The sequence below is a fragment of the Hyla sarda genome, chromosome 9, assembly GCF_029499605.1.
Source record: "Hyla sarda isolate aHylSar1 chromosome 9, aHylSar1.hap1, whole genome shotgun sequence".
Classification (NCBI taxonomy): Eukaryota; Metazoa; Chordata; class Amphibia; order Anura; family Hylidae; genus Hyla; species Hyla sarda.
This window is the reverse complement of record NC_079197.1, coordinates 92548128-92620216: the sequence shown is the minus strand read 5'-3', so window position 1 is coordinate 92620216 and position 72089 is coordinate 92548128. Positions and strand designations below refer to the sequence as shown.

The 72089-nt window shown below is 44.5% G+C and overlaps 2 protein-coding genes across 3 annotated transcripts; one reads left to right on the top strand and one right to left on the bottom strand.

The window, feature by feature from the left end:
• The first annotated feature begins 29084 nt into the window (after positions 1 to 29084).
• Positions 29085 to 40841, top strand: LOC130291202 (t-SNARE domain-containing protein 1-like). 2 transcript variants are annotated; one of them, XM_056539734.1, is made up of 4 exons: positions 29085 to 29152; positions 30585 to 30644; positions 37953 to 38091; positions 39422 to 40841. In XM_056539734.1, the coding sequence occupies exons 2-4, from the start codon at positions 30600 to 30602 to the stop codon at positions 40000 to 40002; spliced, it is 765 nt and encodes a 254-aa protein (XP_056395709.1). In that variant the 5' UTR covers positions 29085 to 29152; positions 30585 to 30599; the 3' UTR covers positions 40003 to 40841. The 2 variants fall into 2 exon arrangements, with proteins under 2 accessions (XP_056395709.1, XP_056395708.1); XM_056539733.1 differs by having other exon boundaries at positions 37953 to 38280.
• Positions 40842 to 44572: 3731 nt separating this feature from the next.
• On the bottom strand, positions 44573 to 49385 carry LOC130291908 (uncharacterized). The gene is made up of 6 exons (XM_056541341.1): positions 49262 to 49385; positions 47543 to 47660; positions 45910 to 46191; positions 45330 to 45421; positions 45134 to 45196; positions 44573 to 44722 (listed from the first exon to the last, which is right to left on the bottom strand). The coding sequence occupies exons 2-6, from the start codon at positions 47562 to 47564 to the stop codon at positions 44573 to 44575; spliced, it is 609 nt and encodes a 202-aa protein (XP_056397316.1). The 5' UTR covers positions 47565 to 47660; positions 49262 to 49385.
• Between the last annotated feature and the right edge of the window lie 22704 nt (positions 49386 to 72089).

Below are 72089 nucleotides of genomic sequence, written 5' to 3'. Positions count from 1 at the left end.
TAACCCCTTCCCTAATAAAAGTTTAAATCACCCCCCTTTTCCCATAAAAAAAACTGTGTAAATAAAAATAAACATATGTGGTATTGCCACATGCGTAAATGTCTGAACTATAAAAATATATCATTAATTAAACCGCACGGTCGATGGCGTACGTGCCCAAAAATTCCAAAGTCCAAAATAGCATATTTTTGGTAACTTTTCATATTATGAAATAATTATTAAAAAGCGATCAAAAAGTCCAGTCAATACAAAAATAGCACCAATAAAAACGTCAGAACACGATGCAAAAAATGAGCCCTCATACTGGCCCATACGCGTAAAAATAAAAAAGTTATAGGGATCAGAAGATGAGAATTTTTTACATATAAATTTTCCTGCATGTAGTTATGATTTTTTTCAGAAGTACAACAAATTCAAACCTATATAAGTAGGGAATCATTTTAACCGTATGGACCTACAGAATAAAGATAAGGTGTCATTTTTACCAAAAAAATGCACTGCGTAGAAACGGAAGCCCCCAAAAGTTACAAAATGACATCCATATATTGTGTAGAAGGTTAAAGGACCGAATCCCCTTCTTGGAGTGTAGGTGATCATGTAGGGGTGACCGGGTGCGACTAGGTCCATCCATTTTTGTAGTTGAACCTGGAGTTACAAATTTTGGGGGGCTTTTTTTTTTTCCTATTTTCCCTTGTGAAAATGAAACATTTAGGGTAACACCAGCATTTTAGTTAAAAAAATAATTGTTTTTCATTTTCCCATCCAACTTTAACGAACATTTGTCAAACACCTGTGGGGTGTTAAGGCTCGCTATACCCCTTATTACATTCCGTGAAGGGTGTCGTTTCCAAAATGGGGTCACATGTGGGTATTTATTTTTTTGCATTTATGTCAGAACCACTGTGCAAAATCACCAATTTAGGCCTGAGCCTTGTTGTGCATCTTCAGAGCATTTGGAGGGACATGTATCAAAGATTTTACCCCTGTTTTGTGTGTATTTTTTTGCGCAAAATTTTGCGCAAGCCCTTTTTTTGCGCACGTTTTGGTAGAGCATGTCCTCCAGATGTGGCTGAATCAGGGTACCTTGGAGCTGCATATATAGTACACATGGATTTATTACCTGCGTTCTTTTCCTTTGCACCAAAAATTTTGACGCATGTGCGTCTTTTTCCCCATAAATATAAGCCAACTTTAACTGCATGTAGCAATCCTTTCTATTTCTGAAAGAAAGTTCTACTAAGAAACCACCAGAATGTTTTAACTTTCCTATCTCAATTCCTCCTTTGGTTTGCTTTATATTTTTACTCCTTGGTTATTCCAAAGCAATTTGAAAATAATTTGCATATAGAATATTTGTTTACAGTTCAGTTATTCATTAGATCACTTGTATATTGGTATTGTTATTTTATGATCCAACAATTTAATACATTTACATAGGAAATGTTTGATATCTTACTTATCATTGAACAAGCTCCGTCACATTAAAATAGCTTTGTAATCCACTTAACACTGTAGATCATTCTCCTTTTATTTTTACAATTTACTGCTTTCCGTTATACTTTTCGCCAGCGCCCGGTAAGATGGTGACTATCACTGATAGCCAGAGCCATCTTACCATGTGACCACAGGGGGTTTCATCCCACCCGCCACACCCCCACCCCCCCCCCCCCCCCCCCCAGCGATCGCTGCTATCAGCTAGTCAAATCTGACTAGCTGATAGCAGCGTTTCGCTATGAGAATACTTAGCAGCTCGGTGTGTGAGTCCGGATCACGGGGATCGGGACATACACCGCTCTGCTAGGTGTCCCTTACCCGTCCCCCGGCGTCACTTACCCGGCCATGCGGTGTCCCGAGCGGTCCCGGTGCGAGCGGCTTCCTCACGCGGTCCTGGAGGTGGTGCGTCCCCGGTGGTGAGTTTGCAGCAGCAGGTCGGCATCTTCATTGGCAGCAGTGAGATCGCCGTAAAGCGATCTCACCGCTGCCTCTGGGAGTTTCGAAACTGCAACTCCCAGCATGCCCAGACAGCCTTTGGGTTTCTGGGCATGCTGGGAGTTGTAGTTTTGCAACATCTGGAGGGCCACAGTTTGGAGACCACTGTATAATGGTCTCCAATCTGTGCTCTTCCACATGTTACAAAATTACAAATCTCAGCATGCCCACTCTGTCGAGGCATGCTGGGAGTTGTAGTTCTGTAACATCTGGAAGACCACAGATTGGAGACCATTATACAGTGGTCTACAAACTGTGGACCTCCAGCTGTTGCAAAACTACAACTCCCAGCATGCCCAGACTGCCCAAGCATGCTGGGAGTTGTAGTTCGTCAACATCTGACCCTTCAGATATTGCCGAAATACAACTTCCAGCATGTCTGGCCATGCTGGGAATTATAGTTTTGCAACAGCTGGAGGCACACTAGTTGGGAAACATTGTTCGTTTCCTAACTCTTTTTCCCAACCCGTGTGCCTCCAGCTGTGCCTCAAAAGTATAACGCCCAGCATGCACTGACAGACCATGCATGCTGGGAATTGAAGTTGTGCAACAGCTGGAGGCACACTGGTTTGGAAACACTAAGTTAAGTAAAAAACTTTCAAGTGTTTTGCAACCAGTGTGCCTTCAGCTGTTGCATAACTACAACCCTCAGCATGCACGGACTGCTAAAGGGCATGCTGGGAGTTGTAGCAGTATGCCTCCAGCTGTTGCATAACTACAAGTTCCAGCATGTCCTTCTGCTGTCACTGCATGCTGAGATTTGAAGTTTTTGCAACAGCTGAAGGCACACTGGTTGCGAAACACTGAGTCTGTTTTCGTGTTTCGCAACCAGTGTGCCTCCAGCTGTTGCAAAAATACAACTCCCAGCATGCACGGACAGCCAAAGGGCATGCTCGGAGTTGTAGTTTTGCAACAGCTGGATGTTTCCCCCCCCCCCCCTCCCCCCATTGTGAATGGACAGGGTACACTCACATGGGCAGAGGTTTACAGGGAGTGCTGCAAGATTGAGATGCAGCAAACTCGCTGTCAACCCCCGCCCGTGTGACTGTACCCTAAAAACACTACACTACACTACACTTAAATAAAATAAGTAAAAAACACTATATATACACATACCGCTACACAGCCCCCCTCCCCTCCCCAATAAATATGAACAACGTCTGGTACGGCACTGTTTCCAAAATGGAGCCTCCAGCTGTTGCAAAACAATAACTCCCAGTATTGCCGGACAGCCATTGACTGTCCAGGCATGTTGGGAGTTTTGCAACAGCTGGAGGCACCCTGTTTGGGAAACACTGGCATAGAATACCCCTATGTCCACCCCTATGCAAAACCCTAATTTAGGCCTCAAATGCGCATGGCGGTCTCTCACTTTGGAGCCCTGTCGTATTTCAAGGCAACATTTTAGGGTCACATATGGGGTATCGCCGTACTCGGGAGAAATTGCCTTATAGATTTTGGGGGGCTTTTTCTCCTTTTACCCATTATGAAAAGGAACAGTTGGAGTCTACACCTGTATGTTAGTGTATAAAAATAAAATTATTTACACTGACATGCTGGTGTTACCGCATACTTTACATTTTCACAAGAGGTAAATGGGAAAAAAAGATCCCCATTTTTGGGGACACAATTTAGCCAGAGTACGGAGATACCACATATGTGGGCGCAAAGTGCTCTGCGTGCGCACAAGGCCCATAAGGTAGAGTGCACCATGTACATTTGAGGTGATTTGCACAGGGGGGTCACAGATGTTAAATGAAGAATAAGGACATTGGTATAATTGATGTGTTATAATTGGGTGCAAAAAGTGGTATTATTGTGAGATTAAAACTCTACATAATGAAGAAAAAAAATTCTAAAACTAATAACGAGGACAAAACTTACTGTTTAGGTGCAGATACGCTGCAGACAAAGTTCCTACTAAATAGAGCTGCGGTGTAAATTTATGCTCTGAGGAGAATTCTAAATTGAAACGCAATTCAAGAAAGTAGCTGCACAAGACTGATAAGCAGCTGCACCAAATTTACACAACAGGCAGAGGGGTAAAAAACTTCTATTATACACTGGAAATGATACATGTCCCCCTTGATGCCCACATATGGGGTATTTCCATACTCAGGAGAAACTGCGTTACAAATTTTGGGGGTCTTTTACCTCTTGTGAAAATAAAAAGTATGGGGCAACACCAGCATGTTAGTGTAAATTATTTTATTTTTTTCCACTACTAGGCTGGTGTAGACTCCAACATGGGGTACAAGAAGAAAAAGCCCCCCAAAAATTGCAACGTAATTGCTCCAGAGTACGGAAATACCCCATATATGGCCCTAAACTGTTTCCTTGAAATACGACAGGGCTCCGAAGTGAGAGAGCGCCATGCACATTTGAGGACTAAATTAGGGATTGCATAGGGCTGGACATGGGGGTAATCTAAACAGGGTGCTTCCAGCTGTTGCTAAACTCCCAGCATGCCTGGACAGTCAGTGGCTGTCCGGAAATGCTTGGAGTTGTTTTACAACAGCTGGAGGCTCCGTTTTGGAAACACTCCCGTATGATCCATTTTTCATTTTTATTGCGGGGGACAGTGTAAGGGGGTGTATATGTAGTGTATGTAGCCTTTATTATGTGTTAGTGTAATGTAGTGTAGTGTTTTTAGGGTACATTCACACGGGCGGGGGTTTACGGTGAGTTTCCCGCTAGGAGTTTGTTCTGCGGCCGATAATTTGCCGCAGCTCAAACTTGAAGCAGGAAACTCACTGTAAACCCGCCCGTGTGAATGTACCCTGTACATTCCCATTGGGGGGAGGGGGGCAAACCTCACTGACAGACCGTGCATGCTGAGAGTTGTACTTTTGCAACAGCTGAAGGCACACTGATTGGAAAACCTTCAGTTAGGCTCTGTTACCTAACTCAGTATTTTCCAACCAATGTGCCTCTAGCGGTTGCTAAACTACAACTCCCAGCATGTAGGAGATGTAGTTATACAACAGCTGGAGGTACGCAACTACAACTCGAAGCATGGCGAGACAGCTGTTTGTTGATCGTGCATGCTGGGAGTTGTAGTTTTGCAAGATTTTGCACGGTTTCGAAACCTCAGCACAGTGATCTCCAAACTGTGGGCCTTCAGATGTTGCAAAACTAAAAATACCAGCATGCCCAGACAGCAAACTGCTATGTGGGCATGCTGGGAGTTGTAGTTTTGCTAGATCTAGAGGACCACAGTTTAGAGATCACTGTACAGTGATCTCCAAACTGTAGCCTTCCAGCTGTTGCAAAACTACAAATCGCAGCATGCTCAAACAGCAAACAGCTGTCTGGGCATGCTGGGAGTTGTAGTTTTGCAACATCTGGAGAGCTACAGTGTAGAGACCACTACGCACCAGGGAGATGATCACCTCCCGCCACTGCCGGTCACCCTACAGTTCCCCCGTTGTGCCCTGACTACCGTGGGTGGGCAGAGCGGGGGAACCAAACCCCCCCATCTGCTATTGGTCGGTCGCTTCTGATAGACCAATAGCAGGGATAGGAGGGTTGGCACCCCTGCCACTTCCCTCCTATCCCTTCAGGGGGATCTGGGGTGTCTTGGACATCCCCTATCCCACCCTTATGTTCCAGGTCACCAGAAACCCGTATGACCCGGAATCGCCGCAGATCGCCGGTCTGAATTCGGCGACATGGAGGGGGGTCTCAGAACCCCCCTCGACGATGTGCCGGGATGCCTGCAGAATGATTTCAGCAGGCATCCTGGTTCGGACCCCGAATGGCTGACAGCGGAGGAGGTATGTTTACATGCTGAGAGACAACCCATCGGTATGAGTTATTATTGATATCTGGATGAAATATGATGATCGGTGATGATATTATGGTGATGTGAGTTCAGGACACATGAATATGTATGATCACTAGAGATGAGTGAACTTACAGTAAATTCGATTCATCACGAACTTCTCGGCTCGGCAGTTGATGACTTATCCTGCATAAATCAGTTTAGCTTTCAGGTGCTCCTGTGGGCTGGAAAAGATGGATACAGTCCTAGGAGACTCTTTCCTAGGACTGTATCCACCTTTTCCAGCCCACCGAAGCACCTGAAAGCTGAACTAATTTATGCAGGATAAGGCATCAACTGCCGAGCCGAGAAGTTCATGACGAATCCAATTTACTGTAAGTTCGCTCATCTCTAATGATCAAGGCATCACTTGGGCTATATGCACTTTTTTCACTGAATTGAATATATACTATTTGCTTTTTGTTTATACTTACAAATTATGTAAATGTGATTGCGATGTCACTCTGTATTTGGATATAAAAGGAAGTGATGTAATGTATGTATATTGCTTGAGAAAGGCCTCATTGTGAGGCTGAAACGTCGCACCTTGCACTTTGATGGATGAATAAAGTCATTCTTACCATTACTTTGGAGTGCCGCCTCTACTACATTGATTCACTTTGCAGCCCCTGTAACATAGTCAAATTTAAAAAAATCCTGGAATAATCTAAATGACAGGAACACTTTCTGTATGACTTCATCAGTCTCTCACATAATGCTGGAGGAATTTTTGCCCAATTTTCTTTTAATTGTTTTTTCAGTATACTGAGATTTGTGGACATTTGCCTATGCATAGCTCTCTTAAAGAGGTATTGTCATTTGAAAAGACATGTTGTCCAGATGTCCCATCATCCGATTTTTATCCTATTACATTGCATATGAAAATGCACACAATTTGTTCCCTACTAATTTGCTGGATATGAGATTATTAGACTAATAATAATTATAATGAGTAGATACATGAGTACAGACCCTTTTTACAACTTTTTTCCCACATGTATGCTGTTCTACAATGAATGTTGTTTTCTAATGCGGTTTTATAGTGCAATTCATTCAGTTATGGCTTCCATCTTTCATATTTTTCTGTATGTATTATTTTGTTTATATTTGTTCTTAAAGGGGTACTCCAGTGGAAAACAATTTTTTTTAAATCCACTGGCTCCAGAAAGTTAAACAAATTTGAAAATCTATATCAAAATCTTAATCCTTCCAGTACTTACCAGCTGCTGTATGCTCCAGAGGAAGTTGAGTTGTTATTTTCTGTCTGACCACAGTGCTCTTTGCTGACACCTCTGTCCCTGTCAGGAACTGTCCCCAATAGAGAAAATCCCTATAGTAAACCTCTCCTGCTCTGGACAGTTCCTGACATGGACAGAAGTGTTAGCGGAGAGCACTGAGGTCAGACTGAAAAGAACAACTCAACCTCCTCTGGAGTATACAGCAGCTGATAAGTACTGGAAGGATTAAGATTAATAGAAGTAATTAAGAGTAATTTACCAAAAGATTAACTTTCTGGCACCAGTTGATTTGAAAAAAAAAAATCCACCAGAGTACCCCTTTAAATCTTATCTTTTATTTTCTAATATATGTCTAAATAAAATAGGAAGAAGAGCAGCACAACCCGATAGTAGAGAAAAGATAATATTAACAGTGCATGCAGATTCTGGAACTCTGGCCAGAGGCTCAACACTTTAGATCTTTCCACAGCACACAAAGTCAATACAAAAGTGCGTTTTAGTCCATCCAAAAAACAACAAGTGCCAAATCACAGCAAGCGAATAGCTTGCTTTGATTTGGCACTTGTTTTTTGGATGGAATAAAAATGCACTTTTGTACGGACTTTATTTGCTGTGGAAAGATCCTTTTTGCTGTCTAATATACATCTTAATAAATCCTTTTTAGTCTACATCTATCTTTTATTTATGTAAACAATATATTCCCAATCCTTTATCCAGCTCAGAGTTCATGACAAGTTTAATTCAAAATGTCAGTTTGAAAGCTTATATAAAAGTACAAACCCCCCTTCAGGCTACTGAGGAATGGACCTATGGGGTCCTGAAATGTGTTTAGTCCACCTTTAGAGTTTTCAACTTATATATAGGTTATTCTACATATCACTACCCTAGAGATTCAAAAGTAAAACTCCCACTTTTCACCCAATCCCCTGTTCACATTAACAGGATTCCGGAGCACGTGCTCATAGACACGAGAACCTGGAACACTGCCACCTATCAGCAGTTCTGAGTTACAAGATCAGACACGCTGGAGCATCTGCACTTTTTTCTTCAGCCCACATGGTCGGCCTGTAGGATTCCTGTATCCAGCACTAGCTGCGCACGGAAGCTAGCAGGCTACCTTACCACACTGCATGCTGAAGGAGGATGAGCGGCACTTTGTTCCTTTATCTTTACAGGACTGAAAATTGCAAACAAGCTGTGCTAAGCACCATTCACAAAGGAGTACAATTGTGGATCTTCTTCTAACAGGATCAGTATTATTTGGTTACAGGAGTATTCAAACAGTGACATTTGTATTTTTTTCTCGTACAAAAAAGCAGACCTCTAAGTAATTAAAATAAAATATAGTGGTAAATTAAAATATAGATTATTTAATAAAATGCAAATAGTATATAACAATTATACTGTAACACTCACGTTTCAGTAGACAGGAACACTGGAGGTAGTGGATCTGCTGGATCTGTGTTTCAGATGACACGAACCATACCAGGGAGCGGAGTCTAAGGTGCCACTGGTTTTCACCAGAGCCCACCGCAAAGTGGGATGGACTTGCACCAGCAGGCGGCACCCAGGTCGCTACCCCTGGCATGCCTCGACCACAACTCGTGGTCAGGATAGCAGGAGGTCAGCGCAGGCAGCACAGTAGCATAGTCAGGAATGTAGCAGGGGGTCAGTAGGCGGGTGGCAAAGGAGCAAGGTCAGGTCACAAAACAAAGGGTACGATACATGGCAAGGCAATACTCAGGAATGCTTTCTCTCTGGCACTAGGGCAACAAAGATCCGCCAGGGAAGTGAGGGAGGTGGAGGAATTTATAAACTGAGCCACATGTGTTGCTTAATTAATGGGTGCACTGGCCCTTTAAATCTCAGAGCTTCGGCGTGCGCATCCCCTATGGAATGGGGACACGTTCACCGGAGCATAAAGGCAGAGGAGGAGGCAAGAGGAACAGGAGGTGAGTGATGGGCTGGGATTCGCATGTTAACATACAGTATACTTATTTAAATATAGAGTATTGCATTTGGGATATTAAACAGATGACGGCACTGTGGTATGTTGCTGAAAAAGTTCTGTTTGCAATAAAATGTTCTTAGATATAATATGAAATAAAATGATCTCACTGTTAGTCTTTAGGATTAGAGAATTATATTGGGTGAGATATACCCCACTCACCGCTGCTGTGCAATGTAGCGGAGGATTGCAAGTCCAAGGATGCCCGTAATGGTATCGGTCCTGCAGCGGATCGGTGGAGCACTATAATTCAAATGTTCCCATGTAATATTGTAGTTAGCAATCTTGTGGCTGGGGTGCACCCGATGATTAAATGGATCGCGGGTCTTATGACAGCAGATGCCCGGATATACAATGATAAGTGCAGCGACTGTGGCAGCAGACTCCAGGATCTTCAGTGGTGAGCGCAGCGTCTATGGCAGCAGACACCAGGAAATTTAAACGCAGCACCACGTGTCTCCGGAGCTCTCTTGATTGCTTTGAATCAGGTATACTGATGTAGAATGGTATTGGTTTAAAATATGTTTTAAATACAGGCTGGACGCATTTCAGGGCATGGTGGCCCTTTCTTCAGCAGTGGATAAATCTAAATCATAACGGTATAATGGTCTAATTGTTTTATACTACTTGCATTATATAAAATAATCTATATTTTCATTTACCACAATATTTATTTTATTACTTAGAGGTCTGCTTTTTTTGTACTATATAAATTCCTTTATTTTTAAATTTCCTTTATTAGGTGAAGTGAGCTGTATTCTTCTCCACAGGGGAACCAGACTTATAAGACTATTCTAAAATGTACACACTTTTTACAGGTTAACAAGACTTAGTAAGTTTGCATCTAAAAGGACATTTACTATTCAGAACAATTAAAGGGGTACTTTGGGGGAAAAACTATTTTTTTCAAATCATCTGGTGCCAGAAAGTTAAACAGAATAGTAAATTACTTCTATTAAAAAATCTTAACCCTTCCAGTACTTATCAGCTGCTGTATGCTCCAGAGGAAGTTGAGTTATTCTTATAAGTCTGACCACAGTGCTCTCTGCTGACACCTCTGTCCATGTCAGGAACTGTTCGAAATAGGAGAGGTTTGCTATTGAGATTTGCTCCTACTCTGGACAGTTCCTGACATGGACAGACGTGTCAGCAGAGAGCACTGTGATCAGACAGAAAACAACACCTCAACTTCCTCAGTAGTATACAGTAGCTGATAAGTACTGGAAGGGTTAAGATTTTTTTAATAGAAGTAATTTACAAATCTATTAAATTTTCTGGAACCAGCTCATATTGTTTTTCACCGGAGTATCCCTTTAACTTCACTATTCAATTCCTATTTTTATCAGATTTTTATTATAGTCCCTTTTTTACGCACCCTATATTTATGTTACCATACAGGGAATAAATTGATTGTATGAATTATACAATTTTTTTTTTATTATATTTCTATAGTTCTTGGCATGCAAAATGAATATATTTACACATTACCAATTTACAGTGGCAATTCATTTTTAGTCTAATAAATATATTTAAATTACAAACATCTACAGCTTTGTGTTTCCTATTTTTCAAACCTTGAACACCATTATTACTTTTTTTTTCTTTGTTTCATCCAGATATGTCAAAAGTTTATATCATACCAGGACCCAGGAATGCAATCGTGCGTAATAGCCAGGTAAAGGGAGAGGTAGTGTGCACTTTACTCCCGGGTGTCAATCAACTCTGACTGTTTGCCTGCAGTAGTCTATGGAGTATAAGAGTCAGATTGGGCGGATGACTGGGGAGTGAAGAGTGCTGCTGTGCCCTTCAGCCGGCTCTTACTGACGATTTCAGCAGCTCCCAGGACGTGTGTGATCTCTACTTTTGAAATGTCTGTGCAATATGAAAAAAGACTTTACAAATGACGCTAACACTAAAGCTTTTTTTCAGCCACATTATTGGCTTTCTGTCATTTTTAGGGGGTTTAATTTTTGCAGCATTTATTAAATTATGTAAATAATATTCTGCAAGTAGATAACGTGTAATGTAATATTTTAGACATTTTTGGATGCCAATGGTGTTCATTTTTTACAAAACGAACAGAAAAATGTGGGTACCGTATTTATTTTTCTATCTATGCTTCGATCTATACTTTACCTGCACATTTGATCTGAAGCATTTTTGTAAAATTATTTTTAATTTTTTTTTGTTTTGTTTTGTTTTTTCAAAACACAGCATGCTCTACACAATTTTGGGGTATTTTACATATTGGATTTGTATAGGACTAAATTGCATATATGAAATGATGCAATAAAAACTCCACAAAAAAAACTATAAAAAGCATGTAGAAAATTTTTTTTTTTTTCATGCAGTATAAGGCAATAGAAAATACCACTGTGTGAAAGAGCCCAGAGTCTACAGAGCAGCGGTGTATGTTTCCAAATAGGTGTGAAAAAAACAGGAAACAATGTTTTCAGGTGGGTTTTCTGACCGTTTAATGTTAACTATTTGATGTTCAGATGATAGTGCCACCTCAATGCTGTGGTCTCCATTGTTCAGAGGTTTGTTAGTAGAACTGATTGTGGCTCTTGGCTGTGAAATAGTGAGTGCTAAATCGAGTTTCTGCTGCTACAAACTGGAACGTTTATGGTCTTATTTTGCATCCAGGAACTGTTTGGCGCAATGTCCTTTACATCATCCTTTCAATGCTTACATTTTACATTATGGAAATTTTTTTAATCGCTATTACTATTTCAGTTTGTCCTAGTAGTCCCCATAAGGGCAATCTGCATATTTCAGGAAGCAGACAATTACATTCTTGAACAAGCGTAAAAATATTCATTTCCAAATGACTGAGAGCAGGGAACATGTGACAGTCCAATCTGAAGTCTTGAAGTGGACGCAGGCAGGGATACATTTACATTTGCTAGGTCTGCCAAATTGCTTGGCCAACAGTACATAATCAAAGTGACAGCATGGCTTGATTAGAATCAGTGCTGCAATTTTACCAGGAAAGATCTTTTTTACATGGGAACAAATTAGCTACCATACTAACAAATAACTTTTGTGTCCCCAAATGATCTATGTTTGTTGCTGCCATAACTCTGCGCTGTGCAGTATAACATAAGGTAAGTGTAGTCCTGCACAGCAACCTAATAACATTGTGACAAATGGACTGTAGTTGAAATGTAACTACACTAATCAAAGCCACTTGCAAGTCTTCAGGGAAGGCCCATATGCCACAAAAAAAAAAAAAATCACAAATCTACAGCAGTTTTTTAATCATATTTTGCAGCCAGATGTTACTTTAAAGTTTATAGAGATGTAGCAGAGTCAGTGGCTCCTGCTATAGCATCTCCACCCTCCTCACCTGTAAATAAAGGTATGGTGTTTATTTACCTTAGCTTTCCATTACCCACTGGTTAATACCCCTTCCACTAATTTTCTAACAATGCAATTCCCTAGAGAGAGGAGTTCTGCACGGTTTCTTACTAATAAAAAAATGTATTGAACCAATTTTTCCAAGAGCCCATAGTAGCTGCATGGTCTGACGCTATGGTAAGTATGCCCCTGGTCAGTCATTACATGTTAAAGGGGTGCTCTGGGGAAGATAAGAAAAGTAAAAATGCCCCAAAACCACCAAAATACCTGTTCTGTGTCCCCCGTAGTTGTCCTTGTGAGTTTGCCAGCTCCAGTGGCCCCTGTTGTCTCCTGAATATCATTTTTCCTTGCATGCAGCCCAGACTACAACTCCCAGCAGTCAGTGCAGCTCTGTGTAATGGCGGCCAGCCAATTGCTTTTACTATCTGTGTGCATGCTGTGTTGTTGTAAACACAGTCAGCAGCACACAATGTACATGTATTTTCTTTCAACCTACCCTCCCTTACAGCAATAAATCATGCTATGCTATGCTCTGAATAGCAGCAGTCAGTGATGGATCTGATAAGGATGTCTTTCTCTCACTCCCTGAATGTCAGTGACAGCTGAAAGAGGGAAACTGCTCAATACAGCTAATGAATGATATGTAGACAAGTAAATAGGTTGGTGAGATGGAACGGATGGGCTATGGGTTTAATTACTCAAAGTACTCCTTTAACTATATGTCTTAACACTCCAAGTCTGAATTTACTCTGACGCATCTGTAGGCATATATACATTGCACTGCAAACCAATTTTTTTTTATTTTGGTGTTATTGTGTTTTTAGCATACCTGGGCATGGCTGTTTAATCTAGTGTTTTTGATTTAGACTTCTATATTGAACCTACAAAAATTTCACAAAGAACACATTCAGTTATATAAAGTATAAAACACATCAGAACATTTTTAGAAAAAAAAAAAGGCCATTTCAGCTATGTTCTCATAATGTTAAGAGCATATGTTTGATGTATTAATTTACCTGATGGAGGTGGTGTGCACTGGTATAGCTATTTTTCAGCTATACAGAAAAGAACGGCAGACTGCATTTACACCACACATACAGTAAGGCCATCACAAATACACAAACCTTGTGGTATGACTATACAGTAGTATACATCAGAAAATGTTCCTGATATACAACAATGATTAAAGGGAAACTGTCATCAGGTTAGAAGAACCTAACCTGCTGATATGGACTAACAAGACAGGAGACCGAGATTAAAAATATACCTTTATTATCCCTCTCCTCTGTGCTGTTCTTAACATTCATTTTTATTAATATTCCATTAAAAGGCATTTGGTGCACTAGGGGCATTACTTTACCCCTGCATTAATCTGCTTGCCCACTGCTATAACAGCGCCTCCTTGTGAAGATTGATGTGTAGTGATGACAGTGTGTAACTAAGCTGTGATTGGCTGGTCGGTCTCGGACTATCACAGCTCAGACCGGGAAGTATGAGATTACACTATAGTTTCATATTCCGGGGAGCCGGCACTTCTGCATCTACCACCATCCCGCTAAAGGCTACAACTACAACTCCCAGCATGTCCTCACTGAAAGGACATGCTGGGAGTTGTAGTCATGTAACAGCAAGTGGCGGGTTGGGAGATGTACAGGCGGCAAGGTGAAGCTGACCAGCAGCGGAGGAAAGATAAGCGGGAGGTTACAGGAGATGACCGAGCATGGCGTAGACGAGCTGGAGGGGGCGGAGATGAGCTGGAGGGGGATGGATGAGCTGGAGGGGAGAGAGGAGCTGGAGGGGGGAGAGGAGCTGGAGCGGGGGGATGAGCTGGAGGGGGGAGATGAGCTGGAGGCGGCGAGATGAGATGGGGGGGAGATGAGATGGGGAGGGGCGGAGATGAGCTGGAGGGGGGAGATGAGCTGGAGGGAGGGAGATGAGCTCGAGGGGGGAGATGAGCTGGAGGGAGGGGGCTGAGATGAGCTGGAGGGAGGGGACGGAGATGAGCTGGAGGGAGGGGGCGGAGAGAATAGCTGGGGGGAGAAGTAGTTTAGCTACAGGGTGCCTCCAGCTGTTGCTAAACTACAACTCCCATCACGCGAGAAGTAGTTTATCTACAGGGTGGCTCCAGCTGTTGCTAAACTAAAACTCCCATCACGGGAGTAGTAGTTTAGCTACAGGGTGCCTCCAGCTATTGCTAAATTACAACTCCCATCACGGGAGTAGTAGTTTAGCTACAGGGTGCCTCCAGCTGTTGCTAAACTACAACTCCCATCACTGGAGTAGTAGTTTAGCTACAGGGTGCCTCCGGCTGTTACTATCATGGGAGTTGTAGTTTAGAAATAGCAAGACTCCAGCTGTTGCTAAACTGGAGGCTCGCTGTTGCTAAATTACAAATGATGGGGGTTGTAGTTTAGCAAGAGCTAGAGGCCCCTTGTTTGGAAACGCTGATTTATGGATGTTTTGCCAAAGGAAGGGGATAAACGTACAAACCAATTTCCGTGTTTTTTTCTTATCATTTCAGATCCGACTTCTTCAGATTCAGTGGACTACGTTGATGACCAGCATTTTTTGTTAAATATTAATAAAATGGCTAACGAGGGCTTGTGGGGGAGTGTTTTTTTGAATTACATTTACAGGTTTAGTAGAGGAAGTCGTCTTATAGACGGAGTCCATTAGTAAACCAGGGCTTAGCAACAGCAGCAAAAAACGCTAGGGCTAACCCCCAATTATTACTCTGGTAACCAACGCCACAGGGGTGTCAGGAATAGCTGGAACCAACAGGCCCAAAGCGTGAAATATGGCACTCCTGTGCTTAGACGGTAACAGGCTGGCGTTATTTAGGCTGGGTTGGGCCAGGTCCTCGCCCACCCTGGTAACATCAGACTGTTGCTGTTTGGTTTGTATCTGGCTGATACTGAATATACAGGGAACCCTATGTGTTTTTTTTTTTTATTAAATAATAAAAAAACATTTTTTATAGGGTTCCTTGTATTTTCAGCATCACCCAGATACCAACCAAACAGCAACAGCCTGAATTTACCAGGCTGGGCGAGAACCATTGTTACTGGCCCTTCACAGACTAAATAACGCCAGCCTGTTACCGCCTAGGCACAGGAGTGCCATTTTTTGATGCTCCAGGCCTGTTGGTACCGGCTCTTCCTGGCACCCCTGTGGCAGTAGGTATCGGGGTAATATTTGGGGGTTAGCACTGTTTTTGGGGCTAACGCTAAGCCCTGGCTTAGTAATGGATTCCGTCTATAAGACAGCTTCCACTACTAAGCCTGTAAAGTAAATTTAAAAAAAAACACAACACGTTTAAAAAACTTTTATTCCCAAAAAAACACTCCCCCACAGCCCTCGTAAAACATTTTATTAATATTGAAACAAAAAAAACGTGGTTCATCGTAGTCGACCGAATCTGAAGAAGTCCACAGGATATACAGATCTGAAATGAGAAGAGAAAAAAAATGGGTTAGTACATTCAGGGGGGAAAAAGTTGTTAAAAAAATGTAATATGTATATATATATATATATATATATATATATATATATATCGCACATTTTTTTCACAGCTGCGACTTGAGGTGGGGTGACAAAGTGCTGTTCTGAAGTCATTTATTGTTTTTTGTTTATGTGTGCTAAAAAAATGGTATTCAAAAGTGATTTATTGTTTTTTGCTTATGTAAGCCAAATTTATCAACCACCTGTGATAGTATGATAAATATGTCACACATAAGCAAAACCAAAAGCAAGAAAAAATGCTTACAGAACTTACTTACTAAAGCAACGATGATAAACGTCCCTGAAAGTGTGCAAGAGCCCCCATTGTGCCGTCTGTCACCCTTAAAAGACTGTCCAGTATATGACAAGTCTCATAATTTTTATGCAGAGGACGCCTCAGAATGTTTAATGTGCCTTCATTCTTTGTGCTACTTTTATTGTGTTTGCTGCATTTACTGTGACGTCTGGCAATATGGCAATTGGCCAGTCCACCCAATGCACCAATTGGCTGTGCATAGAAAAGCCTTCAATTGCAAATAAAACTATGCCGAGAAGCCTGGGGAGTGCATCTGCTTATTGGATCATGGAAAGATTTGGCTGCACAATTCTCATCGGGAATAGCATGTATAACAGCTGGGTCAAAAGACTCCTGATAAAGGAGGGGACTATTTAACGCATCAATGTAATGCATGCACAGCACTAAACTGCGAGGTATATCACCCGGAGTAGGACCAGTAAACTATATACTAAGTCAACATCACTACAGAAATATAGGTTCAGTACATTGGTGGATGTAAACAATGACATTAGCTAACCCTCAAAAGTGATGTAAAATTTAGACATTAGCCAGTATATCCTTATATGAAGGACATACCTGAGCCCACACACCAATGCCAAAGTGTCTCAAGTGGCACGGGACTTAACACTAAACTACCTGTGCATTATAAGCAAAGCCAGGGGCCAGTGAGCAATTACAACAGCATTAGGTCGACTCACACACTGCTCCCAGGATACCTCCAGTGTGGCTGGGCACACATACAATGGGAGGAGGGAGACAGTATAGCTGCCCCACTCAAGTTGGCTGATATGTTTCAGGTCTCACAGTTGAACCAAAATGCTACCTGATAATAAAGGAGCATTAGTATAAATTTTCAAAAAGGCTACTACTTAGATGTGGTCTAAGATGACAGAAGGGGCAGATCCTCATCATTTAAATGCATACAATGGAGGATGCCTGCAAATGACCACAAGTACCACAATGGTATTCCTCACCAGATGAATAGGTGGATGTGAAACATATAGAATACAACAACACGACAGGAATATAGGTGCACTACTGTGGTGGATGTAAACAATGACATTGGCCCAGATTTATCAAACTGTGTGAGAGAAAAAGTGGAGTGATTTCCCAACAGCAACCAATCACAGCTCAGCTTTCACTTTACCTCAGCTCGTTAGCTGAGCTGTGATTGGTTGTTGTGGAAAAATCCCTCCACTTTTTTCTCTCACACAGTTTGATAAATCTGGGCCATTGACTATACCTATTCATCTGGTGAGGAATGCCATTGTGGTACTTGTGGTTGTTTGCAGGCATCTTCCATTGTATGCATTTGTATGCTGGGGATCGCCATTAGCAATGGACCACAAGTGCAGGATCTGCCCCCCAGCATAAATGCACATCTGCATTTGGGGTTGAGCACCTCCTGCCATCTTAGACCACGTCAAAGTAGTAGTCTTTTTAAAAATGTATACTAATGCACCTTTATTATCATTTTAGGTAGCATTAAGGTACACCTGTGAGGCCAGAAACATATCAGCCAACTTGGGGGGGGCTCATAGCCTGTCTCCCTCCTCCTATTGTATGTGTTCCCGACCACACTAGAGGTAACCTGGGAGCAGTCTGTGAGTCGATCTAATGCTGATGTAAATGCCCACTGGCCCCTGGTTGTGCTTATCATGCACAGGTAGGTTAGTGTTAGGTCCCGTGCCACTTGAGAAACCTTGGTGTTGGTGTGTGGGTTCAGGTATGTCCTTCATATAAGGATATACTGGCTAATGTCTCAGTTTTACATCAGTTTTGAGGGTTAGTCAATGTCATTGTTTACATCCACCACAGTAGTGCACCTATATTCCTGTAGTGTTGTTGTAGTAATCTATATGTTTCACATCCACACCTATTCATCTGGTGAGGAATGCCATTGCGGTACTTGTGGTCGTTTGCAGGCATCATCCATTGTATGCATTTGTATGCTGGGGATCGCCCATAGCAACGGACCACAAGTGCAGGATCTGCCCCCCCCCCCCCCCCGCATAAATGCACATCCGCCTTTTTTGTATAGTAAGTCAGTAACGATATCTCTCATCTCGACTGACTGAAACAATGGAGACTGTAAGCCTGGAGTTAGTGAGTTAGTGTGCACCTCTACATAGTTATGTAACTGCCAAGCTTATAATGCCTCCAAGAAGAACTATTAGGAACCAAACATGCATTTATGTTAATGCAACCACAGATTTTAAAGTTCCTCTATTAAATAAAGCTTGCTTTAGTTATTTGTAGAGATGGGCAAATGTTTTCAAAAATGTGAATCGGCCAATTTGCAGAATTTTCCGAAAAAATTTGGTTCTATCTGAATATATTTGAGGCGCATCGCTATTAAAAACGTTTATTTCCTGCCTACAGCAAGCCTCAGTAGGGGTGTAGAGGTATGAAGAAGAAAATCCTGCGGTGGCGCTGCCTCGATGGATACGTAGAAGTCAGACAGCTCTGACAAAGAGATTAACCAGTTTAATGTGCCACCAGCAACGTGAGTTTATATGCTGGTACAATGACACAGCCTGGAGGCGGCAGCAGCCTATTTAGGCCACAGAGTGGCACAATGACAGAGTAGTGTGTCAGTTTGTCCTCCCTCTCAGTGGTGCAGGCCTGACCCGGGAGGGCTACTGGTTAGATCCTGCCAGTATCATATGCCTATCTAAAATATTAAGCCATGCACGTGTAAGTAAACACGGCTGGTACTGTGAAACTGCACAATGAGCGGCACAATTACAGAGCCTGGCAGTGGCGGCAGCCTATGTAGGCCGCAGAGCAGACCAATAACAGAACCTTGATGTGACAGCAGTATGACGAGACCATAGGGCAGCACAATGACAGAGCCTGGAGGTGGCAGCACCATGAAGAGATCACATGGCGGCACAATGACACAGCCTGGATGTCGCGGCAGTCTATGTAGGCCACAGAGCGGTACAATGACAAAGTTTGGAGGTGGCAGCAACATGATGAGACCATAGAGCGGCACCATGACAGAGCCTGGAGGTGGTAGCAGCATGACGAGACTAAAGGTTGGCACACTTTCAGAGCCTGGAGGTGGCAGCAGCATGAGGAGATCACATGGCAGCACAATGACAGAGACTGGAGGTGGCAGCAGCATGAGGAGACCATATGGCAGCACAATGGCAGAGCCTGGAGGGGACAGCAGCATGAGGAGAATAAAAGGGCGGCACAATGACATAGCCTGGAGGTGGTGGCAGCCTATGTTGGCCACATGCGGCACAATGACAGAGCCCGGAGATGGCAGCAGCATAAGGAGACCATATGGCAGCACAATGGCAGAGCCTGGAGGTGACAGCAGCATGAGGAGACCATAGGGCGGCACAATGACAGAGCCTGGAGGTGGCAGCAGCATGACAAAATCGCATGGCGGCACAATGACACAGCCTGGAGGAGGCGGCAGCTTATGTAGGCCACAGAGTGGCACAATGACAGAGCCTGGAGGTGGCAGCAGCAGCATGAGGTGATCATGTGGCGGCACAATGACAGAGCATGGAGGTGGCAGCAGCAGCATCAGGAGTCCTGAAAGTGACCCGGTGACATAGTGGGGTGGTGGGGGGCAATACCAGTACCCGCTGACGAAGGTGGTGAAAGAAAAAGCATCAGATGTGTGGCATCAGGCGGGTGGCAGGATCAGATTAGTAGCTGAGGCAGGTAGGCAGAAGAAACCAGTCTCTTTTGTATAAATGTCAGTGTGACCCCATGGATAGTCTAGTCTGATGCATCAGGCATTGGTGGGTGGAAATCCTGGCTGATCCAAGTCTCATTCATCTTGATAAAGGTCAGTCTCTCCACATTTTTGGTGGACAAGTGAGTTCTCCTTGGGGTTACTATGGCCCCCGTCGCACTAAACACCCGCTCTGATGCCACACTACTGGTCGGGCAAGAAAGCTTTTCCAGGGCAAACTCTGCTAGTTGCGGCCACATATCTAGTTTGGCTGCCCAGAAGTCAAGCGGATCTTCAATGTGGGTTGGCAGGGTCATGTCCAAGTATGCCACCACCTGCTGGTTCAGGACCTGCTCTAGGTCTACCTGCTGCTCATGAGTTGCTTCAGTATGCGGGTGAAGAAAGCTACTCATCAGTGACTGTAGACTCAGGCTGCTGCTGGTACTGCTACTTAGTGATGAGCCATATTAGAATTCACAATATTTTGCAACTATATGGACAAACATTCGTCCAATACTTGCGAATTTCACATATTCATTCACTTTTTTCCATGTGAAATTCGTAATGAAATTCGCAAAATGCACATGTGCGATTCTATCTTTCAACTAACTACTTTCCTATTGGTTGCTAGGGATGTTGCTAACTTTGCGCTCAACACTACTGCTCCTGCCTGCCCACCCCTCCCCAGCAGCCATGGCAGTGGAAGATGAGCACAGAGGGCCCCCCCAGTCAGACCTGCGAGAGGATGGACGATGGTGCAGATAGGCATTGGCACCCTGACTAAGTAAGATGTCTCTGTGGTAGGTCATTTTGTCCTCCCTCTCAGTGGGTGTAAAAAAGACCCCCATTTTGTGCTGTTAGCGAGAGTCCAACAAGGTGGAGAGCCAGAAGTCATCCCCTGCCGAATGGTGACAATTCGGCAGTCACTAAGCAAGAAAGTGAGCATGCATCGTGCTATTTGTGCAAGTGACTTGGAGGGACTCCCTGCCTCCATCTCCACTGCATACTACCACGGTGTCTCTGGATCTCTGTCTAGTTCATAGCTATGAATATGGAATGCCCGCTCCTCTTACCAATTCACGAGCGAGCCGCCAGCTACATTGTTACAACAGGAACTATTTAAAAAAAATAACACAAGCAATATACAAGTTGAAATGAATACAAACTAAAAACAAAAAATAAACTCTCACCCAAGTTTGCTCTGTGCGCGCTGCAACGAGAAAAACCCTGCGCAGGTCATAACCTCTAATAACCTAGATACTATAAATTCTATGGGGGAGATTTATCAAAACTTGTGCAGAGGAAAAGTTGTCCAGTTTCCCATAGCAACCAATCAGATTGCTTCTTTCATTTTGCAGAGGTCTTGTTAATAATGAAAGAAGTAATCTGATTGTTTGCTATGGGCAACTGGGCAACTTTTCCTCTGCACAAGTTTTGATAAATCTCCCCCTATGTACCCTGCGGCTACACAGTTTACCAACAATCTGCGACCACACAGATTAATTATACTACAGCCTAACCACAGTACAACTGTGAACATAGTGGGTAGAAAAATAATGAACTCCAGCGCTGCAGAATATGCTACTGTACTCCATCCGAATGCACATTTTAAATATCAACTCTGAACATATATTATTTATTGAATAACTGTTACGCCGAGCGCTCTGGGTCCCTGCTCCTCCCCGGAACGCTCACGGCGTCTCTCTCCCTGCAGCGCCCCGGTCAGTCCCTCTGAACGGGAGCGCTGCACTGACATGGCCGTCGGGGATGCGATTCGCACAGCGGGACGCGCCCGCTCGCGAATCGCATCCCAAGTCACTTACCCGTCCCGGTCCCCTGCTGTCATGTGCTGGTGCGCGCGGCTCCGCTCTCTAGGGCGCGCGCGCGCCAGCTCTCTGAGACTTAAAGGGCCAGTGCACCAATGATTGGTGCCTGGCCCAATTAGCTTAATTGGCTTCCACCTGCTCCCTGGCTATATCTGCTCACTGCCCCTGCACTCCCTTGCCGGATCTTGTTGCCTTGTGCCAGTGAAAGCGTTTAGTGTTGTCCAAAGCCTGTGTTTCCTGAACTCCTGCTATCCACCTTGACTACGAACCTTGCCGCCTGCCCCGACCTTCTGCTACGTCTGACCTTGCCTCTGCCTTGTCCTTCTATCCCACGCCTTCTCAGCAGTCAGCGAGGTTGAGCCGTTGCTAGTGGATACGACCTGGTTGCTACTGCCGCAGCAAGACCATCCCGCTTTGCGGCGGGCTCTGGTGAACACCAGTAGCCTCTTAGAACCGGTCCACCTGCACGGTCCACGCCAATCCCTCACTGACACAGTGGATCCACAACCTGTAAGCCGAATCGTGACGGTAGATCCGGCCATGGATCCCGCTGAGGTGCCGCTGCCAAGTCTCGCTGACCTTCCCACGGTGGTCGCTCAGCAATCGCAGCAGATTGCCCAACAAGGACAGCAGCTGTCGCAGTTGACCGCCATGTTACAGCAACTTCTGCCTCTGCTACAGCAGCAACCATCTCCTCCGCCAGCTCCTGCTCCTCCTCCGCAGCGAGTGGCCGCTCCTAGCCTCCGCTTGTCCCTGCCGGACAAATTTGATGGGGACTCTAGACTCTGCCGTGGATTTTTGTCTCAATGTTCCCTGCATATGGAGATGTTGTCGGACTTGTTTCCTACAGAACGGTCTAAGGTGGCGTTCGTAGTGAGCCTTCTTTCAGGAAAGGCCTTGTCTTGGGCCACACCGCTCTGGGACCGCAATGATCCTGCCACAGCCACAGTCCAGTCCTTCTTTGCTGAAGTCTGTAGTGTCTTCGAGGAACCAGCCCGAGCTTCTTCTGCCGAGACTGCCCTGCTGAACCTGGTCCAGGGTAATTCTTCAGTGGGCGAGTACGCCATCCAATTTCGTACTCTTGCTTCCGAATTATCATCGAATAACGAGGCTCTCTGCGCGACCTTTAAAAAAGGCCTATCCAGTAGCATCAAGGATGTGCTGGCCGCACGAGAGATTCCTGCCAACCTGCAAGAACTTATCCATTTGGCCACACGCATTGACATGCGTTTTTCTGAGAGACATCAGGAGCTCCTCCAGGAAAAAGACTTAGATCTCTGGGCACCTCTCCCACAGTATCCTTTGCAATCTACGCCTGGGCCTCCCGCCGAGGAGGCCATGCAAGTGGATCGGTCCCGCCTGACCCAGGAAGAGAGGAATCGCCGTAGGGAAGAAAATCTTTGTCTGTACTGTGCCAGTACCGAGCATTTCTTGGTGGATTGCTCTATTCGTCCTCCACGTCTAGGAAACGCACGCACGCGCCCAGCTCATGTGGGTGTGGCGTCTCTTGGTTCAAAATCTGCTTCTCCATGTCTCACGGTGCCCGTACGGATCTCTCCTTCTGCCAACTTCTCCCTCTCAGCCGTGGCCTGCTTGGACTCTGGTGCCTCTGGGAATTTTATTTTGGAGTCTTTGGTGAATAAATTCTGCATCCCGGTGACCCGTCTCGTCAAGCCGCACTACATTTCCGCGGTCAACGGAGTCAGATTGGATTGCACCGTGCGTTACCGCACAAAACCCCTCTTAATGTGTATTGGACCCCATCACGAAAGGATTGAATTCTTCGTTCTTCCCAACTGTACCTCTGAGGTCCTCCTCGGTCTGCCATGGCTCCGGCTTCATTCTCCCACCCTTGACTGGACCACCGGGGAGATCAAGAACTGGGACTCTGCTTGCCATAAGAAATGCCTCTCCCCCCCTCCCAGTCCCGTCAGGCAAGCCTCAGTGCCTCCTCATGGCCCCCGTCCTGGTGACACACTGTCCCGTGCCAAGCTTCACCCTCTGCCCTCCCTCCCCATTCCCACTCCTGCTGTACTGCCTGCCTTTGAGGAAACCCTCCATTCACTCCCGGTGTCCTCGTCCCAGGTAAAGCAGTTGTCGGACAAAAAAAGGGGGAGACCTAGGGGGGGGGTACTGTTACGCCGAGCGCTCCGGGTCCCTGCTCCTCCCCGGAGCGCTCACGGCGTCTCTCTCCCTGCAGCGCCCCGGTCAGTCCCGCTGACCGGGAGCGCTGCACTGACATGGCCGTCGGGGATGCGATTCGCACAGCCGGACGCGCCCGCTCGCGAATCGCATCCCAAGTCACTTACCCATCCCGGTCCCCTGCTGTCATGTGCTGGCGCGCGCGGCTCCGCTCTCTAGGGCGCGCGCGCGCCAGCTCTCTGAGACTTAAAGGGCCAGTGCACCAATGATTGGTGCCTGGCCCAATTAGCTTAATTGGCTTCCACCTGCTCCCTGGCTATATCTGCTCACTGCCCCTGCACTCCCTTGCCGGATCTTGTTGCCTTGTGCCAGTGAAAGCGTTTAGTGTTGTCCAAAGCCTGTGTTTCCTGAACTCCTGCTATCCACCTTGACTACGAACCTTGCCGCCTGCCCCGACCTTCTGCTACGTCTGACCTTGCCTCTGCCTTGTCCTTCTGTCCCACGCCTTCTCAGCAGTCAGCGAGGTTGAGCCGTTGCTAGTGGATACGACCTGGTTGCTACTGCCGCAGCAAGACCATCCCACTTTGCGGCGGGCTCTGGTGAACACCAGTAGCCTCTTAGAACCGGTCCACCTGCACGGTCCACGCCAATCCCTCGCTGACACAGTGGATCCACAACCTGTAAGCCGAATCGTGACAATAACCACTGTCATCGCTGCACAATTTGTAATGTAAAAGAAAGTCTCTAATGTTTTTAACATACTGTACATATACCCTCCTCCCCCATGACCTTGTGACCCAGCGGCACATCAGCATTTTACATTTAAAGTTGGCGTGTTTTTTATCTGTAATACACACTGCCTGATGAAGAATCCAGTCCGGATTTGAAACTTTTAAGTTGCATTTTACAATAAAACTGCCTTTTTGAATTTACCCAAACTCTGGCAAGTTTTTATTGAAGTGATGGAAGGCGCCGTTATCTCGTCTTAGTCTTCCCCATTATTGCTCCTATTCACCCACCGGACCTGCAAGTCACGGTCAAGGACGTAGAGGCAGCCACATCTGGAATCACCCACTCTCAGCGAGTCTACACGCACATTGAGGTGTTGTGCTCTGGGCACAATATATTACGGTAAGGTGCAATTACCCAGCACTCTAACATCTGTAAACTGACAGTATCACACTAGGAGCGCGCCTCTCTTTTTTCTCGTATTCCACAGACCTAGGTCCTCTGTCTCATTTTCCTCATCACCCTGTAGCTCCTCTGGCTGCTCCTGCTCCTCCTCTCATGTTAGATTACTAGAAAAACCACCCATTTTGCTACACATTGCCTGTGCTCCACTGTCTCCCTCCTCCTCTTCCAGTTCAGCCCCCGCAGGGTTCATGTGGCCCTGAGATGTAGGCACCACGTCTCCAGTGCCCTGACCAGCCTTTGTTTCAACCATCTGTTGTAGGAAATAAAGCAGTGGAATGACATTGTTCATCCCGTAATCCTCACGACTAATAATGTGGCTTCCTCAATGGGTCTGAGCAAACAGCAGGTGTCACGTATGAGCTGCCATTGGTTGACATTGAAGTTACACAGGAGAGTACCCCTATCCGCTTAGATCATCAAGTAATCATTGATGGCCTTTCTCTGTTCGTATAGTTGGTCCGCATATCAGACTATGTTGGGGGATGCCGTTCTGATGCTGCAGCTCAAAGAGGGTGTGCTTTGCGGTGTACGAGTGGCTGAAGTGCATGCAAAGTTTCCTTCCCATTGTAAGGATGTCTTGCAGATGGGTGGAATACTTTAGGAACCGCTTGAAAACCAGATTGAACAGGTGTGCCATGCATGGCTGAGGCTTCCTTGATGCAGCACAGACAAGATGTTCTTCCCGTTGTCAGTCACCCTGGTTCCCATTTTCAGTTGTTGCGGAGAAAGCCATGATTTGATTTCTTGACAAATCACTTTGAGCAGTTCCTCCCCTGTGTGACTTCATTCGCCAAGGCAAACTAGGTGAAGAACAGCGTGACACCGCCATGCCCTGCACACTTGGTATGCTGGAGGTGCACTGAGACTTGTCCGTGCAGTGATGGCTGAGGACATGGTGGAGGATAAGGAGGCAGAGTCAGACATTGTCGCAGGACCAATGGCGTGAAAGCGTGAAGGCGGAAGTGGCGTAACCTGGCCAAGTTGCTGTTGTGGCTGTGCAGAAACCCCATTCATCCAGTGGGCCGTAAAGGACATGTATTGTCTCTGACCGTAGTTACAGTTCCACACATCGGCACTGCCGTGCACTTTGGTACACACCGACCGGCTCAAGGACTGTCCCACCTTCTGTTCTACATATCTGTGCAGGGCTGGTACTACCTTCTTTGCAAAGAAATGATGGCTAGGCACTCTCCACCTCGGCTCGGCACAAGCCATCGGTTCTCTGAAAGGTGCAGAGTCCACCGCTTGAAAAGGGAGGGACTGCAGCACCAGCAACTTGGACAGAAGCCCATTCAACTTCTGTGCCATTGGATGAGTGGGCGCATACTGCTGTCTCTTTGAAATCGCTTCGATGATGGATTGCTGCCGGAATGACTGACGAGAAGTAGGAGGAGCAGGAGCATCTGGGCCAACAGAAGATGGGAATGACAGACAGCTCCCTTCGGCTGAGGTGGTGGAGCCTTGACTGGCTGAAAGAGGGAGTGCCACTGAGTGATGCAATGGTTGCTTCAGCAGGCTGGACCACCACATCAGAGCCACGGTTCTACCAGGCTGCTTTATGGTGACGCTGCATATGTTGACACAGGGCCATGGTGCCAACATTGGGACTCTGGCCCCGTTTCACCTTCTGCCGAAATATCTTACATGTTGCCATGTTAACCTCCTCTGGATGTTTGACATAAAACAGTCTACACTGACTGACTGCTACTGCTGTAGACTCCGGGAAGACCTTCTCCACTACCTCCCGAGCAGGTAGGCTGCCGCTAAGCAGGTGGTCTACCATGGGCATGTTTTCCTCCAGACTTCCCACTGCTGCCACCCTGCTGACTGTCAACCATGCTACCACCTTGCTGGCTCAGCTGCTGCCTCACGGGCAACCTGCCACCCTCTTCTACTAATGATGATGAAGCCCCTTCTGCACTCGGCTCCCAAGTTTGATCGGCTCCATCATCATCGAGTTGTGTCTGCTCGTCACTTATGTCATCCTCTAGTTCCTCAACGGTGTCTGTTTCAGGAGCCTTAACGCTCGCAACACCCCTTCCCATGCCACTCTCTTCATCACTACTATCCCGCCTGGAGGATGAAGCGGCAGATGTCTCCTCCACATCTAGGCTGTGCAGTAGCTGCTGACTGTCCTCTAGTTGATCATCCTCCCTGTATAGTGGAACTGAGCTCACAGCATACAATATTGCGTGAGGGAACAGCATAGGACAGAGGCAGTTGGAGGACATGTACTGCTCCCGGGCCATGCCAACTGAGGTATGAGTCTGAGGAACCCACTGACTGTTGACTGGGGGTGTCGGATGTCACTTGGGATGAAGTGGACGACCGAGTTAACCAATCAATGACGGCTGCTGGGTTGCTGGTCGAGACACGACTGCTAGCTGACACCAGGAGCTCAGACCTCTAGCTTCGACTCCTACTGCCACGCGCCCCTACTCTACTGTGACCTCTGCCTGCGCCTGATAAATTTAGACCTCTGCCACTCCTCTGTGCTCGCCTGGCACTTCTCTGCCTGACATACTTGTAGAACAGTGGTGTGCGTATATATTTTACTTTTTATAGAGCAATGCGCCCCTAAACGGCTGCAACAGAAACTTGCAGAACACGCAAAGTGTGTATATAGATGCCTGCTTTTACACTAACAGGCCACTATACGCTTTAAACAGTAAACACGTACAACAACAGAGTGCATCTCTATTTCACTTTTAATAGAGAAATACGCCCCTATACAGCTGCAACAGAAACTTGCGGAACACTCAATGACCCTGATTTACTATTGTAAGCCTGACATGTTTTGTCGGGTTGTGCGCCAGAAATTCTGTCTGCGCCAGAATGTGTGCCAGAATTTGCTCCAGAATTGAAAAAAAGAACCCGACTAACTCTCCATTTTACTGAGAAAACCTGAAAAAGGGACGTGACTGTCGGGGAAAGTAGGTGTGGCCATCAAAAGGGGCGTGTTCCTGATATTTTCACAAAAACCCAGCATATTTACTAAGGTTTTCCACAGAAAATGTGGTGGATTTGAGCTGAGGAAAACCCTACTGAGGAAAACCCTGGGGTTTATTTACCAATGTGATCCCTAATCTTTTTTGTTGGGTTTTGCGCCCAAATTGTGTCACATATCCCTTGCAACACAATTTGCGACCCGAAAAAAACGAAACCGTCCATTTTACAAGAAAAATATGAAAAGGGGCGTGGCCACTGGATAAAGTGGGTGTGGTCCCAACAAAAGGGGCAACAGTTTTGTAAAATCCCATCATATTTACTATGGTTTCAACAGAAAATGTGGTGGATTTGAGCTGAGCAAAACCCGACAGATCAGAACAGTTGTAAAAAAAAGCAAGACGTAGGGAAAAGTGCAAAATGTAGGGAAACCTTTGTAAATACCTTGGGAAAATACCAGTCGGAAATCAAAACTCACAAAGAAACCTACACTCCACTCTCAGTAAATAAACCCCAATGTGTGTGTATATATCACTGTTTTTACACTAACAGACCACTATATGCTTGAAACAGAAAACACGTACAACAACGGAGTGTGTCTATATTTTACTTTTTATAGAGAAATACGCCCCTATACGGCTGCAACAGAAACTTGCGGAACACTCAATGTGTGTGTATATATCCCTGCTTTTACACTAACAGGCCACTATACGCTTTAAACCGTAAACATGTACAACAGCGGGGTGCGTATATATTTCAATAGTTTTTTTTTTTGTTTTTTTGAGTAATGCGCCCCAATACCGTAGCAGTAGAGAAAAGCTAAAGTACATAAGATGCCATATAATAATGGTATTATTTCTTGAGCATTTCTGAGTGGCCCCCATATGGCAGCCCATAAATTGCTGGTGGCTGCAGGATATAGAGCCAGGCTCTGACATGTGCAGTAGGCTTGAAACATTTGGTTTAATTGTTATTTTTACTTCTATTGAGTTTATTTATAAATGTATCTCCAGTCAAATGCTTCTGCTACTAAACTATGTAACTTACATCTATTCTCCCACAATGCACCAGCTCAAGGGTAACAGGAAGAATGTTTGTGAAGAAGAAAGCATTATGCAAATAACAGCAAGGTAAGTAAAGCAAAGTACTGTATATACAAAGATACAGAATTTTTTTTGTAGATTTTGTAGAAGTGTAGTGTTCTTATGACATAGCTTACATTGGTATTCATTTGACCAGAAGTGTTTAGGCATTGTGCATTATAGGCAGGGCCAGACTGGGACCAAAAATGTGCCTGGGCATATTAGACTAGGCAGCCCATTTTTTTCCCAGCAGTTTGACCCCCACCAAAATAAAATGGGCTGCATAGTCTACAACTCCCATCTTGCCTGCAGAGCTTCAGGCATGATGGTGGTTGTAGTTTTATAACAGCTGGAGAGCCACAGATTGGGGGACTGCATCACATCATGCAGTAATTAAAAGTGACTAAAGCAGTGATGGGACAGTCAGGCAGAATACACAATTATATAAAGACTCACAGGAAACATCTTCTCTGTTGTCATTCCTCTTCTTTTCTTGTTAATCTGCCCCTAGACCCGTTAGTACTCTTTCAAACCCATATTTTCCCTCCTCCTTCAGACCCCCAATTCCCCACAGACTACTCTGCCCCCCCCCCCAGTCATCCTCCTAAACACTTTTCTGCCCCCCAGACCCCTCAGTCATCCTCCTTCACACTTTTCTGCCTCTCCAGCCCCTTTCCACTCCAAATCCCTCCCTTCAGTCATCCTCCTTTACACTTTTCTGCCCCCCTTCAGTTAACCCCCTTCACACTTTTCTGCTCCCTTCTCCTCCACATCCCCTTAAGTCATCCTCCTTCACATTTTTCTGCCCCCCTACTCCTCCACATCCCCCTTCACACTTTTCTGCCCCCCAGACCCCTTAGTCATCCTCCTTCACACTTTTCTGCCTCTCCAGCCCCTTTCCACTCCAAATCCCTCCCTTCAGTCATCCTCCTTTACACTTTTCTGCCCCCCTTCAGTTAACCCCCTTCACACTTTTCTGCTCCCTTCTCCTCCACATCCCCTTAAGTCATCCTCCTTCACATTTTTCTGCCCCCCTACTCCTCCACATCCCCCTTCACACTTTTCTGCCCCCCAGACCCCTTAGTCATCCTCCTTCACACTTTTCTGTCTCCCCAACCCACTTCCACTCCAAATCCCCCCTTCAGTCATCCTCCTTTACACTTTTCTGCCCCCCCCCCCCCTTCAGTGATCCCCCTTCACACTTTTCTGCCCCCTTCTCCTCCACATCCCCCTTAAGTCATCCTCCTTCACATTTTCTGCCCCCCCCCCGCCCCCTTCTCTTCTGCACCCCCCTTCAGTCATCTCCCTCCACATTTTTCTTCCTAAGCCCCCTTCTCCTCTGCACCCCACCTTCTCCTCTGCACCCCACCTTCAGTCATCCTCCTTCACACTTTTTGCCCAATGGCCAGTCCAGCCGTGATTATAGGTAATTATGTAACCACTGAATATCATGTATAATCTTTGTGCTTCATCCCACCAGGAATGTCACAGGAGCATGGCACCATCCACGAAGCTGAGCAAATCTATGCATTTATTGCAAGTAAATATGTTGACATTGCAATACTACCTTAAATAAGGTTAAGTGATTTCATGCCATTTTGTTAAAGGAGTTTGCCCATCTCATAGAAGAATGATATAGGATCAGGATATGCCATTTCATTGTGATTGTGAGGGTCAGATGTGTGGTGCGCCAACCAATCATGAGAATGAAGAGGACATTGAGCTGAGTTTCCGTCTCTAGTTTTCCCTAGCATACGGGCCCCAAGTGACTTGGCTATGCAGGGAACTGCAAAAAGTCCCCATTCAAGTAAAGGGCTGACTGCAGTTCCCCGCACTCAGGTGGCTAGGCAGCGAGAACAGTGGTGTACAGGAAAAAAACTCAGAAGGGAATAAAGCATTGCACCAACACTGCCACCCCTTCATTCTAGCAATTTGCTACCATTTTATGAGATAGGAGAACCAACTTAATGAAAGGGGGTCTATACCAATATGCTGATCTATATCATGGCAGTGCTCTATAATGACAGGTTCCCTCAGATGTACTGTATAAGGGCAGCTACACAGTAGATGACAATCATTGGTGATGGGAGAGGGAGGAGGTGCGGGCAGTGGCACTTGGTTTGTGAATACAGAGGACTTCTACTTTATTATAGCCCAGCAGACCTGTTATTATAATATGCAGCCCATGACATCAGTTCTTAAAAATGGTGCTAACTTATTTTGTACTGTTTCAAAGAAAGGTAAACATAGACCAGTGTTGTGACATCTGCTGAGATTCAAGTGGAAATTCCTCACAGCAGTATTGGTTTCGTTCCATTGATTAGGTCAGTAAAGATAGTCACACAGTCACCTAAACAGTCATTTAGCTCACATTTATCAGTCTCATTTCCACCTTGCACATTCAAATAATGTTACTTGGTGGGGGGCATTATAGATCTGGAAATAGCAATTTAATGGATTTTCTGCATTTGCTCTAAAAGCAGCTCCAGCCCCTCCTGTTTAGCAGCTGCCTCACCCATTGGTGAGAAGATGCCCTGACCAATCCGGAGTAGTGGTCAACTGACCAATTGTGTCCAGCCATAGTGATCACACCCTCCTAAGTTGGTCTATTTAAAGGGGTTATAGGGAAGAGAGGGCTCCTGCAGTGCCTCTGGTGTCCTGCTCTGGTCCTCTGATGCAATTCTCTTTCCGAGCTGCAGCGTGAAATTTCGGGAATAATGGGGGAGATTTATCAAAACCTGTCTAGAGGAAAAGTAGCCCAGTTGCCCATAGCAACCAATCAGCTCATTTCTTTCATTTTTAACAAGGCCTCTGCAAAATGAAATCTGATTGGTTGCTATGGGCAACTGGGCAACTTTTCCTTTGCACACATTTTTTGATAAATCTCCCCCATTGTACATCTGGAATGACTTGTTAAAGGAGAACTGCAGAGCAACATTTTTAACTCCCCTGTGCCTGAGCGGCAAAAAACAAACTTTAACTCACCTTCCTATGTTCTCCTGTTGTGCCGATATCGTCTTCCCGTTCCTCCGTTGCTGCTCTGCTTCCTGCTTCTTGGGCTCAGATCATCACACTGCAGTCAGCGTATTGTTGGCCGCAGCGATCTCCCACCTCTGCTGGTGATAGGCTGAGCGCACTATCATGTAAGGAGCCCGGACAGCAGAGAGAAGGCGGGGCCCAAGCTCCTTACATGACAGTGCGCTCAGCCTATCACCGGCTGAGGCGGGATATTGATGTGGTCGGGGATACGCTGACTGCAGTGTGACGATCCGAGCCCAAGAAGCAGGAAGCAGAGCAACACCAGAGGAGCGGAACGCCAATATCGGCGCAACGGGGGAACATAGGAAGGTGAGTTCAAGTTAGTTTTTTTAGTTTTTGCAGCCCAAACACAGGGGAAGTTAAAAAAGTTGCACCGCAGTTCTCCTTTAAGGCGGAACAGGACTGAGCCTCCGTGACATTAATTCCTGGTAGACCTGTTACGTTATCATACAGGTAATCAGATCTTCCTTGTGAAAAAACTTGTGTTAAAATGTATATGAAAAGTCATTTATAGTTGGATTGTTCATTCAGTACACTGTTGATCTTGACATATTTCTTTAATTAACATAAAGTTAATCAGCTAAACACTATGTATGCACCAAGGCTTACTTGATCAATTACATGCTAATTGAAGGACTTGTTAAATCAGCCTGTTAATGAGAAAAATACGAGCAATTTATTTTTCAAACAGCGGATTCTATTATTTGTATTTATGAATTATAAATCATAGTGTCTGAGTGTATTAATGGCAGGTTCTTCAGTACAGTATGTGACAGCGTTTCTGCAAACAGGTGTGGCCCCATGAATCCAGCTCACCTCTCAACCTTTAAAGGGTATTCCGCCCCTAAACATCTTATCCCCTATCCAAAGTATAGGGAATAAGACCCCCATGATCTCAGCTGTTACACCCCAGACATCCGGTGCACGCAGCAAACTTCGCTCCTTGCCGGATAACTGGCGATGTGGGGCAGAGGCTTGTGATATCACAGCCATGCCCCGCTCGTGACATCACGGCCACACACCCCTCAATACAAGTCTATGGGAGGGGTCGTGACAGATGTCACGCCCCTCCCATAGACTTGCATTGAGGGGACATAACCATAACGTCATGAGTGGGTGTAATCGTGATGTCACGAGCCACCGGTGCTGCACTCAATGCTATAAACTAACGCAGCAGGGACCCCCATGATCAGACATCTTATGCCCTATCCTTTGGCACAGGAATCACACCCTACGTAGAGGTAGACATCAGGTCTTACTCATGGGCATCACATGACATACAACACCAGGCTTTATAGGTGTTCACCTGCCAGATGATAAAACACACTTGTCATGAAGACACCTCCTGGCCAGCACAGATAATTGGTTTGTATTTAGACATGGTTATAACTGGTTTTCTAAACACCACATAAAATTAGTGTAAGACTCACCGCAGACAGCAGGTACCCAGGGAGTAGATGACCTGTAATACCACAGTAGTCTGGAGCAGGTGAAGTAGTAGATCCGCTGGACCTGTGTTGCAGATGACGCGGGCCGTGCCAGGGAGCGGAGTCTAAGGTGCCGCTGGTTTTCACCACAGCCTGTCGCAAAGCGGGTTGGACTTGCTGTGGCAGGCGACACCCAGGTCGCTAGCCCTGGCACGACTCGACCACACAGGCGGCTGAGGTGAAGCGTGGTAAAAAAAAAGGAATAGGCAAGACGTAATAGGGCAGGCTAGAAGTCAGGGCAGGCGGCACAGGGTAGAAGAAGGTCAATAGAAAGCTAGAAACACGGTCGGGTCACGGAATACAGAGGTCTGGTACACGGCAAGGAATAACTAGAAGTGCTTTCTCTAAGGCGCAGGGCAAACAAAGATCCGGCAGGGGTGCTAAGGAGGAGCTAGAACTTATAAAAAAAAGGTGCAGGTGATACTACTAATTACGGACGCACTGGCCCTTTAAATTCCACAGCTCCGGCAGGCGGGGGCACGCGCATCGGAGCTGAGGGACAGAGGACGGGAACAGAGGTCAGTGATGGGCTGGGACTCGCATACAGGCGCGTCCCGCAATGCGAATCCCAGCCCTGCCGGGGGCCAGGACATGGGGGAAGATGCGCTCACGGACGGAATGTCCAGCCGGAGCACCACTTATGACAGGACCCCCCCTTTGGTCTCCCCCTCTTCTTATGGGACAAACATTTTTTGAGGAGATTACGGTCCAAGATGTTCTCCTCAGGCTCCAAGGACCAAAACCCCTCCAGTCAACCAAAAGAAAATTTTGCCACGTACAATTTTAGAGGCCAGGATTTCTTCAGCTTGAAAAATATCAGAGGAACCGGAGACAGGAGTTGGAACAGAATTTTTTCTTTGTGAATAATGGTTGGTAACTAGAGGTTTGAGGAGAGAAACATGAAAGAAGTTAGGAATGCGTAAAGAAGGTGGCAAGCAGAGTTTGTATGAAACTGGATTGATTTTTTTGTAATACCTCGAATGGACCCAGGAAACGAGGACCAAGTTTGTAACTTGGGATTTTAAACCGGATGAATTTAGAAGATAACCAAACTTTATCACCAGGAGAGAAGGATGGAGGGGATCTTCTTTTTTTGTCTGCCTGAGTCTTCATTTGGGAGGATGCCAGAGATAAAGATTGCCGGGTCTGTCGTCAAATGGAGGAGAAATCTCTGACAAGTTCATCTATAGCAGGGAGACTGGAAGAGACTGGGACCGGAAAAGGAGACCTAGGATGATGACCAAACACTCAGAGTCCTTCTGAATGTAGGAAAACTCGGCCCAGATGGGCATACACAAAATGGCGTAGATAAGTCTCCAAAATTTGATTTATCCTTTCCACCTGACCATTGGACTGGGGGTGGTAGGCAGAGGAGAAATCCAAACTGGTGCCAAGACAGGAACAGAGGGCTTGCCAGAATCTGGACACAAACTTCACTCCGCAGTCCAAAACAATGTTTTCTGGAAGACCATGAAGACGGAAGATATGAAGTAAGAAGTGCTTGGCCAGTTGTGGAGCAGATGGGAGTCCGGGAAGAGGAATGAAATGAGCCATTTTAGAAAACAGTTCTACCACAACACAGATGACTGTGTTATTGTGTGATGATGGAAGGTCGGTAATAAAATCCATAGCAATGTGAGTCCATGGAATCTCAGGGATGGGCAACGGCTGCAAAAGTCCCGCGGGTCTCTTTTGGGAGGTCTTGTCTCGAGCACAAGTGGTACAGGAACACACAAATTCAGAGACATCATGTTCCAGATGTGGCCACCAATAGTGGCGGGAGATAAGAAGAAGTGTCTTGCGTATTCCAGGATGGCCAACCAATAAGGAAGAATGAACCCAGTTTAGAACTTTGCGTCTCAATCAGACTGGTACAAAAGTTTTACCAGGAGGTTGCTGTAGAAGATCGGCAGGGGCTGCAGAAATCAGACAGTCAGAAGGGATAATATGTCTTGGAGTAGGATCCAAACCCACCACATCAGAAGATCAGGAGAGGGCATTAGCTCTGATATTCTTATTAGCTGGACGGAAATGAATGAAAAAATTCAACCGGGAGAAGAAGAACGACCACCTTGCCTGACGTGGGCTCAAACGTTGGGCTGACTGAAGGTACAGGAGGTTCTTGTGGTCACAATAAATACTGATCGGATGAGGAGATCCTTCCAACAGCTCTAAGGCGAGCTTTATAGCAAGTAGTTCACGATCTCCGATGGAGTAGTTTCTCTCCACAGGCGAGAAGATTTTAGAAAAGAACCCACAGGTCACAGTTTTACCCTTGGCACTTTTCTGGGTAAGAATGGCGCCTGCTCAGATGGAAGAAGCATCAACCTCCAAGGCAAAAGATTTTCCCGGATCCGGTCTAGATAGAACAGGAGCTGAAGCAAAAGCAGACTTTAAGCTGGAGAAAGCTTCCTCTGCCTCAGGGGACCACAACTTCGGGTTAGCGCCCTTCTTGGTGAGAGCTACGATGGGAGCAACCACAAATGTGGGATGAGGTGCAAGTGTAGAAGGAAAAAATCGCACTCACCCACTTTAAATGTGCTGCAAACGAGGAGATTTTTATTCAGCCGGAGGTCAAAGTTCGGAACAGGTGGAGGACGTGGAGGAGAAAAATGCAGCTAGTTTCGCTCACAGAGGAGCTTTATCCAGCTAATGTGCCACAAATGTGGGATGAACTGGCAGTAGTAGTTTGCAAATCCCAGGAAACGTTGAATAGCCCACAGACCGGTAGGGCGAGGCCAATCCAAAACCGACAATTTTATTGGATCCATTTGTAGTCCTTCATGAGAGACAATGGCCCTTATTTACTAAGAGTGTTGTATTCTTTTTTGTCGGTTTGCGTGTTGTAAAAGTTGGTTTTCCCTACATATTTACTAATGTGTCGCATTACCTGAAATTTTTTGGCGCACGAAAAAATTGTGTCGCAATACGCCCAAATATAAAAACCCGGGAAAAAAACAGAGAGTTTCCTGTCTCCTAGACCGAACTCACCAAACTCTCCAACGGGTCCACCACAAGCATTTTCTTGCCACGATTTGTCGGCTTGAACAGCACAAATGCATCGACAGGCAGTTTCTCTGGCCTTTGCTGCTTTTCTGGAGAAGCATTTTCCACAGGAAGAAGAAGGAAACATGAGCCAAACAAGTGCTCTCCAAGCTTCCACTAGTGCAGGTGCTGCTGATAAGGAGGGACAAGTTGGCCGCATTGTAACACAGCCTGTAACACAGGAATCCTTTTGTGAGGCCGAAATTGAACTGTCTGATGAGGACGAGTTACAGGGCACGGAGGATGGTGTTTGGCGCAAACGTTTCACCAGAGAAGAAAAGCAAATCCTTGTGGAGGAGGTAATTATTTTTCATATTTAATTCTCTTTTTTACACCTCTCCTTTTTTTTTTGTTTACTAGTGTTCTAAAGTGAACAACACCCCCCTTTTTTGTAGTTTGTTTTACGGTTTTTGGAATGCTCATTTCTCTCACTTTCAATTTATGATTTACTTTAACATTACCTTAATTTCCAGAAAAGTATTTTCTCTTTATGTACCTTTTTTTTTTTTTATATAATGTTAATTCCTGAACAAACAAAGGAGTATGTGAACCATGCCTTTATGGGCTAGTCCAGGCATGCCCAAACTGTGGTCCTGCAGATGTTGTTAAACTACAACTCCTATGATGCCTAGAGCATGCGTTTTCTGTATTGATTCTGTGATAGTGAATTGACAGACACAGTTTTGTCGTCACTGGTCTTTAAGGAAAGATACACTCTCCTGCACATAATATATATATATATATTTTTTTACAATCATTTTTTCTTAATCTGTGCTGGATCCTGTATGTGTGAATGTACCCTTAAGACAGTGTGTCAAAACTGTGTCCCTCCTGACATATGTCAAATCCAGCTCACAGGATGGCCAGACAGGCAACACCATTTTTTTTTATCCACATCTGGAGGGACACAGTTTTTATCCCACTGCCTTTTTTTGGTATTTGGTTTGAGGCCTATTTTCCAAACTCCCTTTCAAATGTTACCAATTTTTGAAAATTCCTTATCTTAAAAGATCTTAATCTTTAAAATAAAGTGGCTCTGTTTTTTTTTTTTTGTTTGTTTGTTTTTTTGTTTTCTCAGTATGGCAACAGTGCTCTCTGCTGACATCTCTGCTTGTCTGGGGAACTGCACAGAGTAGAAGAGGTTTGCTAGGGTAATTTGCTTAAACTCTGGCCAATTCCCGATACACGTCAGCAGAGAGCACTTAGACATCCTCCAAAAAATCCACTTCAGCAGCTCCTAAATACTCCTTTTTTTTTTTTGTTTATTTGTTTTAAAGGTCACCAGCAAATATGAGCTATTATTTGGGAGAGAGTCAGACCGAATTCCACTTTCCAACAGGAAGAAGATATGGCAAAGCATCTGTGTTAAAGTGAATGCACTTGGTATTAAAAAACGTACCCCAACTGATTTGCAACGTAAGTGGTACGATTGTAGGCGACAGGTCAAAGATAAATTGGCAAAGATTCATCTTCATTCAAAACAAACTGGGGGTGGACCACCCACAAGGAAGAAATTATCGGATGTTGAGCAACTTTTAGCAGACACCTTTGAGAAAGAGCATATCGAGGGTATTGGAAATTATGATGCTATGGCTGGTTTTGAAGGTGCCTAATTTTTTTACTTCAATCTTTTTTATTTTAATTGTGTGTTTTTTTTATGTGAGTTTAATAATTTTTTCTTTGACAAACATTTTACAAATTAATTGTTTGCGAAAAAGTGGCAAGTGGATCCAATTAATTGGTTGAAAAAAAGTGACAAGTGGATCCAGGGTTCACACTGCGTTTGCACTATACGGTTCCCGTATATGGCTGGGGGGAGGGGGAGGCGGCGGGGTGGAATGTCGGCGGCCGCACTCAGCCGTATACGGGAACCGTATTTAATGCATGTCTATGAACCGACCGGAGGGAAACGTAGCCTCCGTTGGGATTCATTTTCGCCCATATGCGGTTTCCCGAACGCAGGCAAAAACGTGGTCGACCGCGTTTTGGCCTACGGTAGGGAAACCGCAATCGTGCGAAAACGAAGCCAAACGGAGGCTGCATTTTCCTACGGTCGGCTCATAGACATGCATTAAATATGGTTCCCGTATACGGCTGAGTGCGGCTGCCGACATTCCCCCCGCCCCCTCTCCCCCCAACCGTCTACGGGAACCGTATAGTGGAAACGCAGTGTGAACCTATAAAAATAGTTTCGTTATGTTACCCATTCCTTATTAAGACACTTCTGACTTTGTCAGATGCTACTTTTTTTATTTAATTGGGGGGCAAAATTTTGAAAATGTATAACTTTCAATATGGGTTCTTGGGGGTGAGGAGTCATACTGCTCAGACAGTGTTCTCTGATTACCTCTCTGTACATGTCCGAAGATGTCCAGAGCAATTTTTTCTCGTGCAAGTTTTTAATGCTCGGATCTTTTTTTACAATGTTCAGAGGCAGCATCAGAGATCAGTGTACTCAGTATTAACTGAGTGAAATTAACATGTTTGCATACATTTTATTTTTTTTAGTAAGGATGTTTGGCTTAAACTCGGTTTCCTTTAATTGTCACAGTATTTGTCACAATTGTTTGTCACTTCAGTACCTGTTTCAATATGATTAGGTGTCTGATCTTGGCATGTGTCGCCAGTGTATATTTTCGTTCTTTTTTCCGTACAGACATGCTTTTTACTGATTTATACATATGCTAAGTTAACACACTGTCCTGAAAAACTCCTTTGCTAATTATATTCTTTGTTCAATCTACAGTTGACTCCAACAACAGCCAATATGAGTCTATGTTCCTTCAAACGCCAAATAGCAGAGACGACCCGGAAAACTTTCAGGAAGCCAACAATGAAGGTTTGCAGCAGACACTGGATGGTAGTCAAAATTTCTCTGAACCTTGTGAGGATTTACAACAATTACCAGGCCTAGTTAAATCTTACATGGCTAAAAATGATGTGAACTTTAAAGCTTTTCTCTCATCACAATCTTCATTAGCCAATCTCATTGAGAATGGGTTTGCTAAAGTGGGTTCAGAAATGTCGCTGCTAACTCAGGCTATCCTCAACCTCAATTCCAATGTGGCAAAGATTGCCGATAGCATGATTAAACCACACCTTACCACTTCTACTTGTACATCCCCTATTAAATTTCCACATAGCATTGTGTCAACCATACCTTTGTCACCTGACTTGAAGTCTAATGATCTTAAAGAACCCTATCCTGTCCAATCTCCTAGGCCAATATTGTTGGAGAGTACCCCTGTCATTGGTCGTGATAGTGATAGCCCAGTCGAAGTAATTGAAACAGTTTCACCCAAACCCCCCCCCCCAAAAAAAACATGATACAACACAATCTCAAACAGGTCACTTAGGCTTAAAAACAAAATATCTTCGTCACACGCACAACTACTTTTAGGAATAAAAGAATAATTGAGTGTCGACTCCCCTAAAGTTGCAGCCAGTACAATACTTGATCCGTTAACCACCAGCCAGGTAGTAGGTAAAACTCCCTGTAAACAACATAAATCTGTGCGAAAAAATGTGTGTTCCACCACAAAAAAAAAACATAAAAACGAAATAAGATTTAATTGCCTCTGGTTGTGCTGTTAAGTTGGTAAGAATTTTTTAGATTGTAGGTCAACATTATGTTGAACTACATTTGAGGCAAACGGTTGGACAGCACTGTTCCCCCAACGCAAATTGGGTTAGGCAACAAATGGGAGACTAAGTCAGTGGTATATTTATTTTTTGGGGGTTGTTCCCTCAAAAAAAAACAAAGAAGCCGAAAACACACAACAAACTCAACTCACAGGTAGCGTTGACGCGTTTTGGGTAAGAACCTTCATCTACTGCAGGAATAGGCAACCTTCCGCCCTGCAGATGTTTAGTCCTACATCTCCCATGATGCTTTGTCAGCATTTTGCCAGTAACAGCATCATGGGAGATGTAGGATCAAACATCTGCAGTGCTGAAGGTTGCCTATGCCTAGTCTAGTGCATAGATGAAGGGTCTTACCCAAAACGCATCCACGCTTGTTGGCTGTTTTCCGCTTTTGTGGTTTGATTTGTAGACAAAATCAAGTTTAAGCATTTCCCACTAGCTTAGTGTAACATTTGTTGCATTGCACTTTGAGACACAACTTCTGAAGCTAATAACTATTGGAAGGATTAAGATTTTGTAATAGAAGTAATTAACAAATCTGTTTAACTTTCCAGAGCCAGTTGATATCTCAAAAAAAAGATTTGGCCTGGAATACCCCTTTTAAACGCGTATGATAAGGAAAATTAGTCCTGCTCCATCCTGGCCCTGCTTGCAAAAATTTTTGCTTGAAAATTAGAACTTTCAGGGGTTTTTGTGCTGTACTGTTACATATGTTTGTTCCTCTGGTCCTGGGTTAGCCATATTTGCTGGGTGCATGGATCAGCACACGCCACTCAGCCTATTACCAGCGCCAGCAATGTCACGCCTCCACCCATGATTGGCTGAGCACCGTGTGATGATGCTGCCACACAGAAGAAGGACGAAGATCGACCAGAGGTGTACAATCAGCTTTAGTAGCAACCTGCAGGAATGCAGTTAGGGTAATCATTTTTTTCTTTGGGATACATTTTTATACACGGCCAGGACAGAGCATGATTCCTCCATAATGGATCTAGTTTGCTCCATACGACAAATCTCTCTGAGCAAGCAAAAAGTAGCCACATTAAAAGTGGACTTGACTGTAAAACCTAGGATGTGTAATTACCCGGTGACCTAAATTTGGAAGTAGTTGACACTAACTTAGATTTATAATAATGTATGCTTCCAGTACTTAGCAGCTGCTACATGTAGGTAATTTGCTTGAATCTATATTTTGCAGAAATTTCCTTTCTGTGTTAACACAGTGTTCTCTGCTGACACATCTGTCCATTTTATTAACTGACCAGAGCAGATATGTTATTTTGGTGGATTTGCTCCTCCGATGAACAGTTTATAAAATGTACAAAGGTGTCTTCCGAGAGCACTGTGGTCAGCCAGCAAGGTAAATTGGAGCTAAACTAACTTCATGTGTACCATATATCATCCATATATCATCTGATAAGTACTGTAAGGATTTTGTGGGGAAACATAAGTCAGTAACCAAGCAGTTTTAATTTCTGCCAACATTAGATTCCTTCAAAAATGTTTGTCAGTGCAGTAATTATTGAAAGGGCTACTCCGTTGAGCAACAATTTTGCCAAAAATTAAATGTTAACCAAGTTAGGCTGCTTTCACCCCAATTTTTGGGAGATCCGGGCCCGCCTCCGGCAGGGAGAGGGGTAACCGCACCCTGCCGCATGCAGTACCATATCTCATCTATTTCTATGAGCTACCAGAGTCCAACACTGCCTCTGGTCGGCTCAGATTTGAAAAGGTATGCGGTTTTTGACCGGACCTAAAACCACAGTTGACTACGCATACATTTGCAAATGTGAGCCGACGGGAGGCAGCGTTTGATTCCGTTCGCTCGGAGAACTATATGAGATACGGTACCGCAGGCGGCAGGGTGCGGTTGTCACTCTCCCTGCCGGAGGCGGGCCCAGATCTGCAAATACTGGTGTGAAAGCACCCTAACACCGATTTGTAAATAACTTCCCCAAAAAAATACATCATCCTTCCAGTACTTAGTAGTTGATGAATCCTACTGAGGAAATTATTTTCGTTGGGAAAGACAGAGCTGTCTGCTGACATCCTGAACCCAGTTCTCTATGCTGACATCTCTGACCATTTTAAGAACTAGACAGAGTAGTGTAAAATCACCATAGCAAATATATGCACCTCTGTACCCTTCCTAAAATGGAGCGAGATGTCCGAGAGCACTGTGGTCATGATGTCAGTAGTGAGCTCTGTGTTTCCCCCCAAAAAAAAATTTATGGTGTAGTATTCATCAGCTAATAAGTCCAGGAAGGATTACTATTTTTTTTTGAAAATTAATGGCCAAAGATGGTTAACTTTCTGGCAACAGTTGATTCTTTAACCACAATTTAGCAATCGGAGTAACTCTTTAAAGAAGCCTTGATTTTGTTAACGAGGTATATCTGTCAATTAACCTGGCCCTCCCATTTTCAACTGGCATATGCTGCTTCATCTCAGTATGAGCCTTTTTATATGTTGAAATTTCAACCAATGCTACTCCCATGCATCATCCTTCCTTTTACGGACGTCAGAAACATTTCTAAGCTATTAAAATAAGGTTTACATGGAAATGCCAACCCAAAATAATATAGCCATGTGTCCTAACTGGATTTCAAAAGCTAGCTGAAACTTTCATTATTGTTACCTGGACACTAAAGTGTTAAGTTGTGACTCTGTTTTGACATTTGTTTGTCATTTTGATTTTGCCAGGAAAATGTAAAGATTGTTATTAGAGTCAATTGTTCATTGGTATTAGTCAATAAATATGTACTTGTACCAAAAAAACAAAACGTGTGCGAGTTTTTTCGACATTAAACCAAAATATTCATAATTTGCGGCAAAAATGATGTTTGCTCAGTGATGTGATCTAGCTTAGTTTAAGGTTCTCCTTGTACAAAATGTTAGCGAAAAACAGGACTATCTGACATATGAATTAATCTGACACATTAGGGTAAAGATGACAAAGAATTGTCATTCAAGCTGTCCTTTTTCCCTCCACATCTTATCCCCTATGTAAAGGCTAGGGCCTTACATGTCCAGAGTGAAGTTTGCTGAGTGCTTGATGACTGACAATATAGGGGATGGAGGATGGTGAGGTCAGGATTCCACACCCTGGTGACATCCCTGGATGCCCACTTGCTGAAAGTCTATGTGAGGTGGTCTGTTGTCTGCAATGGCCCCTCCCATAAAATAGCATTGATGGGGCAGGGTGTCCAAGGACCGATCCTCCTTCACCTGTATCGTGAGGCATCAGGTGGGTTAAAAACTTCGCTCAGTGCAGAACATGGCAAGGGTGCTGCAGGAGAGCTTGATGTTGTACTTGCAGGAAAATTTCCAGGAAGAAAGTTATTTTCAAATAACCAAAACACAACTTTGCGGAAAAATTTTCATTCTTAGGCTAACAGACAAAAGTAACTAAATAGGCTAAACCCAATAATCACACAAATCAGACACTTTGCACAAAAACAAGACTTCCTGCAATGTGCAGACAAAAAGAAAAGAAAAGTTTCCCAGACATATCCCCTCACACATGAGCTGTATAACATTTTTAAGCAAAATCTAAATTAGTTACCAGAAAAAAAAGGCTTTCTGCCCTATAAATAATAAAATGGCTCTTTATTTCCAGCTGTAAAAAATAGTACAAAGTGCAAGGTGAAAACATAAATCAAAGAACGGATTTGCTACAGTCTTTAAAGGGGGCCTACATTGTCAATATTATTTGAAAAAATATACTTGGACAACATTCGCCACCAGATTCCAATTTGAAGGATGTTTTTGAATGTTAATCCTTGCAGTACTTATCTGCTATATGCTCACCAGTTCCATTTTTTACTGTGTAGGTTCATTTAGGTTTGACCACAGGACTCTCTGCTGACACCTGTCTGTCTGTCTTAGGTAGTGGCAAGAGCAATCGAAAATATACATCTGACAAATCTCCTGCTCTAGCCAGTTCCTGACATGGACAGAGGAGTCAGCAGAGAGCACTGTGGTCAGACCTCAAAAATGTCTGCGAACTAGAAACACTTCGTGGGGAGCATACAGCTGTTGATAAGTACTGTAAGGCTAAACATTTTTGTCTTTTTAACTTTGAAACCTGTTGAATGTTTTGGCCACATTCTAGTTTTCAATTTTTTTCACAATGTAGTACCCCTTTAACATCAAACATTATTGCATGTGTCCTAATTTTTAAAGGGCCTTTTAACATTGCAACAGGACATCCATTTTGTCAGAAAGCACTTCTAATTTTTCCCACAGTTGTTTAAACAGGCTGAACACTTCCCAACGTCTTAAGGGAACATGATCTTGATCCTGCAGCATCGGTGTAGAACATGCAGTAGAAGTGAATGCTTGGGAATCTGGTGTTGTTAGTGGTTCCAATCTCAAAGTAACATAGTCCTAACATTCGAACCTAAAACAAAATGAGAAATAACAAATGCGGATACAGTCCCAACTAGACAAAACATGCCTTAACAAAATTCATATATATACATATATATATATATATATATATATATACCGAGAGAGAGAGAGATATTGAAAAAAGACAGGAGAGAGAGAGTGAGAAAGAGAGAGAGACACACACAGAGAGAGAGAGGGACACAGAGAGAGAGCGAGATAGAGGGAGAGACTGTGAGAGAGACTGTGAGAGAGACACACAGAGAGAGAGACACAGAGAGACAGAGAGAGACAGAGAGAGAGACAGAGAGAGAGACAGAGAGAGAGAGACAGAGAGAGAGACAGAGAGAGAGAGAGAACAATGTAGTCCAAACTTACACTTTATGACAAGGGCCATTTCTGTTTTTCGGTTCACAAAATATACCTGAGTTAAGGGTTCATGGCTATCTTCCTCTTGCAAATCCTCAGTTTCGAATTCACTTGTGGTCTAGAGAATGTCAAAATAATTTGCTTATTAACCTTAATAGAGATTTTGGACCTTGTGGTACTTCCACAGCAAGCAGAAACCCAAAAATGTCAAGACAGTGTTCACATATGTCTCAAAGTTTTCCACAACTTACATTTTGCTCCAAAGTCTGTTGTGGATCCTCAACATTCTGTGATTCCTCCTCAGACTCCGGCTCTTCTTCATTTTCATGTGCTTGTTCTCTCCCTTAGTTTATCACAATAAAATGTCTAATGTTATTGTTTTGATAAATCTAACCTAAAAATTAGGCACGCAAAGTGTGTGCCAATTTTGCAACATTATACACATAGCTATCTCAATGACCCCCTTGAAGAAATGGCTGCTAGTTTGTGGACACAAACAAGGTAGGTAATTGTATGTCCCCTTATTTCGCCACTATCTCCAGATAGGTATAGATCTCTGGCTATTGTTGTACTAACAAAGGGCCTAGAGGAGCATGGAGTAATGTCAGTGTGTTGCCTGGATTACCAGGTCAGGTACATTATATATGTGTGCAATATTCACACCAGGATAGTTAGATGTTCAGTTGAGGGGAGACCATAAAAGGGATCATGTTGAAATTGGGAGTCATTTTTAGTGTGTTATTTCAGATGTTTAAACCCTGAAACTACAAACTTACAAAGATTCAAAGTGTGCCAATCCAAACCTTGGATTATAAGATATAGCTTAGTCACCTGACTCCTGTTTCATCTGGTTACGTATAGTCTTCAGGGTCTTCTTCTGTCGAGTCTTCAAATCACTAAATCTTTTCTGGAGCTGCCTTGGTGTGTGACTTGATTGGAATTTTTCAGACAGACGTTGGGAAAGCTTACGCAGGATTCTGCTTTTCCGTTTATATGCCGATCCCAGCCATGGAGCATCATATAACCGTTGATCCATAAATTTCACCATGAAAACTAGCTCTTGCCTTGTAAATGGTGGAGAGCGTTGAACCTTTGGGCTCATTTGTTCTTGTCCTGAATTGACAGATAATTTCAAAGATCTAATATACTTACAATTAATTTGGGTCATGCTTGACAGAAACAGTTTTCTAACTAATAATGTACGATGTGAATTATCTGTAACGTGCCTTGACCAAGATGTTGTTGCTAAACTTGGCATATTTAGCATCATTTTATAAAACCAGGAAATAACCCCTGTGCATGTATATATATATGGGGACACATGTCTGCTTGGAAACTACTTAAAGGGCTTAGCCCTGACCTAACTAAGTTGCCCAAAAATGGCTAAAGCCAGAAAAAAAAAATAAACTTAACTCTGAATCCCAAAGATAAGATTTAAACCTTACATATGAGCTGATGTTGTTCCCTTCCAAAATAAATTTCATATGTGTCTAAGGGATCTCTGATGACACGTGTCTGGAAACAGCCCGGAGTCTAAGGCAATCCACCTAAGAAACCTCTCATACTCAGTGCAGTTAACAAGACAAGCAGAGATGTAAGCAGAGAGCACTGTGTTCGTGATGTAATCAGAGAGCACTGTGTTCCAAAAATAAAATAATTTGCTCTGTAGTATTCAGCAGCTAATAGGAAGGAAGGATTAAGATTTTTTAATCTAAATTTACAAATCTGTTTAACTTTCTGGCACCAGTTGATTTAAAATCAAAAAGGTTTGCACCGGAGTACCCCTTGAAGTTTGGTTTATTTGGAATCTAGTTTGCTCAAATTTAAAAAAGCATAGCTCCAAAAATAAACAAACCATATGTTGAAGAGGGACCAAATTTGAAGCATCACATCACAGTGAGGACATGCTGTCCTTTGTCTTGTAGCTAAGGCTAGAAGAGATGCGATCATACTGAGTGAGGGGACTGAGGCATGCATATTGATGCCATGTCACCTCCCTTTGCAAGCAATTCTATAATGTGAGCTGCAAGTTTTTGGAAAAAGGTTTTGAGGCTAGGTTTCCACTTGGTTTTTTTCCTGTCATTTTTTGGAAAACTGCCACTGCAGTTTTTGAGCCAAAGCCAGAAGTGGCTTAAGAAGGAAGGAGAAGTCAAAGTCCTTCTTAGATATTTGGCATTAATTCTGTAGACACTTCTGGCTTTTGCCCAAAAATTGCAGTGGTACATATCCCAAAAACTGCCTGAAAAAAGGGGAAACCTAGCCTCAAAGTTTTCACAACATTTAACATTAGATGAACATGGTTAAGCTAAGCTAATGATATTGCGCTCTTGTTTGGGTAATTGGGACAGGTACACTTGGCCAGAGTTGGGATCAGGAATATGTGTTATTTGTAGCCAAATGCTCTAAAGAAATTTCAGGGGGAGGGCAGTGGATGTTAAGGCGAAATTTGACTTACAAATCTTACCTGAGCTTTGCATGTTTGCCATAGCTAACTGAGTTATCTGACTGGAATGAGATTTTTGTTATCCAAGTTGGCACAAGCAACAACAGTTTGGAAAGGCTTCTCCCTCCAAGTATGGAAACTTTAAAATAAGAAAAACAAAAAAGTATATTAAACACTTCCTGATACCAGTTAAGGCATTTTTGGCTTTTTTAATTTGAAAATCTCAATAAGATGTTGAATTCACATTTGGAACCTTCAATCCAAAAGACATTAAAGACAGACCCCTAAATATGTTTGGGGTGTGTGTACACAACCGTTTGCTGTCTGGGCATGCTGTGAGTTTTATTAAGGAAAGATGTGTATAGCCACAGTTTCTTCAGATATGCGCATTCATTTGCAAACTGTTATGACCAAGAAGACACAGCAAATAACTGGTACCTTCCCAGCTGCCAGAGTAAGCATCAAGATTGTGTACATGATAAAGGACATATCCTGCTGGTGTTTGTCTTAGGGGTAGGAGTAAGAGGCTGTCTAGAATTGTTACTATGATCTGTCTGCTCTTGTAGTGTTTGCAGATAAGGATATGTTCACACTGCGGAATCCCCGCAGGATAGCGCGTGCGGAATTCCTGGAGTAAAGGGCCGCACAGTGAACATTACCATCAGTGTGAATAGGTCTTCCGCGCTTCCGCACGACCCGCTCACACTGCTGAATTTCTGCGGCGGACAATTCCGCCACTGAAATTCTTCCGCGCATAGAAGGAACATATTCATTCTTTGCACGGAAGTGTGCCAGCACTGCATAGCCGTCAATGGTGACGCGCGGCACAGTGTCGCTCGGTCCTACCGCCGTCGCCGGCTTCCAGTCTGAATCTCTGCTCGCTGAATTCAGCGAGCGGAGATTCTGTTCCCACTCTGTAGTGTGAACATACCCTTACCGTGTGCAGGCCCAGCAAGTCCTCCAAAGATTAAGCCTAGCTAGACTGCACTACCCCCTCCACAACCAATAGCATGTTGGGGGTGTGTGCATCTCACCCAATCACAGTGGCTTGTCTGAGTATGCATTTCTCTTCCTCTGCTTGCTAACCTTTAAGTTCCTGGACCTGTTTGATTCAGTCCCCCACAATGCACCCTCCATATAGTTATATGTTAAAGACAAATGCAGCTTCTTAGTCTCTCCTATCTAACTATATGTAGGGTGCGTGTTGTCTTCCGCTTAGCAGGGTGTTCTTCAGGCGCTCCTGGCATAGTACATGGTGAAGACAAACATGTCTACCAAATAATGTAAACATTAGACCCTATGCTTGGGATAGGGCAGTGGTCTCCAACCTGCGGGCCTCCAGATGTTGCGAAACTACAACTCCCAGCATGCCCAGACAGCCATCGGCTGTCTGGCCATGCTGGGAGTTGTAGTTTCTCAACATCTGGAGGTCCGCAGGTTGAAGACCACTGGTATAGGGGATCATTTTAACAGCATTACACTGATCCAGTGTGCTCCAACCTGCTGACCTACAGATGTTGCTAAACTCCAATTCCCAGCATGGCCGCACAGCCAACCTTTGTCCGGCCATGCAGAGAGTTGTATTTTTCAAACATCTATCGGTCCGCAGGTTGGAGACCACTGGACTAACCTCTGCCTGTGCATGTGTATTTTTAGCAAACCTAAATCAGACATGGCACTATAATCCGCTTTGTGTCAACCCTAGGGTAACAAGTCCTTCTTTCTAACCAGTTTACTTACCTCTCCCCCGTTTCACGATCTTTTTTCCTGACGTCGCCGCTCTTCCTGGGGACGAAAAAGGATCTTAACAACATATAACAAATCAAACAGGTTTTAACTGCTATGACAACATAAAGGAATCCAGGCCTACTTACCTACAGTGATGCTCATGAGTCCTTCTTGCTTCCTGCTTGCCTCCGGATTCTTAGTGTGCGTTGGGTGTCCGTGCACGCACATTTTTCTGGCAATTTTTGGCGCACGACAGAAGCGTCATTACGTCAACACGTTGGGCATGACCAGAACATTCTAGGCGACCTAATAGCTTATAAATACTGTGGCTGACATCTGAGTGTGGAAACACAGGAACAAACAATGGTAATTGTCAACAAATCCCAAAGATCCGAGTTAGCATGAACTAGATAAGCAAACAAAAAAAAAATCTTTAGGGGAGGCATACACTTAATTAAAAGAGCATCCCAACCTTACAATCTCATCTCCCAAAAAAAGGGCAAAAGATTTTAAGCCAAAAACAGTCTTTAAAGTAGGCTTAGGGTCCTCATTATTAGCGGGGAACATTTCAAAGTTTTGGGGTGGGGGTGATATATTTTGGGTTGTGGTGTTTCGGTTAGTTACCCATGCAATTTAATTGGTTGTTAGGGGAAACTCACATACCTTAAAATATGTAAGGGGCTGAGCATTTGCTCATTCTCACTATTTTGACAGGGATTCTGTTGACCAACAATATCATTTGAATGAATTAGAAAGCGAAAAACATATTTCTTCTTTTAAACCCCAAAAATGGCAGGCCACCCCAAAGTTTGTGGGCAACGATTCAGCTTGACCTCTGCCTAATATTTGCTAAATATGACATAGTTATACATTTTAAAGGACATTCCAAATGTATATTAAGAATAACATAGAAAGGGGTGGCAGACCAAGGTTTGCAATTGCCCCTAGCAACCAATCAAGTAGCTTCACCCCTTTTGGAAAATGTTGCCCCTTAATTTGACATTTGGGCTATTCTTAAATGAATTAAAGAGCCTAGGCAGAATTGGTAGGACATGTTTGGGTCAAAGTTTGTAAAGTAATGTCTAAAAATGTCGCAAATATATCAAGCTCCTAGCTTGCCTTGCCGCAGCACACATACAATTTCCGAAGGTCCGAGATGATGAAATGGGATATGTGCACAGACATTTAGTGACAGATAAAGGAGCCATTAACTATTCGGGGCCTGCAGACCCTATCCTAAGCAGCTAGTGACTCCGAGATGTGATTTTTTAAAGCATGGCCAATTTTGGCCACGGGAGGAAAATAGTGTTAGGCAAGGATTTTGAAGGTGGTAGAAATATCTGACAATCACGATAAACTTTGGGATCAAAAAAAGAGCAGTCCCACCACGTTTTTTAAATACATTTCCCGTATACCTTTGCAATGTGAAAACCATAGGGAACTCTATTGAAAAACGTAGGCATTGACTATCCCTTGCCTTAGTCCCAAAAAGATGCATCAGGTTGTGTCCGTTTTGCAGCCTGTCCTTTTTTTGTTGTTTTTTAAACGTATGCCAAACCGTAGCATAATAAGGCTGCCTTCACATAACGTTTGCCCCATACTGTTTGCCATCATTTTGGCAAATTAAAACCATATGGCAAAAAAACGGATGTAACAAGATTGTCAAAAGGAAAACGTATGCGATTTTAAAATGTATCCTGGTTGGCAAAGTGCATACAGTATTGTCCGTTTGTGGCAAAGTCATCAATCCCTATGTTTTTGATTTATTTGTCCATTTTTATTGGGAGTGGTGTTGGGTGTGGACTTTTGGATGCAAATCCTCAGGGGCAAAGTACAAAACGTATACGGTTTCCTTTATGGAACTGTATACATGTGCGTTTCCCATTGACATCCATGTTTCACAAAAACCGAGGCGGTTGCAGTGCGTGTTTTAAACCGGAGCGTAAAACGTGGCCACCCATGGTTATGACTCCGTTTGAAATATCGTACTGAAACCGCATAGGTTTTTTTTGGACATGGACCTTAATGTGAAACGCACATGTCTACGTTTTTGAATTTGCACAGGCGCATTTGCATCCTCAAGTCCACACTCAGCACCCTGCAAAATGTGGATGTATGGGTTTTTGCGTTAATCCAAACGAACCGAACTGTATACACTTTTCCAAACAATATACAGTTGAAAAACGCATACACTTTCTTTTTTGCCAGACTGTTACCTCCTTTTTTGTGCCATACGGTTTTCGTTAGAAAAAAAAAAGGACAACAGGATGTGCAAAACGTGAGGTGAGCACAGACTCTTTTTGTTCCTGTGAAAAAATGTAGGCAAACTGATGGGTTCACACCACATTTTTGCAAGACAGTTCCCGTATACGTTTTCCATTTGAAAACTGTATGGAACAGTATAGAAAACCTTAGGCATTGACTTTATATTGAAAACAGTATGCCCAAAGATGCATCAGGTTGTGTTCGTTTTGCATCCTGTACTGTTTTTTCCCGTAAGCAAAACTGTAGCCTGCCTGTATTTTTTGGTCCGGGTAAAAAACATTCTGGAACCGAATACATTTTTTGGTCAATGGGAACAGGACAGAACCGTATGTGCATAAGGTTCTATCCGTTTTTCCCCATACTGTTTTTGATTTTGCCCTTTTATTTTTACAAAAAACGAATGCAACCGGACAGCTTTTTTCAAACCGGATACGGTTTTTAACCGTATAGGGATTAAAATTCTGAACTTTGGGATACAGCTTCGTCAGTTTTTGAGGAATCCTTTTTTGTACCAAAAACCATAAACGGGAACTGTATTGCAAAAACGTGGTGCGAACCCTTACATTGGAGTCAATGTGAACCATACAGCACCCTTTGTTTATACAGTTACATCCGTTTTCACCATCCGTTTTGGGACTTTGCACAGTTTTTAAATTTGGTTTTGAAGCCAACAAATGAAAATTAATTCATAATGTTGGGCAAAGTTCCAAACGTAGCCTTTTTGTACAAAAAAAAAGTATGCAAACGGAAGCCAGTTTGCAAACAGTTTACGGTTTCGAACTGTCTACGGGTTAAAATGGGTACACACATTTTGATACAGTTTAGGCATGTTTGGAGGAATACGTTTTTACTCCAAAAGCTGAGACGGGAACTGTCTAGGCAAAACGTGGTGTCCCCAACCCCATAAAAGTTACTGGCTACGTTAGTTTGCAGTACATGTCCGTGCATAGATACCATTTCAGGAGATGTGAGCTTTTGGAAAATCGTCTCTGTGCTGCGAAAATTACAATCGGGCGGGTAAGGCCGAGCAACAAATATGAAAATGTAATTTTTAAATTTTTCGCCCTTCAAAGATTTCGGACAGTTTGGATTTATTGCCGGCCTTAATAACAGCTGCCACAGAACAAACCAACACAAGGCACGACACTTTGCCAAGACTACGAAGACGAAGACATCAAAGAGTCTTTCATCCACGTCTACAGTTAGACTCTTTGCTTGAGGAAGAAGTTCACCGAAGCTTTCGATTAAACAAGGCTGCCATCCTTCATAAAATTGAATCGGGCATCGAGTGCAGGACGAGACGATCAAATGCTGTCACAGGGATCACCAAAGTAATGTCTGTCCTGTACTTTATGTCTAGCGGAATTTTCCAACACTGCGCAGCAAGTAGATTTGGATTGAGCCAGCCATCTTTTAGTCGAGTCCTTCAGCAGGTTTTAAAAGCAATGCTGAGGGTGGTGAATGACTACATAACATTTCCAAACTCAGCTGAAGGCATACGGGCTTACAAGCAGGCATTTTATGCTTATGCTGGCATGCCTAATGTACTTGGCATTGTGGACTGTACTCATGTAGCCTTAATTCCCCCCCCCCCCCGCAAAATCGGAAAGAGTGCACAGGAACAGAAAGATGTATACATCAATCAATGTTCAAGTTGTAGTTGGCCCCTTTATGAACATAATTCATGTAGTTGCGAATTATCCTAGATAATGTCATTATTCCTACATCCTGCGTTGTTCGGAAATGTATTCACGTTTTGAATGAGGAGTTTATGGGAACTCTTGCTTGTTAGGTAAGTAATTGTCCAGATTCCTTTTTTCCTGGCCAAGGGAAAAGATCTAACCAATTTAATTAACTGGGCACCATGAGTTATTACATAGTGTTTTTGTTGCTACAAAAATGGTGCAGCCAGAGGCAAGAAAATGCTTAGTCCACTTTGCGTTTTTGTCATTTTTTTGAAGCCTTTTGGGTTTTTTGGTCATTTTTCTTGCGTTTTTTCTCGTTTGAAAAATCGCAGCATGTCGAGGCTATGGTGTTTTATCAGCAAAACCATGGCGTTTTTCTCCCATAGAAGTCTAGGGTAGGAAAAAAAAAAACATGAAAAACGACATGTGGAAGTTAACATTGGCGTTTTTGCGGGTGGTTTTTATTCTTTTTTGGACTTTTGAGATCCCAAAAAGTGATGGAGATAACTTTTTTTAATTAAATTTCATAGGGTAACATTAAACCAAAAAGATTAAAAATCTACATTAGTGTTGTAATACATTTTATCTAACGAAATGAATATTTTTTCGAAAACAATTATACAGAATTTTTAAACAGTAAGCTATTTATGTGGGCGGCCAGGGCACTAAAATTTACCCGACAATTCTAAAAATATGTGTATATGTGTGTGTCCTACTACTCCCAGCATGGACCACACTGTTCCATGATAGGAGTAGTAGTACTTTGACTCAGTATCCTCCAGTATACTGTATAGGCTGGCCGCTCTTCTCTGGTCCCCTGTACTGCCGTATATTTAGTAATATTCATATTTCCCGCTGAGATGTGATTGGCCAGAGGGTTCTAGCCAATCACAAATGTCTGGGCAATATGAATATTAGAAAAATGTGTGCAGCTCACAACCAGGTATTCGAGGTTATTGTGGTTAAAGGATTGATCCCCATCAATCCAAATGGGTAAAAACTAAAACAAAGATTAACCACACCTCAAGAATACTACCCTAGGTCACAGTGAATAATTGTTTGAGACATAAAATTTTGAAAAAAATGCAGATTTTATTAAAACAATAAAAACCTAAATGGTTAAAAATATCAGAGCAATGTCAATGTTATCTTAAACTGTCATTGGGCCCTAATGACAGATTTAGAAAATATGAATATATATATAGCAACCACCTAATATAGAATAATCTATAGATGTTAAAAACAAATGCAATTTTTCAACGGCATATAATGATCCGGAGTCGACTATTAGTCCGGCACCTATGATGAATAAAAAAGGGCTGATAGTCCGGCACTTGTAATGGAAAAGGCAAAGTCACTTGATGGACTGATGTATAGGTGTATAAAAAGCTGCCCACAGTTGTTAGACAAATGCAAAGTTCAACCTCACCCTGGCTGCTGGTCCCATACTGCGATGGGCCGATAGTTGAAATTCTTGTGTTGGCTGCAGCAATCCCAGCGTGAGAGCCTGGATGGATATGGGCTCCGGCAGGAGACTCTCTCGGGAACGGTCCATGGTATCGGCAAATACCTGGATGTGTATCGGACCTTCGCTGGAGAGATCGTGGCTGGGTTCTGGTATTGCAGGCAGCAGGTTGGTAATGCGCTCAGTGGAAGAGGATGTTTGATGAATGCAACAAGTGGTGCACAAAGTTCTGGGCCGGCTTCAGTCTAGGTGGTGCGTGCGAATTGTGCTCTGTTCGGATTAGATATCAGCCTTTAGGATTGCTGCAGCCAACACAAGAATTTCAACTATCGGCCCATCGCAGTATGGGACCAGCAGCCAGGGTGAGGTTGAACTTTGCATTTGTCTAACAACTGTGGGCAGCTTTTTATACACCTATACATCAGTCCATCAAGTGACTTTGCCTTTTCCATTACAAGTGCCGGACTATCAGCCCTTTTTTTTCATCATAGGTGCCGGACTAATAGTCGACTCCGGATCATTATATGCCGTTGAAAAATTGCATTTGTTTTTAACATCTATAGATTATTCTATATTAGGTGGTTGCTATATATATATTCATATTTTCTAAATCTGTCATTAGGGCCCAATGACAGTTTAAGATAACATTGACATTGCTCTGATATTTTTAACCATTTAGGTTTTTATTGTTTTAATAAAATCTGCATTTTTTTCAAAATTTTATGTCTCAAACAATTATTCACTGTGTACCCTAGGGTAGTATTCTTGAGGTGTGGTTAATCTTTGTTTTAATATGAATATTAGTCTAGATACGGCAGGGACCTGAGAAGAGCGGACGTCCGGCTGCATCTATACTTTATACAGGATGATCGCAGCTGATGTCTAGAGTGACATCAGCTGTGATCATTTCCACTACTACTCCCAACATGGAGCCCACTGTGCTCCATGATTGCAGCTGGAGTACTTTTGCAGATCGCAACAGGTGTCAGAGGTGATGCTTGTTGCGATCTATTAATGCAGGTACTAAAGCTCCCATCATGGAGCAGAGTGTGCTCCATGTTAGGGGTGGTAGTAGGCTGTAGCTAGGGACATATCACAGCGGGTGTCAGGAGTGACACCCGCTGCGATCATCCATTCTCCCTGAGATGCGGAGCGCTCCTGCGCTCTGCATCTCCACACTGTACTCTGGCCGGACACTTAAGAATTCATATTCCCCGCAGCGAACTTGAATTGGCTGAATGGTTTCAGCCAATCACAAGCCCCACTCACTGCGTGAAATCTGAATTAAGTGTCACATCATCCATCCAAAGCAGTGCTGCGCCTCCAGCTGCTGCAAAACTACAAGTCCCAGCATGCCCGGACAGCTTTTCGCTGTCCGGGCATGCTGGGACTTGTAGTTTTGCAACAGCTGGAGGTGCAGCACTGATTTGGATGGATGATGTGACATCCAAAGCATGCTGGGGGTTGTAGTTTTGCAACACACCCGCATCACCCCCGCCACTCCTCACTGCTCCTCACTGCTCCTCCGCCGCCTCGCCCCAGCACCCTCCGGGGCTGGGGCAAGGTACTGGAGGGTGCTGGGGTGAGGCGGCGGCCCGCAGTGAGGAGCAGTGATGAGCAGCGGGGGTGAGGAGCAGTGAGGAGCGGCGGGGGTGAGGAGCAGTGAGGAGCGGCGAGGGTGAGGAGCAGTGAGGAGCAGCAGGGGTGAGGAGCAGCGGGGGTTATGCGGGGGTGTTGCAAAACTACAAGTCCCAGCATGCCTGGACAGCCTTCGGCTGTCTGGGCATGCTGGGAATTGTAGTTTTGCAACAGCTGGAGGCGCAGCACTGCTTTGGATGGATGATGTGACACTTAATTCAGATTTCATGCAGTGAGTGGGGCTTGTGATTGGCTTAAACCATTCAGCCAATCACAGTTCGCTGCAAGAAATATGAATAATTAAGTGTCCGGCCAGAGTACAGTGGGGAGATGCAGAGCGCAGGAGCGCTCCGCATCTCAGGGAGAATGGATGATCGCAGCGGGTGTCACTCCTGACACCCGCTGTGATATGTCCCTAGCTGCAGCCTACTACTACCCCCAACATGGAGCACACTCTGCTCCATGATGGGAGCTGTAGTACCTGCATTAATAGATCACAACAAGCGTCACCTCTGACACCTGTTGCGAGCTGGAAAAGTACTACAGCTCCCATCATGGAGCACAGTGTGCTCCATGTTGGGAGTAGTAGTAGAAATAATCACAGCTGATCATCCTGTATAAAGTATAGATGCAGCCGGACGGCCGCTCTTCTCAGATCCCTGCCGTATCTAGACTAATATTCTTATTTCCCAGACATTTGTGATTGGCTAGAACCCTCTGGCCAATCACATCTCAGCGGGAAATATGAATATTAGTAAATATACGGCAGTACAGGGGACCATAGAAGAGTGGCCAGCCTATACCGTATACTGGAGGATCGCCGTGGCTGACAAATGTGACAGCCGGGGCGATCTGACAGTGAGTCAAAGTACTACTACTCCTATCATGGAACAGTGTGTTCCATGATGGGAGTAGTACTAACTAAAAATGTTCTAAAAGAAGTTTGAAAAAGTAAACAAAACACAAATACACTTTATTAAACACATGATTAAAAACAGACTTTTTGGGAACATCCCTACAGCATCCTTTTTTTGGTTTGGTGTACTAACCAAAACAAAAATAAAAGGCTGTTTCCACACTTAACAAAAAAAAAAAAAAAGGCAGGACCCACAAAATTTTTGGGTGGCTTTTTTGGGGGCTTTTTTGGGAAGCCCTAGAAACGCAGCACAATTTTGCAAGGGGAAACTTAGCCTAAGGAAAGTACATATAAACTGTATAGGAAAGTAAAAAAAGATTAGGCCACTAAATATATATCTTGATATGTGTGTGTGTGTGTGTGTGTGTGTGTGTTCAAAGATACATGAGCTTGACAGGAAGATTGTTAGCCTTGAATCACATAGTCAGGTTTAACACCGCCCAAAATAAAATTAGGGTACACAGGGGTCCAAGAATAACCACAAAGGAATATATCAAAAATATTAAAAAATTAAATTAAATTAAAAAAACACAGCCACAGCAGTGTTACCAACATACATGCCTTAAAAGAGAACTTAAAAAGAAAAAAAGAAAAAAATATTACCTTTGTCACCAAAGGAAACATTTATAAAGATTGCTAAAATATAACATGTACAATAACACAGTAATACAACCAACACAAAAACAAAAAAATAAGAAAGGGGCAACAAAATTAATTGGAGGAACATTTTACACAAAGCAGGAACAAAGTGGAAGCATTTTTAACTAGGTATCCGGAGGGAAAACACATTTCCCGACATTTGGAAGGGTTTTTACAACTGGTTGAGACTTGAGTGGTTTCAAAATCCAAAACACTCCACTTTTCTGGAGGATTTATTTTTGCAAATGTCTGGATTCTCTGAATTTGTAGGATTTACGCCCATTTTGACAGGAAAAACGCCCCCTTTGTATTCTCTAAAAATTCCTTGTAGGGTTTTCGTCTTTGTAGGTTTTTTTTGGCGCATACTGGTGCAAATTGTGATGCAAAGGACGTGCAACAGAAATTTTGGCGCAAAACCCGAGAGAAAGCGTCGGGATTAGCTTAGTAAATAAGGGCCAATGTATCCTAGAAAAGAAAGACTGGATTTTCAAAAAGGCATTTCTCCAATTTGGCATAGAGATGATTCCTCCGTAGGCATCATAGGACCAGATGAACATGAGTACGATGCTCTTCCAAGTTGGAATAATTCAGTATGTCATCCAGATAAATGACTACACAGGTATAGAGAAGGTCCCGGAAGATATCATTGATGAATTCTTGGAAAACAGGTGGAGCATTGCAAAGGCCAAATGGCATCACTAGGTACTCAAAATGTCCATCGCGGGTGTTAAAAGCCGTTTTCCATTTGTCTCCCTGTCGAATTCGAATCAGGTTGTAGGCACCACGTAAATCCAGTTTGGAGATGAGATCAGAGGAAGAGGATAACGATTCTTGACCGTGATCTTGTTCAGACCTCTGTAATCAATATAAGGACAGAGAGAACCATCCTTTTTGCTGACAAAGAAGAATCCGGCTCCAGCTGGTGACGAAGACTTCCAGATAAATCCTTTTTGGAGGTTCTCTTGGATGTACTCTTGCATGGCTTGAATCTCTGGGACAGATAAAGGATAGATTCTACCCGAGGTGGCATAGTCCCAGGCAGTAAATCAATCGGGCAGTCGTAAGGATGATGTGGAGGCAAAGTCTCGGCCTGTCTTTTGCAGAAGACATCAGAGAAATCTTGTTAAGGCGTAGGCAGACCTGGCATGGGAAAAATGGCATGCAGAAAGAATTTTTAGGCTGGACCGACTCTAGACAACGATTATGGCAGCATTGTCCCCAGCGAGTGACCTCTCCGGATTTCCAATCAAGCTGTGGGGAATGGAGTTGGAGCCAAGGAAGACCGAGTAGTATCTGGGAAGTACAATGAGGTAGCACAAAGAATTCAATCCTCTCCTTATGTGAGACCCCCACTTGCAGAAGGAGGGACTCCGTGCCATATGGTACTCTACAATCCAGATTTTGTCCTGTGACGGAAGAGATGAACAGAGGATTGGCAAGGTGACTCACTGGAAGGCGATGTTCATACACGAGTGAGGCATCAATAAAATTACCAGCAGAACCAGAGTCCAAAAATGCAGTAGCGAAGAAAGAAGTCTGAGCAGAAATGTGGACTTGTACGGAAATATTCAAACGAGAAGAGACGGTGCACACACCCAGAGAAGTCCCTCCTACATATCCTGAGTTTGGACGTTTTCCTGGATTCTGAGAACAGGCAGGGCAGTCTTTGAGGAAAGGCTCCAGACTGGCACAGTATAGGTACAAATTCTTGCTGCAACATCGGAATCTCCTCCTGGGTGAGGCGGGTATGATCCTCTGGCATAGCCTTTTCAGAAAATCCACTCTCCTTTTGGAGCTCCTCCTGTCTTCCGCACAAACGTACATCAATTCGTGCGGCCAAATGGATCAGCTCACACAGGTTAGACGGAAGATCTTAAGCAGCAAGAGTGTCCTTTATGCTACTAGAAAGTCCTTTTTTAAATATAGCACACAAGGCCTCGTCGTTCCATGCCAATTCAGAAGCTAGGATACGAAACTGGACTGCATAGTCTCCCACAGAGGAAGTCCCTTGACTCAGGTTAAGAAGCGCAGACTCGGCAGAGGAAACACGTGTGGGCTCTTAAAAAACGCTGCGGAATTCAGCCAGAAAAGCCATGAGGTTGAAGGTAATTGGATCGCTACCATCCCAGAGTGGAGTAGCCCAGGCCAGGGCCTTCCCAGACAAGAGACTGATCACAAAGGCCACCATAGCACGCTCCGTAGGAAACTGATCCGCCATGAGCTCCAGGTGCAAGGAGCACTGCATCACAAAGCTTCTACATTGCTTAGAATCTCTGTCAAACTTCGTGGGAAGGGGAAGACGAAGCTTTGAAGCTGAAGGTACTGCAGGGACCGGTAGAGACTGCTGTTGCATAGACAGAAGTAACTGCGCCATGGCGGACATTTGATTTAATTGCTGCGATTGGTGGACCAACTGCTGCGACTGACGGACCACTTCGGAGGAGAGATCCGAATCCTCAGGCAGGGGTACCTCAGCGGGATCCATAGCCGGATCTTACTGTAAGACTCACCGCAGATGGCAGGTACCCAGGAAGTAGATGACCCGTAATACCACAGTAGTCTGGAGCAGGTGAAGTAGTAGATCCGCTGGACCTGTGTGGCAGATGACGCGGGCCGTACCAGGGAGCGGAGTCTAAGCTGCTGCTGGTTTTCACCAGAGCCCGCCGCAAAGTGGGTGGGACTCGCTGCAGCAGGCGACACCCAGGTCACTACCCCTGGCACGACTCTACCACACAGGCGGCTGAGGTGAAGCGTGGTACCAAAGGAATAGGGAAGATGTTGTCTGGCAGGCTAGAAGTCAGGGCTGGTGGCACAGGAGCGTAGTCAGTAGGGTAGCAGAAGGTCAATAGGCTGGCGGCTAGAAACTCGGTCAGGTCACGGAAAACAGAGGTCTGGTACATGGCAAGGAATAACTAGAAGTGCTGCACAAGGCAAACAAAGATTCAGCAGGGGTGCTAAGGAGGAGCTAGAACTTATAAAAAAAGGTGCAGGTGATACTACTAAATATGGGCGCACTGGCCCTTTAAATTTCCCAGCTCCGGCGCGCTGGCGCGCCCGTCGGAACGGAGGGACAGAGGCCGGGGACAGAGGTGAGTGACGGGCTGGGACTCGCATGCAGGTCGGGACACGGGGGAAGATGCGCTCACGGCCGGAATGTCCGGCCGGAGCACCGCTTATGACAATTAGTGACTCACAATAGAGTGATATAAAACGTGATCTGAATAAAAACAAAGCAAACAACAACAATAAGCATATGTGAGAAAATCAGGGTTAAAATCAATGCGCTCTGCGGCGCTGAGGTTTCCTTGTGTGTATGCCACTCTACTCTGGCGGCACCAGGATAGAGATTGGTGAGTGGGATATAGATAGTCTCTTAATTGTAATCCTTTGGGTGCATGAAGCTGCATTCTGCAGCACTGGAGGCCCCTCAAATGTGGATAACTCTACCCCGGCAGCACAGGGAAAGTTTTGAGTGGATTTGGGGATTTGGCACACTGTGCCTCTTACCAGCAATGTCTTGGTGCCTGGTTGCGGGAAAAAGGTTTTCGACGGGGAGACATCCACAGGCAGACGGGTTGTGTACAACCCCGGAAGCGTGCTCCGGTAAATTTCTTGCGATACGGTGAATGATGTTAAAGTACTGGGGTACACGTGATAGAGGCTAGACATGTTTCAAGGTACTCATCTACCTCTTTTTCAATAGCAATGGCTGACTGGTTGTGGAGAGGTACTATTGTGTAATGGATCTGTCACGATGCCGGCTGGCAGGTAGTGGATCCTCTGTGCCAGAGAGGGATTGGCGTGGACCGTGCTAGTGGATCGGTTCTAAGTCACTACTGGTTTTCACCAGAGCCCGCCGCAAAGCGGGATGGTCTTGCTGCGGCGGTAGTGACCAGGTCGTATCCACTAGCAACGGCTCAACCTCTCTGGCTGCTGAAGATAGGCGCGGTACAAGGGAGTAGACAGAAGCAAGGTCGGACGTAGCAGAAGGTCGGGGCAGGCAGCAAGGATCGTAGTCAGGGGCAACGGCAGGAGGTCTGGAACACAGGCTAGGAACATACAAGGAACGCTTTCACTGGCACGATGGCAACAAGATCCGGCAAGGAAGTGCAGGGGAAGTGAGGTGATATAGGGAAGTGCACAGGTGATAACACTAATTGGAACCACTGCGCCAATCAGCGGCGCAGTGGCCCTTTAAATCGCAAAGACCCGGCGCGCGCGCGTCCTAGGGAGCGGGGCCGCGCGCGCCGGGACAGGACTGACGGAGAGCGAGTCAGGTACGGGAGCCGGGGTGCGCATCGCGAGCGGGCGCTACCCGCATCGCGAATCGCATCCCGGCTGGAGGCGGTATCGCAGCGCCCCGGGTCAGTGGATCTGACCGGAGCGCTGCAGTGAGGAGAGTGTAGCGAGCGCTCCGGGGAGGAGCGGGGACCCGGAGCGCTTGGCGTAACAGTACCCCCCCCCTTGGGTCTCCCCCTCTTCTTAGAGCCTGAGAACCTGAGGAGCAGACTTTTGTCTAGGATGTTGTCCTCAGGTTCCCAGGATCTCTCTTCTGGACCACAACCCTCCCAATCCACTAAAAAAAAGGTTTTCCCTCTGACCTTTTTAGATGCCAGAATCTCTTTGACGGAGAAGATGTCCGAGGAGCCGGAAACAGGAGTGGGAGGAACAGATTTGGGAGAGAAACGGTTAATGATAAGTGGTTTAAGAAGAGAAACGTGAAAGGCATTAGGAATACGAAGAGAAGGAGGAAGAAGAAGTTTGTAAGAGACAGGATTAATCTGGCACAAAATTTTGAAAGGACCAAGATAGCGTGGTCCCAACTTATAGCTAGGGACACGGAAGCGGACATATTTAGCGGAGAGCCATACCTTGTCTCCAGGGGAAAAAATGGGAGGAGCTCTTCTTTTCTTATCCGCGAACTTCTTCATGCGTGATGAAGCCTGTAAGAGAGAATTTTGGGTCTCTCTCCATATGATGGAAAGATCACGAGAAATTTCATCCACAGCGGGCAGACCAGAGGGCAAGGGGGTAGGGAGGGGGGGAAGAGGGTGACGGCCGTACACCACGAAAAATGGGGATTTGGAGGAAGATTCAGAGACTCTGAAGTTATACGAGAATTCGGCCCATGGTAGAAGATCTGCCCAGTCATCCTGGCGGGAGGAAACAAAATGTCGTAAATAATCACCCAAGACCTGGTTAATTCTTTCTACTTGTCCATTGGATTGAGGATGATATGCAGAAGAAAAATTTTATTTAATCTTGAGTTGTTTACAGAGAGCCCTCCAGAATTTAGACACGAATTGGACTCCTCTATCCGAGACGATCTGCGTGGGCAACCCGTGAAGACGAAAAATGTGTACAAAAAATTGTTTAGCCAACTGAGGCGCTGAAGGAAGACCAGGAAGAGGGATGAAATGTGCCATTTTGGAGAATCGATCAACGACCACCCAAATAACAGTGTTGCCATGGGATGGGGGTAAGTCAGTAATAAAATCCATACCAATCAGAGACCAAGGCTGTTCGGGGACAGGCAGAGGATGAAGAAAACCAGCGGGCTTCTGGCGAGGAGTCTTATCCCGGGCACAGATAGTGCAGGCTCGCACAAAGTCCACAACATCCGTCTCCAGAGTCGGCCACCAATAGTAGCGAGAGATGAGTTGCACAGATTTCTTGATGCCCGCATGACCTGCGAGATGGGAAGAGTGGCCCCATTTGAGGATTCCGAGGCGTTGGCGTGGAGAAACAAAGGTCTTTCCTGGAGGAGTTTGCCTGATGGAGGCTGGAGAAGTGGAAATCAGGCAGTCAGGAGGAATGATGTGTTGCGGAGAGAGTTCAACTTCAGAAGCATCCGAGGAACGAGAGAGAGCATCGGCCCTAATGTTCTTATCGGCAGGCCGAAAGTGAATTTCAAAATTAAATCGGGCAAAGAACAGAGACCACCTGGCCTGGCGAGGATTCAGCCGTTGGGCAGACTGGAGGTAGGAGAGGTTCTTGTGATCGGTGTAAATAATAACTGGAAATCTTGATCCCTCCAGCAGATGCCTCCATTCCTCAAGTGCTAATTTAATGGCTAGAAGCTCTCGATCCCCGATGGAGTAGTTCCTCTCCGCCGGAGAGAAGGTCCTAGAAAAAAAACCACAAGTAACAGCATGCCCGGAAGAATTTTTTTGTAGAAGGACAGCTCCAGCTCCCACAGAGGAGGCATCATCCTCCAATAGGAAGGGTTTAGATGGGTCAGGTCTGGAGAGCACGGGAGCCGAAGAAAAGGCAGACTTGAGCCGTTTAAAGGCGTCTTCCGCTTGAGGAGGCCAAGACTTGGGATCGGCATTTTTTTTGGTTAAAGCCACGATAGGAGCCACAACGGTAGAAAAATGTGGAATAAATTGTCTGTAATAATTGGCGAACCCCAAAAAACGTTGGATAGCACGGAGTCCGGAGGGGCGTGGCCAATCTAAGACGGCAGAGAGTTTGTCTGGATCCATTTGTAGTCCCTGGCCAGAGACCAAGTATCCTAGGAAAGGAAGAGATTGGCATTCAAACAGACATTTCTCTATTTTGGCATAGAGTTGATTGTCACGAAGTCTCTGAAGAACCATACGGACATGCTGGCGGTGTTCTTCTAGATTGGCAGAAAAAATCAGGATATCGTCCAGATATACAACAACACAGGAGTATAAAAGATCACGAAAAATTTCATTAACAAAGTCTTGGAAGACGGCAGGGGCGTTGCACAGGCCAAAGGGCATGACCAGATACTCAAAGTGTCCATCTCTGGTGTTAAATGCCGTTTTCCATTCATCCCCCTCTCTGATGCGGATGAGATTATAAGCACCTCTTAAGTCCAGTTTGGTAAAGATGTGGGCACCTTGGAGGCGATCAAAGAGTTCAGAGATGAGAGGTAGGGGGTAGCGGTTCTTAACCGTGATTTTATTAAGACCGCGGTAGTCAATGCAAGGGCGTAGAGAGCCATCTTTTTTGGACACAAAGAAAAATCCGGCTCCGGCAGGAGAGGAGGATTTACGGATAAAGCCCTTTTTTAAATTTTCCTGGACGTATTCAGACATGGCAAGAGTCTCTGGGGCGGACAGAGGATAAATTCTGCCCCGGGGTGGAGTAGTGCCCGGGAGGAGGTCGATAGGACAATCATAAGGCCTGTGAGGAGGTAGAGTCTCAGCTTGTTTTTTGCAAAAAACATCCGCAAAGTCCATATAGGCCTTAGGGAGACCGGTTACGGGAGGAACCACAGAGTCACGGCAAGGGTTACTGGGAACCGGTTTTAGGCAGTCCTTGGAACAAGAGGGACCCCAACTCTTGATCTCCCCAGTGGACCAATCCAGGGTTGGGGAGTGAAGTTGAAGCCAGGGAAGTCCAAGGAGAATTTCAGAAGTGCAATTGGGAAGGACCAAAAGTTCAATCCTCTCGTGATGAGGTCCGATGTGCATTAGAAGGGGCTCCGTGCGGAAACGTATGGTACAGTCCAATCTTTCATTGTTTACACAATTGATGTAGAGGGGTCTGGCGAGACTGGTCACCGGGATGTTGAACCTGTTGACGAGAGAGGCCAAAATAAAATTTCCTGCAGATCCGGAGTCCAAGAAGGCCACAGCAGAGAAGGAGAAGGCAGAGGCAGACATCCGCACAGGCACAGTAAGACGTGGAGAAGCAGAGTAGACATCAAGGACTGTCTCACCTTTGTGCGGAGTCAGCGTACGTCTTTCCAGGCGGGGAGGACGGATAGGACAATCCTTCAGGAAGTGTTCGGTACTAGCACAGTACAGGCAGAGATTCTCCATGCGGCGTCGTGTCCTCTCTTGAGGTGTCAGGCGAGACCGGTCGACCTGCATAGCCTCCACGGCGGGAGGCACAGGAACAGATTGCAGGGGACCAGAGGAGAGAGGAGCCGGGGAGAAGAAACACCTCGTGCGAACAGAGTCCATATCCTGGCGGAGCTCCTGACGCCTTTCGGAAAAACGCATGTCAATGCGAGTGGCTAGGTGAATGAGTTCATGTAGATTAGCAGGGATTTCTCGTGCGGCCAGAACATCTTTAATGTTGCTGGATAGGCCTTTTTTAAAGGTCGCGCAGAGGGCCTCATTATTCCAGGATAATTCTGAAGCAAGAGTACGGAATTGTACGGCATACTCGCCAACGGAAGAATTACCCTGGACCAGGTTCAACAGGGCAGTCTCAGCAGAAGAGGCTCGGGCAGGTTCCTCAAAGACACTTCGAATTTCCGAGAAGAAGGAGTGTACAGAGGCAGTGATGGGGTCATTGCGGTCCCAGAGCGGTGTGGCCCAAGACAGGGCTTTTCCAGACAGAAGGCTGACTACGAAAGCCACCTTAGACCTTTCAGTGGGAAACTGGTCCGACATCATCTCCAGGTGCAGGGAACATTGGGAAAGAAAGCCACGGCAAAACTTAGAGTCCCCATCAAATTTATCCGGCAAGGATAGTCGTAGACCAGAAGCGGCCACTCGCTGCGGAGGAGATACAGGAGCTGGCGGAGGAGATGATTGCTGAAGCTGTGGTAGTAACTGCTGAAGCATAACGGTCAGTTGAGACAGCTGTTGGCCTTGTTGCGCTATCTGTTGCGACTGCTGGGCGACCACCGTGGTGAGGTCAGCGACAACTGGCAGAGGAACTTCAGCGGGATCCATGGCCGGATCTACTGTCACGATGCCGGCTGGCAGGTAGTGGATCCTCTGTGCCAGAGAGGGATTGGCGTGGACCGTGCTAGTGGATCGGTTCTAAGTCACTACTGGTTTTCACCAGAGCCCGCCGCAAAGCGGGATGGTCTTGCTGCGGCGGTAGTGACCAGGTCGTATCCACTAGCAACGGCTCAACCTCTCTGGCTGCTGAAGATAGGCGCGGTACAAGGGAGTAGACAGAAGCAAGGTCGGACGTAGCAGAAGGTCGGGGCAGGCAGCAAGGATCGTAGTCAGGGGCAACGGCAGGAGGTCTGGAACACAGGCTAGGAACATACAAGGAACGCTTTCACTGGCACGATGGCAACAAGATCCGGCAAGGAAGTGCAGGGGAAGTGAGGTGATATAGGGAAGTGCACAGGTGATAACACTAATTGGAACCACTGCGCCAATCAGCGGCGCAGTGGCCCTTTAAATCGCAAAGACCCGGCGCGCGCGCGTCCTAGGGAGCGGGGCCGCGCGCGCCGGGACAGGACTGACGGAGAGCGAGTCAGGTACGGGAGCCGGGGTGCGCATCGCGAGCGGGCGCTACCCGCATCGCGAATCGCATCCCGGCTGGAGGCGGTATCGCAGCGCCCCGGGTCAGTGGATCTGACCGGAGCGCTGCAGTGAGGAGAGTGTAGCGAGCGCTCCGGGGAGGAGCGGGGACCCGGAGCGCTTGGCGTAACAGGATCGTTGTGCAGGTGATACTGATTGTCTGGTGTTGTGATGTAAAACCTGGATGTGGAAAATTCGTTGTCAACTTCTTCTTTAGTGTAAAGATTTGATTGCAAAAAAAAATAACAAAAAATTGGGGTCTAGAGAGATGGCATATCGTGGATATGTTCATGAATGTTTATTATGTGGAAATATGTTGAAGCATTATTTGTATATATACATGTGATCAAGATAGTAATAAATGATGTAAAATATGGCAAAAAAAATAAAAATAAAATAATAGTAAATATATATTATAATCATACGTATGTAGAAAAGTTTGTGATAATAAGATAATAGGTTGATATCATATATATTGATTCATAATTGGAATGGTGATTTATTATACTGAGTTGGTGTTACGTTGTTTCAAGACTATAAACTGCAGACACGTATTGTAGAAATGTGTCTTATGTGTCTTACTGGTAATGCGGATACAACGTAACACCAACTCAGTATAATAAATCACCATTCCGATTATGAATCAATATATATGATATCAACCTATTATCTTATTATCACAAACTTTTCTACATACGTATGATTATAATATACTGTACATTTACTATTATTTTATTTTTATTTTTATTTATTGATTTATTGATTTTGCCATATCTTACATCATTTATTACTATCTTAATCACCATGTATATATACAAATAATGCTTCAACATATTTCCACATAATAAATATTCATGAACATATCCACGATATGCCATCTCTCTATACCCCAAATTATTATTATTATTTTTTTTGCAATCAAATCTTTACACTCAAGAAGAAGTTGACAACGAATTTTCCACATCCAGGTTTTACATCACAACACCAGACATTCAGTATCACCTGCACAACGATCCATTACACAATTTGTATATAACGATGAGTACTATCCAATTATAGGGCTGCTGCAGGTATAAATAGTACCTCTCAACAACCAGTCAGCCATTGCTATTGAAAAAGAGGTAGATAAATACTTCAAAACCCGTCTAGCCTCTATCACCTGTACCCCAGTATTGGCAAACACGACGATCTTTACCATCATTCACCGGATCGCAAGAAAATTACCAGAGCACGCTTCCAGGGTTGAACGCATCCCGCCTGCCAGTGGACGTCTCCCCGGCGAAAACCTTTTTCCAGAAACCAGGCACCAGGACATTGCTGGTAAGAACTACAAAAACGACAAAGAGGAGCGCTCCATGATGCAGATAAACAATAATAAAGGAAACGCTAATGGTAAAAAAAGTGCTTACCAATGTGAGTTGTGCAAAGGCCAGCAAAACTTGGAGAAAGGCATGTATGTGGATCCCTCTGCTGCCACTCCACAATGAAATGCAATAAAAACAATGACCTCCAAACTAGTGGACAGCAAGGCGCTGAGGGACCAGGCGATAGGTAGAGCAATCAGTTTATTCCCAACATGCAACGCGTTTCGCGCAGGTGCGCTTCTTCAGACGATCGCCTGATGAAGCGCACCTGCACAAAGCGCGTTTGCATGTTGGGAATAAACTGATTGCTCTACCTATCGCCTGGTCCCTCAGCGCCTTACTGTCCACTGGTTTGGAGGTCATTGGTTTTATTGCATTGCTGGTAAGAGGCACAGTGTACCAAATCCCCAAATCCACTCAAAACTTTCCCTGTGCCGCCATGGTAGAGTGGTCCACATTTGAGGGGCCTCCAGCGCTGCAGAGCACAGCCTCATGCACCCAAAGGATTACAATTAAGAGACTAACTATATCCCACTCACCAATCTCTATCCTGGTGCCGCCAGGGTAGAGTGGGATACACACAAGGAAACCCCAGCGCCACAGAGCGCATTGATTTTAACCCCTTACCAACATGCTGCCGCATGCAGTATCCTGACCAGATATGAGCTATACAGAGACATTGCTACTCAGACTATTTGTAATCAACCATACAAGGCTCAATCTCCGTGCATACATCTATAAGCGCTACAGACTATTTGCCACACTGGGATACCAGCACTTTTTTACCCTGTATATTATATGTCTATTTTATTTTATTTCATTGTATGAATATTTTATACATTCACTACCTTGCTTATCGTGGTGAGTCCGATGTAAGGACCCTACAAAGGACACCACAAGCACTATCATTGTAATAATAAATAGTTTTAAATTGATTCACTGGATCTACATCATTTTTACATATATTTTAAATACACCCATTTATTGGTGATAATCAAGCCCAGACTTGAGGAAAGTGTACCCCCACTTTATACAGTGTTATAAATGTGTTAAGGGTTTTTTTCCCCATTACCAGTTCACAACAAACTAGTTTGACCAGAACCAAACACACACAAGCCCGGCAAATCAAATTTTTCAAAAGTTTGTTCATCTCTAGTCTCTCTGCAGTCATTAGAAATATTTGTGCCCATGCACGCCTATGTATTTTGGAATCTAAAGCAAATGCTAAACAAAGGTGTTTGTTAAGGTACAGCTAGGATGATAGATAATAAAAATGTTAATCCTAGAGTTTTTTATAATTTTACAACATTTGTTTACTGTTGTAATTTTTTTTTTTTTTTAGCAATATGTGTTACAGTGGCTTTTCTATGGGATGGGACAAAACAGTTTAATCTTTGTACCCATGACCCTGTCACCAGTTGTTATTTCTTTATACATTTTTAGTAAATAATAACCAGTCCATACCAGAAACGCCCTGCACTATATATCATCCCCTTGACTTCTATCAATGGTTTTATTGTTATGGCTGTACAATATATAGATTCCACTAAAAGTGTGTACTGACTATTCCATACAATTTTGTGCATGAGGTTTTATACTGTTTCCTATCTAACCACCGTTCCATGTGATGAGATGTTTTCTTCTCATTGACCATTATGTTAAAAAGCGAAAGTGAAATAATGGACAAAAATATTGACTCTTCTAGCTCCCAGGTTTCTTTTTGTCTGCAGTGGGTCCTGATGTTGTAGAGATCCAATGCTTGGACCAGGAGTACAGAGGATATCAATTTTACAGAAAAGGGAAAAAATCGATACAGCTCACAGAATCCTTTGTATCTCTAGATGCTCCAATCACTAGGTGCACGGACCAATAGCACACAAACATTTGTGCCCGACAAGCTTGAATTCCAATGATCCAATAGAAAAAAAGATCTGATTGACAAAGAGATCCAGCACTTCACATGGAGATAGAAAATCAAAAATTCTACTTTACTGTAGACTTCAGCACAAAAGGTCCAAAGAGACAGATATCAATTTAAAGGGGTATTCCGGTGGTAAAAAGTTTTTTCATATCAACTGGCTTCTATTAAAAAATCTTAATCTTACCAGTACTTATCATCTGCTGAAGTTGAGTTGTTCTTTTCTGTCTGACCACAGTGCTCTTTACTGACACCTCTGTCCATGTCAGGAACTGTCCAGAACAGGATAGGTTTGCTATGGGGATTTGCTCCACTCTGGACAGTTCCTGAAACAGACAGAGGTGTCAGCAGAGAGCACTGTTGTCAGACAGAAAAGAACAACTCAACTTTAGCAGCTGATAAGTACTGGAAGGATTTTTTTTAAAGTTATCTACAAATCTGTTTAACTTTCTTGAGCCAGTTGATCTGAAAAAAAAATAGTTTTTTACTGGAATACCCCTTTAAGTCTGGCCTGGTGTCTAGCACAGAAAAATTATACTGACTAAAGGCAAAGCAAGGTAGGATTGTAGGTGCAGAATACAAATACAAATAATACTCTCTAGGCTTTCCTGTGAGTTTTCTCTCCGTTCCTAACCGATACATTAAATACATGGCACACTCCCTTTAAAAGCAATATCCATCCATGGGTTTTGCTGAGCCAAGATATCTAGGCCTATCATATAAATTGTATCTTTGTTGAAGAGGGAATTTGGTAAATATGCCTGAGGACTTTTGCCCCTATTCTTTTAAGACCCTTGCCGTGCCGGGTTATCATTGTTTTATGTGTAATATGTCAGCAAATTAGTTGTTTCAAACTTAATATCTCATCTAAGGATGTCCTAATTTGGACTCTGTAGGATACAACTCTTTTGTTGAAAAGAAAAAGTAAATTATTTACAAATCAAGTGTACCTGATCACTCATATATACTACTAGCTGAGTACCCAGCATTGCCCGATTTTTCCTTCCTAATCCTTGTTGGGGAGGAAAATAAACAAAGGAGGAAGCTTTTGACTTCATATCCCGTCCTCATATATTGTTGTCATATCCCAACCCCATATCCTGTCCTCATATCCTGACCTCATATCCCGACCTCCTATCCCGACCTCCTATCTTGACCTCCTATCCCGTCATTTTATCTCAACCTCATATCCCGTCCTCATATCCCGACCTCCTATCCCGACCTCCTATCCCGTCCTCCTATCTCGACCTCCCATCCCGACCTCCTATCTCAACCTCCTATCCCGTCCTCCTATCTTGACCTCCTATCTTGACCTCCTATCCCGTCCATCTAACCCAACCCACTATCCCGTCCATCTAACCCAACCTCCTATCCCGTCCTCCTATCACAACCTCCTATCCCGACCTCCTATCCCGTCTTCATATCTCGATATCTCGACCTCCTATCCCGTCCTCCTATCTCGACCTCCTATCCCGGTGCTCCTATCCCGGTGCTCCTATCCCGTCCTCCTATCCTGTCCTCCTATCCTGTCCTCCTATCCCGTCCTCATCCTGACCTCCTATCCCGACCTCCTATCCCGACCTCCTATCCCGACCTCCTCTCCCGACCCGTAATATGTGTACCAGGTATACCAGTGTAGGATGGGCCCTCCTGTAAATGGCGCCCCCCTCTCCGTATAACGCGCTCCCGGTAATGACAGGACACA

What these genes read in the sequence shown, in the direction of transcription:
- LOC130291202 (XM_056539733.1), top strand. Translation starts at nt 30,600, where the DNA reads ATGGCACCATCCACGAAGCTGAGCAAATCTATGCATTTATTGCAA. An exon ending in AATCTATGCATTTATTGCAA is followed by an intron (nt 30,645 to 37,952) that starts GTAAATATGTTG and finishes TTTGTTTTAAAG; the next exon opens with GTCACCAGCAAATATGAGCT. An exon ending in TGCTATGGCTGGTTTTGAAG is followed by an intron (nt 38,281 to 39,421) that starts GTGCCTAATTTT and finishes TTCAATCTACAG; the next exon opens with TTGACTCCAACAACAGCCAA.
- LOC130291908 (XM_056541341.1), bottom strand. Translation starts at nt 47,564, where the DNA reads ATGGCAAACATGCAAAGCTCAG. An exon ending in CCAGATGAAACAGGAGTCAG is followed by an intron (nt 45,422 to 45,909) that starts GTGACTAAGCTA and finishes TGATAAACTAAG; the next exon opens with GGAGAGAACAAGCACATGAA. An exon ending in GCCATGAACCCTTAACTCAG is followed by an intron (nt 44,723 to 45,133) that starts GTATATTTTGTG and finishes ATTTTGTTTTAG; the next exon opens with GTTCGAATGTTAGGACTATG.